The sequence below is a fragment of the Malus domestica genome, chromosome 02, assembly GCF_042453785.1.
Source record: "Malus domestica chromosome 02, GDT2T_hap1".
In the NCBI taxonomy this organism is placed as follows: domain Eukaryota; kingdom Viridiplantae; phylum Streptophyta; class Magnoliopsida; order Rosales; family Rosaceae; genus Malus; species Malus domestica.
In genome coordinates, this window is record NC_091662.1 from 20,853,795 (window position 1) to 20,925,883 (window position 72,089).

Consider the following 72,089-nt stretch of genomic DNA (forward strand, 5'->3'; position numbering starts at 1 on the left):
GAGGAGTAGGAGAGACAAATTAAAGGCTGTGAATTGATCACAACCTCTCTCTCTTAAATATTTAAGTGTGAAAACAACAGATGAATGAGCCAAAGCTAATCACTCCCATGCACACGTCCCTTTCTCTCTTCCTCTCCCCCACCTCTGCCGCTTCTGCACCGTCTCTTTCTCTATCACACACACATCCTTTGGGAATGATAACCAAACAATTTTCTCATCTTTTATTTATTTATCTTTATAAATATGATCATGAAAAAAGAAAAACAACTTGGTACAGCGGCCTACTTGCTTATGATATATCAACAACTTGTACGAACCCAAAAACATGTACATGATCAGCTATAGCTGATATATATATCCACATAGCAAATAATAACATGAGTAATAACTCTAACAACAATATATGAGTAATGCTAAGTAGATCATTTTAGACTACATTTGCAAACCATTTGATGTGTCACCAATAAAAAATAAGCACGTTAATCAATAGTTAAGTAATAATCCAACCCTATCAAAATATCTCATGCAAATTACAAAATGAAAAGTTTATACAAACTTGTCATACTCGAATTGATCTACAGACATTTTACATACAAAAAAAACTAAGTGATGAATGACTTCTTAAATAAAACGACACTCTCTAAGTCTGTAGATGTTCCATATACCTGGTCCCCAACCCAACTATATAATTAGTGCCATCTCTCTCTCTCTTTCTTTTCTCTTTCTTCTCGTTCCTTAATAGTAACTCATCATCAACAATTCTCAAGCAGTGAGATCAGACCCAAAATCTGTCTACTACACATCATCAAAATCCCACTGATAGATCGATCAGTCAAAATCCCATCAATCAAATCACAAAATCACTATCATCACCATCATCAGATCATCATTATCATTAGAAATTAGAAAGAAAGAATGTCTTCAGCTGCAACCTCATCCACTGTCTTTAATTCACCGGACCAACAACAACACCTCCTCTCTCCCACCGATCAGCTCTGTTATGTCCATTGCAACTTCTGTGACACCGTCCTTGCTGTACGTGCTCATCTTACTCTTACCTTACTTTAACAATCAATTTCCTGGGTTTTAATTGTATTAAAAAGTGTATTTATTTGTTTATGTATGTAGGTGAGCGTTCCTTGCAGCAGTTTGTTTAAGACTGTGACTGTTCGATGTGGCCACTGCAGCAACCTTCTTTCCGTCAACATGCGTGCCCTTCTTCTTCCGCCTCCTAATAATAATAACCAACTTCACCTTCCACATCATTTCTTCTCCACTCCTCACAATCTCCTTGTAGGTTTTCTTTTTTGGCTCATTACATGTATATAAATATGATTCGTTCTAATTGTACATTTGCATACTAGTATAATTCATGCTCATATTTTGTAAGAATTTGTTAGGCAGCTGCTATTCAATTAAACTCTCAAATATTTTCATTTTTCTCACAGAAAAAGTATTATAAATATTGATGTTCTAATGGGATCATGTATAAAATATATATATATATGTGTGTGTGTGTGTGTGTGTGTGTATATATATATATAAAACAGGAGGAGATCCGGAACACCCCATCAAACACAATCACAAATCACCAGCCTAATTATACAAATGAATCAGCCATGCCGATCCGGGGAGGAGGCTTTGACCATCACCAGGAGATACCTAAGCCTCCTGCAGTTGTCAACAGACGTGAGTGATATTTTTCTTCTTTTTGTACTATAAGCACACCACTACCTTTTCATGTTTTAGTTTAAGTCTCTTTTAGCGTAGTAGAACATTTTTTTTCTTTTCTTTCTGAATCCCTATCACTTTGATTAAGGACTTTTTCGTAAACAGCAGACTCTTTGCCAATCAAGAAAAAAGTTCCAAAAGAAAAGCCAAGCTAACTTTTGAATGTTTGGGCTTACTCTTTAACAGTTCCCAATGTCTCTACCAATTAGTTTTGTGTGTATGAGACCGTGAGAGGCAAGAATCTTTAGCACACATTTATTTCATGTGCATTTCTTCTTTCATGTTGTTCCAGATTTAGTTCTGAGTGTAGTGGCCGCTACTAATGCTCACTTCAGATCCACAAATATACGTACATTTCTTCTTTTCTAGCATTCTTCAAACAGTTTTGAGTATTTCAAATCTGATCAGGGTCCATGTAGAGAACCTTAGATGAACACTATATATATATATTTCTTCGATCATCTTGCTTTTAGCTTGTTCTTAATTCTAATGTACAGAATTAATAGAAGTGGTGATATGAGAGGATCAAAATTTTAAAACGTAGTATCACATAATTATCTATTAAAGGAAACACAAAGAAAAAAAAGGCCAGCGAAGTGATTATAATGTACATCTGTCTGCTTTTGTCTCTCTGCGAAATGTCTACATTGGATGTCCAGCTCCGGAGAAGAGACAGAGAGTGCCATCTGCCTACAACCGCTTTATCAAGTGAGTAATAACATAAACTAATACACAGTTACACTTAATTGCTTTCTATATATATAAATGTCTATGCTGTAATTACTTAACTCTCTCTCTCTCTCTCTCTCTCTCTCTCTATATATATATATATATATACACATACTTTCTTTCGAAGCATAACTATGAAATTGTTTATATTTTGCAGGGAGGAGATACAACGTATTAAAGCTGGAAATCCTGATATAAGCCACAGAGAGGCCTTTAGTGCTGCTGCAAAGAATGTAAGCTTTTATAATAAGCTTCGGTTTCAACTTTAACCAGCTAGGGTTTCACTTTTCATAGCTACCATATATATGCAGATAACTAGCCTGCTATGCCTAATGAGAGTGGTTGTGTTGTTCTTTTGACTTTTAGAGGTTTTGAATGTTTTTGTTACTTGTTAATTTTGTGGGTATATTTGTTTTGTTTTCTCTCAGTGGGCCCACTTCCCTCACATCCACTTCGGACTTCTGCCTGATCAACCCGTGAAGAAAACTAACATCCGCCAGCAGGTATACCTCAACCCTAATCGCTCTGAGTTTCTTAGATGGAAACCCTAGTGACTGAACTAGTGCTATTACGCCTCTTTCATTCACTTGCAACGAAAATTAATGCACATGAAAAAAACAAGTTTCGAAGGGTATTTCAATTGGAAATTTATGAATTTGTATAATGGGTTTTTGCAGGAAGGAGATGACGTCCTCATGAAAGATGGATTTTTCAGTACTCCTGCCAATGTGGGTGTCTCCCCCTACTAAAAGGATTAGGGTTTATCTTATTTCGTGCCTCTCAACTTTATATAGTACTAGGGAATCTTATTCATATCCTAAGCTTTCTTATTATTAATCTCTAAAAACTTGGGTTGGATGCATGGTTATATTACTAGCTAGTCGTCGATTGAAGAATTTGATGAAGATATATATCTCAAGAATCAATTCCGTTCAAAGACCCATGTTGACATGTTAATGAGTGAAGAAAACTTTAGGAACACTGTAAAACCAACTGAAAATAGGTGGACTGATCTAGTTCTTTATAAGTGCTTGCAAGGTTCGATCTTTAGTTTTTAATGAGAAATTTATACTTTCAACACGTCTCCTTACTTGAGAAATGGACATATATTGGATGATATGGGAGCCCCGTGATCTTTTAGGCTCTACACATAAATAACTACGTGCTTTGAGTGCATGAAGAATGTGAACATCCATCCTATACCAATTGGCAATAGAAATAGCTAGGTTCTTTTACAAACTCCTGCTCCAATGACACTTTTGGTTATATACATGAAATGTTTAGCTTTTCTGACCTCCTTGTAACAAAAGAAAAAGTATATATCTATACCCATTTTTATAATTACTGTTTATAAGCATTTTCAAGTCCACTATAAAACAGACAAAATTTGGATTTCAATTACAGACATATACTTCATCAAGTTGGATACCCAGTATTTCCGAATTTCTTTCCAATATTGTTCTCTCTTTTGTTTCATTTGAAGCCTAAATGCTATGAGGCTTCAAATTAAAAATGAAAAAGAAAGATGGTGCTATGAGGCTTTGGCACTATACATATTGTTGTACCTTCTAATTACTATAGGCTTACTCTGCTTAGAATCTTCAAAAATAATGAGATGTGTGTCTTTATTATCTTAGAAGGAATATATAGAGTGTTATCAACACACCCAGTTTTACATCTCACACACATTTTTCAATTTTCGGCCGTTAAATTGAATGAATTGAAGAAAATTAATAAACAAAAATTAACAAAAATGTGTGAGAGGTAAAAATGTGCGTGTGGATTTCACTACCCATCTTATATTGCTTCCATCCCAAGGGCACAGGGCAGCTGAACACGGATAGTTAGTACGCGAACTCATAGCGATTAGTCAATTAGCTTACCCTTGATATGAGCATGCTATGCATATAGGCTCCACCAACTACGTATGCAACTACTGATAAAAAAATGGGCCAAGCCTCAAACATCTTAGAAATTTTTTAGCTATTTATATATTTATCTCAAAAAAAAAAAAAAAAAAAAACCAATATTAGCTCTTCAAAGTAAGATGATGTATAACTGTTGTCCCTAAAATGTACAAAGCTTATGTGGCACGCATGCCGAGTAACTATTGAGGTCTTTCTTGTGAATGCGGTAAGTAGAGTAGATGTGTTGGTGGTGTCTAACCCACTGCTAACTTCTTAACTTAGCGACTACGATCGAGAAAGGAACACTCTTACCTTAGGGTTCTAGAACCTGAAGACAAGGTTACTTAATTCATTGGGAAGTTCAGGATCTTCTACACCAGGTTTGGCAGCTTTAACTATTTTTCTTGGAGTATCAGTTTGTGCAGCCAAATGAAATTTATTGATTCTAGACGAGACAATAATATGAACTTTTTCAGCCGAAGTAACTAACTAGTCCACATAACGGCCTACCAACTAAAATGGGTGACCATTAAAATTGCACCCCCTGATTTTCTTATGCATCGGCATGAACAACCGAATTGTTAAGAAAATAAAAGTTATTATTTTCCTAGCAAACGAAAACAAAAATGGCCAAACCATAATGAAGAGGAGGCCAACGATGCTTTATTCCGAGCCAACATCGTTTGATGTCAAGATCTTTTGATACCAACGTTTTCAACTTTTTTTATTTTGCTATAGGTAGAGTAAAGTATCATCTCCAAATATTTTTGACTAGGCCAAATATTTTCGATTCTCCACTGCCAAATGCATTGAACTAGTATGCCCCCTCCCTCGAGCATAATTACTTGACAAATCAAGGCTTTTAATTTGAACAACTCATCCGAACAGGATCGCTCCATATCAGCTTTATCTCCAATAACCATATCAATTGACACGGTTTTTGTGTCTGAGGCCATGTTTGAAAAATCAGCTTTTGAGCCAAATTCTTAATTCGTTTAAGAAAATTTTTCTTCTAAACCAACCAAATTTTTACTTTCGAACGAAAGAAAAGGAGGCCTAACTTTTTCTTCTAAGCCGACCAACTGTTCTGCCTCAGCCGAGCGAATAGACAGCCTAACTTCTTTGGTCAAATTGACAATCTTCTTGAACCGAAGCTTGATTGGGGCAAAGCAGAAAATTGTCCCCCATCCTTTTGAACTAACTATACTCCAAACGGAATTGATCTATACCCAAGAACAAAAGGAAAGTGCTCATCATCTAACCATGATTAAAATGGGTTCTATCTTTTTTTATCCATTGTTCTTGTGAGGTAATGTGAGCATTCATTCTAACATCTCAGAGAAGGATTTCCTCATCTCTTCATTTCCATAAAAAATCTTCTCTCTTTTCAATGTGTCTTTCTAGTTGAACTCTTTCTAGTTGAACTTTAATCTTGTCCAGTTGGCTCAATTGAGCCAAATTGGAACATTGAAACATCATTTGAACTTCACAATTTTTAGCAATGTGGTCAAACTAGGTGTGCCAAAATGTTGACCCAAAAAAAATACAAAGCTTACGTGGCGTGTAGGCCAAGCAACTATTGAGCTAACTATATCTTTTTTGTGAATGTTGGTGTGACAACTCACGACCGAGGTTGGTCGGGCAAGTAAAGTAGATGTGGTGGTGTAGTCAAATGGGCTACGAGCTAACTTCTTTATTTATCGATTACAGCCGAGGAAGGAACACTCTCAGCCTAGGGTTTTAGAACCCGAAGACAAGGTTACTTAGTTCATTGCGAAGTTCAGGATCTTCTGCATCAGGTTCTATAGCTTCAACTATATTAGTGAGAATATAATTGGGCCGAATAGTATTAGGCTGTAAGCGCAAAAATACCCAAAGGAGATGAGTGTCTTTATAGTGAATCTAGTTCGACCGTCAGAATGCCAAACTCTGTAATGTAATTGTGAGTAACCCCTTATAGAACACCTTATTTTACAGAGGAAGCTAATGAAGTGACCTCTTTTGATGAAAGAATAAAAAATTCTTCATTGGTTGAGACTTAGATTAGTTCTACAGCCGATTAGTTTTGTTTAACCAAATTGAAAGTACTCCTAAGCCGATTAGCTCTACGGCTCCAGCGATGCTCCACCGGATTGAATATGTTGCCGGTTTGTCAACCCAGTGACATTCAACCAAACTGAATATGTGCGGACGGAGGTGTTAGGATAAGTTTCTCAAGGTTATGGAAGATTTCGCGTAGAGCATTTGTGTTTGTGTTTTGAGTTGAAAGGGCTTTCTACATTGCAAATCCTCATGTACTTAGAGGAAAAAAAAATCGTAATGGCCTTGTGTGCCGAGTTGTAAAATTTTAATAATATTCCAATTCCTTGTAACTTCTCTAAATTTGCTCAGAATTATTCTCGGTCTAAACTCTTTCGTTGCCAAGTCTCACCTTCTTCGACTAGAACTCTGAATATAGACTTATTATGTGACTGATTCATTCTTTGTCCAGTCAGCCACAAGTTTTGATCCTTAGAATAATTCTATTCGAATGTTATCAAAACCCATCCTGACTCTCCAATAATCCTACCCATCTGGAACTTGACCAAGCCATCAACATCTTGCTACTAGATTGAATAACTCTTTATTGGGCCTAGGTTTGCAGCCACCTTTCTGGGCTGACTTCAAATTGGCCGAAAATGTGAATTTGAGGCTCAAACAATAACTCAAATGCCAAGTATCATATTACTTTAGTCTAAAGTAGGAGGGGAAATCGCACTATTTATATGAACAGTGTTTTATAAGACATTTCAGTTTATTTACAAGACTGCCACTCGGATACTTTTAACCACCTTTCTCTTTATTAACAAAAAAGCCACTCAGCCTTAAGACCCGATTTTCACCCGTGCTTCAGCCAAAACAAGTGCTCTCTCCAATTTTCATCTCTTCCATACTCAAACCCTAGCCGCTCCACCTACAACTCAAAACCTCGACAAAACACAATTCCCCTTCTGCAAAAGCTCGAGAGTTTTCTCTCTCTGAGAATTAAAAAGTGTTAGAAACAGGTGATTTTCTGACTTTGGTCTCCCCTTTTCTCTTTCATTCTTGGGCACAAACTAAGCGTTTATGCTAATAGTACTTATGGTTCCCTAAATTGCAAGTGCTTCCATTGGAATCGACTCACCCAGAGCCCTTCTCACTGCCTGATCCCATTCCTCAATGGCGTGTAGGTATGAAAAATACTACTGCAAAAGCTTTCACTTTTTTTGGATTTTCTTTTCCTTTTTGAAAATTATGGTCTGGGTTTTTATTTATTTTTTAGCTGATTTGATTAGTGTTTGTACCATACTTGACCAATCCCGAAACTACCGAGCACCGGCCAACGCTATACTGTCAAGGACCCAGAAGAGTTCCCCTCCGACCAGGAGGCCAATCACTACTCGACACGTGTCAAGATTAGAAGCCAATCAGAGCGCAGCACGTGTCGACATCAAGAACCAATCATAACATGACACATGTCAATGTGACAAAGCTACAAGTTTTTCTATAAATAGGGGTCATTCCCCCACAATATTGCCTAATGCCATTTGTGTTAAATCATTCACAAGAACTCACTAAATTGAGAGCTTGATCCTTTGTACTTGTGTAAGCCCTTCACTACTAATAAGAACTCCTCTACTCCGTGGACGTAGCCAATCTGGGTGAACCACGTACATCCTGTGTTTGCTTCTCTGTCTCTATTCATTTACGTACTTATCCTCACTAGTGACCGAAGCAACCAAGCGAAGGTCACAAAACCTGACACTTTCTGTTGTACCAAAGTCTTCGCTGATTTTGTGCATCAACATTTGGCGCCGTCTGTGGGAAACGACACTTATTCCTACTCTCTTCAGCTGTGTCAAGTTGGTTTCTATCATTCGTACACTTTCTTTTGACCAGGCATCCCTCTCCAACATGGGAAGTGAAGGAAGCCACAGCACACAGAATGACACCCCCCTTGCACATAGTGCGAAACAACGAAAGAAGGAAGGAAAACGAGTTCTTCTTCAAGCTAAAGTCGATGAGTTGGAAGCTCAGAACAACAAGATAGCAATGAGGAATGAGGTCCTCCAGGAGCAATATGAGAAGCTCTTCGAGACACTCCATGAAGCTAGGCAAGCTCAGACACGCGAGCTTGTTGCCCCCGTGGAAGTCAACCATCAACTGGGTGCCCTCCAACATGGAGGGTCACATGCATTCGACATAGATATCCCTGATAGGGAACAGATTACCCCTCGACTTGATAATCAACATGAGGCTTCTCTTAACCCAGTTGCTTCGACCCGAACCATGAGAAGTGGAGGGAGACACCTCTTTGCTGAAGGGGCAGAAGGATCGAAAGCCGTCTTTCGCGATTGTCGGGATTTCCTGAAGCAACGTCGAGAGAATTCCATCCATATAAGCTCAAAGATTAATGACCCAAGGATTTCTGAGAGACTCGGTCCCCTGCCACGGCCCAAGCCGGCCACCAATTTGGGGAATGGGCAACAAGTCCTAGAGAGACATGAGGGTACAGGGGACTCAGAGGTGTTCCGACAGACATACCCTGGAAGCCAGTACAGCGAGTCCAGGGAAAAATCACATGCCCTTGATCAAACCTTCCTAATTCCAAGAGGAGATGGAGATTTACGAAAGAAAGCTCCAGTGACACATAACTCCACTCAGGACCCCCTTGTCCTACAACTTCTTGAGGAAGTAAACAAGTTGAAGGCTGAACGTCAGGCTGAAATACCTGACTGGAACCAACCCAGGCCTGGCCCTCTTACAAGGAGGATCCTCAACACCCCCCTTCAAGCAAAGACAAAGCAGAAGCTTGGCTTGCAACTTTATACTGGAAAAGAGGACCCGATTGAGCACCTTAACCTCTTTGAGTCCACCATGGCATACCGGATGCACACCGACGAAGAGCGATGTCTTCTCTTCCCCTCCACCCTCTCTGGCGGAGCTCTAAATTGGTATTGTCGTCTTACACTTGAGACGGTAAACTCATTTGAGGAATTGAGGAAACTATTTGTTTCCCAACACATTTTCCAAACCGATCGCTTGCACTCTGCAGATGACCTGTACACTATCCGCCAGAAGCCAGACGAGTCATTACGTATGTATGCTGGCCGCTTCAGCCATGAATACTCCCGGTGTGCCGAGGCAGACGACAAGACTGCCCTCAAAGCCTTCACGGCAGGCCTACGTGATTGTTTCTTTAAATACATGATCAATGCCAATACTTGGAAGACTTACTCTGAGGTGATGGCGCAGGCTTATAACCATGCCTCCGCCGAGGCAAAGACATATCAGGAGAAACCCCCTACAACCATCCTTTATCAACAAGTGGGAGGTGGAAGCCAAACTCACCTAAATGAGAAGACCTCGACTTTCCAAACAGCAGTGGCACCTCCCCATGCCTTGCATAATGCTTCACCGAATCAACAGACATATCAATTTCAAGGCAAGAGGAAGGATTTCCATCCTCACCACTCTCCTTTCAGTAAAAAGAGTAAGGGACACTATCCCGATAACCAAGGGTATCGCCACAATAACGCTCGCCCCCAGGCAGTCAATGCAGTGGGTCAAACCCGCGTCAAGATACCCCCTACCCCAAGGTATGAGACATACACGCCCTTGAATGCCACATGCGCGGCCATTTACCCCAGCATAGCTCACCTGATACCAAAGCCAAAGCCGAGGCACCCAGATTACACGCCCCCGAATAACGCGGGCATGTTTTGTTGCTACCATGAGCATAACGGCCATGATAGCGAGAAATGTATCATCCTCCGTGATCGTATTGAAGCTTTGGCACGAGAAGGAAAAATTGATCAATTCCTTCTTCACCCTCAAAGGGATAACCGTAACCAACGCCAGGTGAATGTCATATATTCCATAAGCGGCGGCACACCCATATCTGAATCTTCCAATAGGGCCATGAAAAACAGTGAACGAATTCTGAGGCCTGGTCACCAAGTGTTTCACGTGGAAGACATCAGGGGAGGGAAGTATCAAAAGCCTAACTGGGATCCGATATGTTTCTACCCTGAGGAAGAAAGAGGCATCATCTACCCTCATAACGACCCATTGATCGTGGAGGCTCACATAGCCAACTTTGATGTTCGACGAATCCTCGTAGACACAGGGGCTTCGGTCAATATCATGTTTGCCGAAGCTTTCAGGGCACTCAGTGTAGCTGAACACTTGCTCGATCGCTCGATTTCTCCTCTGATAAGCTTCTCCGGTGATATCGTGCAACCCTTAGGGAGCATACATTTACCCTTTACTATTGGTACAGGCCCTTACACGGCTACCATTACCACTAACTTCCTAGTGGTTGACTGCCCAACGACATACAATGTCATCTTTGGGCGCACAGGCATCAATGATCTCAAGGCTATGGTATCCACGCATATGCTGTTGATGAAATTTCCAACCCCCCATGGCAACGGCTACATCAGAGGAGATCAGCTTACTGCACGATCATGTTACAACACTTCAGTTAAGCAACAACACTTGCCCGGACCCAAGGAAACCCTGTCTGTACATGACCAAGTCACAAAGACCAGCCTAGATGAAGCGAACTTGGATCTTCCTGATAGCAACAATCAACCCGATGATCCTCGAGATGACTCTTTCACCCAGCAAGCCCAACCTGCTGAAGAGTTGGAGAAGGTACCTATCTCAAGAGATTATCCAGATCGCATGGTGAAGATTGGCACCACATTGTCACCACCCCTTCGGTTAGCATTGATATCTTTTTTGAAAGAGAACACTGAAGTCTTCGCCTGGTCATACGAGGACATGCCAGGCATCTCTCCCGATGTCATCTGTCATCGTTTGAGTATTGACCCCAAGATCAAGCCGGTGAGACAGAAGCGAAGATCTTATGACGCTGAACGATACGAGGCAATGAAAGCAGAAGTTGAAAAACTCAAAGGCATAGGCTTTGTCCGCGAAGTCAATTACCCGACATGGGTAGCAAATGTGGTCCTTGTTAGGAAAAATCCGACCAAAGAAAGTCTTTCGCTTCAAAAGGTCTTGTGGAGGATGTGTGTTGACTACACCGACCTAAACAAAGGGTGTCCGAAAGATAGTTTCCCTCTTCCTCTTATTGACAGGCTTATAGACTCTACGGCAGGGTGTGAGCTCTTGAGCTTTATGGACGCTTATTCAGGATACAACCAAATCCTCATGAACCCCTCAGACCAAGAACACACGGCCTTCACTACTGACAGGGGACTATATTGCTATAAAGTCATGCCTTTCGGCCTAAAGAATGCAGGAGCAACTTATCAGAGACTGGTCAATTCAATGTTCGCCGAACAAATTGGGAAGAACATGGAAGTTTACGTTGATGATATGCTAGTCAAAAGCAAACATGCTGACCAACACATCACCGACCTATCTGAAACTTTCACCATTCTAAAGAGGTATCGAATGAGGTTGAACCCCAACAAATGTGCCTTCGGCGTGGGCTCTGGCAAATTCTTAGGCTTCATGATTAGCCAACGAGGCATTGAAGCTAACCCTAAAAAGATCAAAGCAATCCTCGACATGAAAGAGCCAATAACTTCAAAAGACATCCAAAGCCTTACTGGCAAGGTGGCAGCCTTAACCAGATTCATCTCTAAGGCCACAGATAGATGTGCTCCTTTCTTCAAAGCACTCAAGGGAAATAAGAAGTACATTACATGGACGGAGGAATGTGCCAAGGCATTCAGGAACCTCAAAGAGTACATGAGTAAAGCCCCTCTGCTCTCCAAACCAGAAGTTGGTGACACTCTCATCATCTATCTATCGGTTTCGGCTTCAGCAGTCAGTTCTGTTCTTATTCGAATGGACAGTGGTGTCGAACGGCCCGTCTACTACGCTAGCAAGGCCCTACAAGATGCGGAGACACGATACTCCAACATTGAGAAATTAGCTCTAGCATTGGTCATGTCTGCTCGGAAACTTCGCCCTTATTTCCAAGCACACGCCATCATCGTGCTTACCAATCACCCTCTTCGACAGATACTCCAGAGTCCTGACACGTCTGGGCGAATGATCAAATGGGCGATAGCATTGGGTGAGTTTGACATCTCCTACCAACCAAAGCCAGCTGAGAAGGGCCAAGCAGTGGCAGACTTCATTGCCGACTTCACATATCCGGTTGACATTGCTTCTACACCTGAAGCAGTGGCTTCATTACCCCCGGAAGCTCAGAAGGTAGAATCAACGACCTCAGCATGGAGTCTGTATGTTGATGGCTCATCCAACCAACAGGGCTGTGGAGCGGGACTAGTCTTGACTACGCCCGACAAAGTAGCAATGGAGTATGCTCTTCGTTTCAAATTCAAGGCATCAAACAATGAGGCCGAGTATGAGGCCCTTCTAGCAGGATTACGTTTGGCCAAACACCTCGGGGTTAAACAAATTGATATTTTCAGTGACTCCCAATTAGTGGTCAACCAGGTTACCAACAACTTTGATGCTAAGGACAGCTCCATGGCAGCATATCTTGCGCAAACACAACTTTTGCTCAAGCACTTCCACTACCAGATCACCCAAGTTCCTCGAGCGGCAAACAGTCATGCAGACGCCCTGGCTCGCCTCGCCTCAGCTGTGGAAGACAAGATTGGAAGAAAAATTCATGTCGAACTGTTGGCAACACCAAGCACCATGGCCGCAGAAGTATGCAACTTACAACAGGGGGATAGTTGGATCACCCCGATCTATAATTTCCTTGCTCATGGCACCCTCCCAAATGATAAAGTCCAGGCTAAGCAAATTCGATACAAGTCTACCCGCTACCTGATCATCAATGATCAACTCTATAAGCGAGGTTTTAGCCTGCCATACTTAAGGTGTCTTACGCCTGCCGAGGCGGAAATCGTCCTTCGGGAAATACATGAGGGAGTCTGTGGAGATCATGCTGGATCTCGGTCCCTAGCACACAAGACTTTTCGCCAAGGATATTACTGGCCAACACTCCACCAGGATGCCATCAAAGTATCCCGCTCATGTGACAAATGTCAACGATATGCAACTATTCCTCATTCCCCTCCAGAGCCTCTTACTCCTATGATCAGCCCTTGGCCCTTGGCCCAGTGGGGACTTGATTTGATCGGCCCAATGCCGGCAGGGAAGGGCAAAGTCTGTTACGCAGTCGTTGCAGTGGACTACTTCACAAAGTGGGCCGAAGTAGAACCCTTGGCAACCATTACTGAGGCAAAGATAGAAGACTTCGTGTGGAAGAACATCCTTTGTAGATTCGGCATTCCCAATGCGATAGTCACTGACAATGGGCGACAGTTTGACAACAAGAAGTTCAGGTTGTTCTGCTCTAAGTTCAACATCAACTTATGCTTTGCCTCTCCAGCTCATCCCCAGTCTAATGGACAAGTTGAGGCCATCAACAAAATAATCAAGCGCACTTTGAAAACCAGCTTGGACAAAGCTAAAGGCTGTTGGCCAGAATTTGTACCCCAAGTTCTTTGGTCATATCGCACTTCATATCGGACTTCAACAGGAGAAACTCCATTCTCACTTGCCTTTGGCACAGAGGCGGTTGTCCCTGTTGAGCTCGAGCAAGCAACATTCCGAGTCCATAACTACATTCAAAGTGAAAATGACAAACAACTCACCCTCAACTTGGATTTAGTCGAGGAACACAGAAACCAAGCTCACTTGAGGAATGTCGCCTACAAGCAGCGCATCTCCAACTATTATGACTCTAGGGTCAAGCCTCGTTCTTTCAAAATAGGAGACTGGGTCTTAAAGAAAAGATTACTCTGCGACAGAGTCCCGAGTGAAGGCACACTTAGTCCAAACTGGGATGGACCGTATGAAGTCATTGGCATCAGTCGCCCTGGCTCTTACACACTTAGAAGCTCCGATGGCAAGACCCTTGGCCATCCATGGAACGCTGATCACTTGAAGTACTACTACAAATAGACTCACGATGTACAAGTGTTGAGCTATAGCCGTTCGGCATCCTATGTAATGAAGGCCATTTGGCAATGAATTCAATAAAGAGGTAATTTAGCCAACTCAGCCCTCACTCTTTTACAGCAAGGGAACACTCAAGTGTTGAAACCTCAAAGCAGATATATCCAACACAAAACAAAATCTAAGTATGTGTCGACAAGACTATACAAAGAAAGGAACAACCAAACAATGGCTTATATCCAAACAATAGATCTATTCATACATAGCCAAACATGCATTAATAATAGTGCAAACACTCATAACACCTAAAATCCAAAACTCTCAAGCTTATAACATGGGCACATGTTATACACACATCAGACTACTACATCCAGAATACATGCAGATAGTAAAGACACTGCTATTCATTCTCATCTGAAGCCGAACCCCTGGCAGTATCACTCCGCGTCCTACCATCATCCTCTGCATCCCCAAGATCCTCTTCACCATGCTGAGTCTGTGCATCAGCACTACCTTCATTATCAGACTCATCTTCGCTGCTAGGATCAACAGCAAGGACAAATGTCTCGCCCTTTCGATGATGCTCATCTATATCTTCGTGGTATTTTCGAAGAATGCTCCCATCATCATAACGATCAAGGACGGCCATCCATTTCCTTTTTTCAAAGCGAGCTTCTTGAGCACAGTGGGGTTTAATAGCAAGATGAAAGGTCGAAGAACTTAAGTATTCTTGCACAGCAGCCTCCCTTTCAGTTGGAATGCTCTTCTCCAGTTCAGAAATCTCAACTAAGGCACCATCCAATTCTCCCCTAACCTTGGATACCTCCAAGGTAGCCACCTCCAACTGTTTTTTAGTTGCCTCAAACAATTTCTTAAGCCTTAGGTTCTCACCATTTCGCCTTTTCAAGCTCTCCATGGTTTCGTCCTTCAGTTGGAGAGCCTGAGTCAAAAGTCCCTTATTCCTTCGGGCCTCGTCCACAAGCTGCTTATTCTCCTTCAGTTTTGCCTTGTACCGCTCAACCTCTTGCAGTCTGTCGTGATACTCGGCCATGACCTGCATGGCAAGACGATCATCACTACCTAAATAATGACAATAAAGAGGAAAAAGTAAGGAAATGACAAAGTAACACTCACATATGAAGACAGCTTCAACATCCGGTCGCAATCCGATTCATCCTTAGCTAAGGGCTCTCCGAGCTCATCGAAGGCGAAGCGACGCCCTGCCAAGCAATTGTTAATATCCCCAAAATCCTTTGGCCGCGTGGCAACCCTCAAGTCCTTCCACGGGACACTGCCAGCTCTTTCCTTGCCTTTCCCCTCATGGCGGGAACCAGGATCACTTTCCTGGACAGTGTGCTCCATAGTAAGAGGAGGAGGCAACAGTCGGCTCCCTTCTCCTGCAACTACGGCAGCAGCATTTTCAACGGCCTCGACTCCAGTCTTCCTAAAGGCAGGCCCCTTAAGGACCCCATCTTGGGACTTAGGTCTAACGGATGGTTCCCCTCGGAACTTATGAATTTTCTTATGCGGTAGGATGTCTTCCGAAGGAACTAACACTGGTGCTTTCCTTTTATGGGTGCTAGTCCCTGTTTTCTTGCTTACCTTCTCCACTGCATAAGGAAAATCAAAATAAGAAATACAACTTTCCAAATAAAGTAAGGAAAAGAGCAAAGTTTACATGAAGGATACAACTTACTCGATCGTCCCTGGCTCTCGGAAACTAAGGGTTGGAAACCGTACCGACGAAATAAGGGTCGTAGCTTGCTTAAGTGTCTATCCTCTTTGGGCACCCTCAACACCTTCTCTATGTCAGATAGCTCCTGCCCAAACAGTTTGATGGTGCCCCGCGTCACTACATGAAGCAAAGTGTTAGAAGCAAGAAAAGACCACAACAAATAGCAAATAGTACGAACGGTTGATACGTTACAACCTACAGTCTGGAAGTGAGTAAGCACACGTTGCTCAGGCGTGACACCCTTATCATACTCCCAATCATTATACAGAAAGCACCAACGGTTTTTCCATGTGTAGTATGCCTTTTTCTTACCATACACAATACGCTCTCTCTCACTCCGACATGCACACTCGGCATAGCCAGTGCATAATTTTGCTGGGCGCATCTTGTAACAGTAACGCCACTGATGGAAGGAAGGCTCACACAACCCACACTCCATCCAAATGATATAAAATCCAATCAAAGTATCCCAGAAACCAGGATTGAGTTGCCCAGGTGCATATCCGATCAAAGATAACATCTTTTGCAACCACGGATGTAAAGGTAGTCTCACCCCTAAAGTCAGTAATATCTGGGTGTAGAACATAACATGACCCTGGGGAGGCTCAGAAGGCCATTCTTCATCATGTACCAAACGTATCCCTACACTACGAGGGATATTACATGACTGCCTTAGCGCCTCAACCTGCTTCTCATTATCTAACAAGTTATTCTTTAGATGGTCTGCTGTGAACTCAGAGCGAACTATGGGTATGGCATCAAAAACAACCCCCTCACCCAACGCCATGGAGGAAGAACTAGCAATAGCTAAAGTTTGACGGTTGGGAAGATCATCCAATGTTTCTCTAGTACCGGACTCTAACAAAGACCCTGAAGACTCCGACATTGCAGACTCAGACTTAGAGCTAAAGCTAGAAGAGCCCTCATCACTAGAACTTCCAGGCTCTGACATCTACAATAAGAAGAAACAAATTCTATCACTACATGCATGATCAAAACATAAGGAAGTTCCTATATTACCCACATGAAGATGGTGCAAAGCGATGCCGGAACCCTTCTCAATCAGAAAGCAATCCGTCTTCCACAGTCACTACAAAACAAGCAAATGAAGACCGTGTCAAGCGCCAAAAAAAAAAAAAAAAAAAAAAAAAAAACAGCTTCATCCAAAAAGCTTCACCCGAAAAGCTTCACCTCCAAAGCTTCACCCACAAAGCTTCACCTAAAAAGCTTCACCCAAAAAGCTTCACCCGAAAAGCTTCACCTCCAACGCTTCACCCACAAAGCTTCACCTAAAAAGCTTCACCCACAAAGCTTCACCCAAAAAAAAAACTTCACCCGAAAAGCTTCACTTAAAAAAAGCTTCACCTACAAAGCTTCACCTAAAAAAGCTTCACCTAGAAAGCTCCCTCTACATACTTTCACCATCAAAGCTTCACCATCAAAGCTTCACCTAGAAAGCTTCATCTACAAAGCTTCATCTACAAAGCTTCACCATCAAAGCTTCACCTAGAAAGCTTCAACACCAAAGCTTCACCTACAAAGCTTCAACACAAAACCTTGCTCCAAATAAACAAATTTTGTTCACAAAACCCAAGATGCCCTTGAACTTGTACAAAAACACTTGGGTAAACATAAACATTTTTTGTTTTACACCCACAAGGGCCCAAAATCTTCCCTCTTATTTATTCACTTATATATGTTCCCAAACATATTATAATAGATCAAATAATAATTCAAAGTCCAAAATTTAGTTATGGACAAAAATACAAGCAATTCACCAGTACTGAAGTTGCTACAAAAACTGGAATCTTCCCCAGCCTAGAAATCCAACAAAGCTTCGCCTCCTTTCCTCTATCAAATTTTTGCAGCTGCTGCTTTTCTCCAATGGAGCTGAATTTTGGACACCCTCTAGTTCTTGAGCAGATGAACAACTTTCAAGAAGGAATCGTTTCTGTTTGAGCGACGGAAATTAACGTGTTGAAGCTCCAAACATGATAGTCGGCTTCTTGCAGATTTCGAAGCTGTTGTGATGTTTCGAAGATCTGGAAATATTTAACCGTTAGTTCATCCTGAATTTTTGATATGTTATGAAAGAGTTGATGAGGAACAACTTCAATGAAGAAAGCATGCCGATCTGAACAATAGAAAATGGAGTGTCGAAGCTCACAACAAATCTGACGGGTTGACAGAAAAATAATAACCAGTCATTCATCATACCTGGATTTCTGGAGTTATACTGCTCCGAGGGATCTCAAATTTGGATATGTTGTAGTTCACAAGCTGAGGAACAACTTCAATGAAGAAAGTATGTTGATCTGAACAAGAGAAAATGGAGTTTCGAAGCTCACAACAAGTCTGACGGATTAACAGAATATTGATGAACAGTTACTCATCATACTTGAATTTCTGAAGTTGTACTACTCCGATGGATCTCAAATTTGGATATGTTGTAGTTAACAAGATAAGGAAAAACTTTCATGAAGACGACTTTGCAATCTGAGCTATAGAGAAAGGTGTTATCTTGCATCCACTCAGGCTGATTAGTGGAAACGAAAAGCAATTCCACCAAAGAAAAGATGAAAAAGAGAGAAAAGCTACTAATTGCACTTGATCTTGTCTAGTCAATAGCATGCAGCATCAAACACACAAAAGTTGGAAATATTTTTAGATAAAGCATATACGAATGTGTGACATCGAAACAAGGATTCGTTACTTTGACAAATTAGTAACACGCGAGACACCTCATTCGGCAACTCTCTTCGCCTGAAGACTTGGGGGACTCCCACCATATGCTACTGCACCTTGATACTCGGCAGTCTCACAACCACTCAGTGACTTGGATTTTTCAAGTCTCCAACCGAGAAGTTTTCCTCACTCGGGAAATTAAGGGAACACTACCTCAAACTACATGCTTCACTCACAAAGCTTCAACAATACAGGTTTCAACAAAAGCAAAAATTCAAAGAACTTTATGAAGAAGGCTTTGGTGTATTTAACACAATATGTTGAAATGAAGCAAAGCTTATTTATTAATATTTTCGATAAGCCACAAATATGTACATATACATGAGTCAAAATAAACAAACAAAAGGGAGCCTTCACAAAGGTTGCTTAGGGGAAGTCTCAGCAGTCGGTAGAGCCCCAGAAAGAGAAAGCACCGGAGGGTGGTTATCCGGAGCCTCAGTACTTGACAAAACCCCAGAAGGAGGAGGCATTGGAGGTTCATCATTTGAAGCTTCATTACCAGGTACAGCCCCAGAGGACGAAGGCAATAAATGCCTTTGGAACAAACCCACAAACCGCTGATGATCAAGTAAAACCTTACCATGAGATTCCTTCATCTGGTCAAGCTTCCTCTTCATGTTTGTAGCATAGTCATGGGCGAGCCGGTGCAACTGCTTATTCTCATGCTTGAGCCCTCTAATCTCCTGTTTGAGACTCATCACTTCAGCAGCCAATGATTCAACTTGGCGGGTTCTAGCAAATAGGCGTTGAGCCATATTAGACACAGAACCTGCACACTGAACACTAAGAGCCAGAGAGTCCTTAACAGCCAACTCATCAGACCGTTTGGAAAGTAGTCTGTTATCTTTGGGAGTGAGAAGGTTCCTGGCCACCACTGCAGCGGTCATATCATTCTTCATCACAGAATCCCCAACGGTAAGGGGACCAGTAGGGGATATGAAGGATGGGCGCCATATGTTGTCTGGAGAAGGCGTGGCTGTCTCTTCTCCAAGGTTCAAGTCAAAACGACGGTCGGATGGTCCAGACATTTTCAAATGTGTTGAAGAAGGAAGAGGTCAGACAAATCAAGATCTTAGAAGTGCAAGAAATGAACTTCTACTGGTAGAGATTCAAGTGTGCTGTGGAACTTAATGTCAGCCTCTATAAAAATCTGCACTCGACGGAGCTTCAGAAATCGAAGAGGCGTTTGCTTTCTCAAAAGCTGGGCTGCTCAGAGACCACGAGGACCGATCTCAGAAATCGAAGAGGCGTTTGCTTTCTCAAAAGCTGGGCTGCTCAGAGACCACGATGGCCGATCTCAGAAATCGAAGAAGCACCTGCTTTTTCAGCCTCGTCAGCACCTGTCACATGCACAATCAGCTTTGCGGAAATTACGGGCACTCTGTCGAAGATTTCTGGTGAAGTAGAAAGCACGTGAATCTTACTGTTCAATCACCGCTCTCCATATGCACCATCAACTCCTCGGGTACCACATATAACTTTGTCAAAGATCTCTGACAAAGTTTAGGCACGAGAATTTCGAAGTTCCAGCTACCCTACTATTACCCATAAGGGTAAAGGAACAGCACCACTGCTTGACAACTGGAAAGTCCCTATGTGTGTCGACCTCCGTGTTTTGCGGCAAGACAGGTTGGCAAGAACGTCCAACCTTTACTCACATTCGAGAAAAGACTCCCAACATAATTACTTTCTCAAAAACCGGAGTAGCACCGCTTTCCGAATCTCGAGAGTCAGATCCTCGACGGGATTGCTTGTTCGAAAACCGAAGAGGCACAACTCTCAGAACTTCGAGAGCCAGATTTCCTTAGATAAAGCTTGTCTGTAATCTTCACACGTAATATCAGCTTTCCAGATACCACATACCACTTTTTCAAAGTACTCTGACAAAATTAAAACACGTGAAGCTGGCAGCTCCCACTACATTGATGTGACCAAGAAGGGTAAAGGAATAGCATTACTACTTGTTATTGGGAAATCCCTATATACATTGACCTCCCTCCTCAACGGACAGGCAAACCTGCAAAAATGCTCAACCCTTTCTCGCATTCGAAAAGGCACCCTCAACATAACCTCTCGAAATACTCAGCTTTATTTCCCCCCGATAATACCTCAGCAAATAAGCCACACCAAGAACAAGAGTATCTCATATCATCAGGGTCGAAAGCAAGAGTATCCCATATCATGCTTTCTCCCTGTCTTTGTCTTTGTCCTTGTCCACACCTGCAGGACAAGGAGAAAGAGAGCAGTCAGTCGGAACCTGAAATCAAACCTCCAATTTGGAACTGACTGCCTGGAGCCTTTGCCTGGTTGCTTACTTAGCATTGCTCTCGAGTACTCATCCTCAACTGCTGTCAAGGTCACGAATTCCACCGGCAAATACCTCATGACAGTTGATCAGATATTGGCTCTTTACACTGAAGCTGCCAAGCGTGGATGAGTCACTATGAAGGAATGTTCTGAAGGACCATTTAAATGCAAAGGTTGCACACCACTTCTGCCATGCAAAAGATTGAAGCAGAAGGTTCAACGGTGAGCTGAAACAGATCACTACAGCACGACACCTTTCCATACCACATTCATTATTCCGTCAACAGCAAAAGTATCCCATATCATCAAGGTCGAACGTACTCTAGATTTGATGGACTTGTTTTGACCCTCAAATTTTTGAGTCGGCCTTATACTCTGAAGGGCACCAGAAAACCCTCCAGCACAGTTCAAGAATAAGCCTGTGGAAAGTTACTTCTTCAAAAGCAAAAGTATCTCATATCATCTCTTATCCATTTGCTTCTCCTTATCCTGGCAGTTGAATGAGAGACAAGGAGAAGGAGAACAATCAACCGGAAGCCGAAGTCAAACCTCTGATCCTGGGTTGCTTACTTGGAAGTTTGACTGCTTACCTTGTCTGTCACCTCTTTCGGCAGATCTCCTAGCTCGGCGACTTGGGGGACTCCTACTATAGGGTTTGTATCACACTTGACTAAGCCCGAAACTACAACTAAGCTTCAAGTGAAATTGATACATTACCTTGTGCGTCAACATCAGCTAAATACACCATTCCCGGATGGAGGAAAGGTACTTCCAGAGAAGGGCAGATGAAGATCAGACCACACTTCGGTACTTAGAAGTTTCGTGATTACTTAAGGGATTGGATCTTGCAAGTCCCCAACCGAGGAGTTTCCCTCACTCGGGAACTTAGGGGAGCACTGTTTGTACCATACTTGACCAATCCCGAAACTACCGAGCACCGGCCAACGCTATACTGTCAAGGACCCAGAAGAGTTCCCCTCCGACCAGGAGGCCAATCACTACTCGACACGTGTCAAGATTAGAAGCCAATCAGAGCGCAGCACGTGTCGACATCAAGAACCAATCATAACATGACACATGTCAATGTGACAAAGCTACAAGTTTTTCTATAAATAGGGGTCATTCCCCCACAATATTGCCTAATGCCATTTGTGTTAAATCATTCACAAGAACTCACTAAATTGAGAGCTTGATCCTTTGTACTTGTGTAAGCCCTTCACTACTAATAAGAACTCCTCTACTCCGTGGATGTAGCCAATCTGGGTGAACCACGTACATCCTGTGTTTGCTTCTCTGTCTCTATTCATTTACGTACTTATCCTCACTAGTGACCGAAGCAACCAAGCGAAGGTCACAAAACCTGACACTTTCTGTTGTACCAAAGTCTTCGCTGATTTTGTGCATCAACAATTAGTATTTAGATTATTTATGGATTTTGGATTAATGGGTTTGCCGATTGTGCTGAATGCAAGCAGTTGTGGCTATGAAAGTTTGCTTTTTTTGGTTATAGCATATATATTCCAAAAATAATTTGATTCCTAATTCTTTATGATTCAGAACTATGTTGATGTTAATGATGAATTTTGGTTTGCAGATGACCCTGAAGTACCTAATGTCCGACACCATGTAACTTTTTGAAAGAACATGTTTTTAAGGAGGTAATAATTTTTTGTGCTATCGGGATTTTGGGCTATTGGGTTTGGGGCTAAGGACTAGGGACGTTGGATAGCATCTTAATTTATATGGGATTTGGTTTTATCTTCCTTCTGTGTTGCTCTTTCAGTTTTACAGCGAGAGAAAGAAAGTATGATAATGAGAGTATACTATACCCTTTACAAATATTAGTTTCGGTTCTCATGTCCAAGTTTTTCTTTCTACTTTCAATTAAGTTTTGTTTGTATGTTATGTTTTCAAGGAATCTCTTGCACATATTTCAATTATGTTATACTTGAATGTCCTGAACTCAAGTCAATCAGGATTTTTTTTTTTTTGGTTGAAACGATTGAATTTCATTGTACTTGAATGATATGGATGTGGGGAATACATTTACATAAGGATTAATTTTAACCATTGAATTTTATTTCATTTTTCCTTGGAGCAGTAACTAGATCATCAAATTCTTATATTCGTTATCTATGAGTAAATCCAGATGCATAACAATATTGTTACACTTCTACCTTTATTGGGTTTTTATACAGTTTGTGTGTTTGCTTAGTCTTGCCTTGGAGTTGGATGCACTTTGTGTGATGGATTGTGATTTGTTTGAAAATATCTTTAGTGTGATGATTTTGAGTATAATGTGTTTTCCTAATACTGGTTTTTTCCCTCTTTGTAGTCCAGTTGTGCAGAAGACATCTCCATTAACCGGTAATAGATGAAATCGTTTGCTATCAAGGTTTCCGTGCAGAAGAGCGAAAATGCTGCAAGTGGAGGATAGATAACAGCTCAAGACACATGGTATGAGGGTGCAGGTAAACTGTACATACATATGCATCTGGAAAAAGTAAAAAGTAAAGGAGGGTGGCTGTAGCTTCTCCTTCTCGCCACAATAGAAAATACTTTTGAACTGCATTAAGCTGTTAATAAATTAAGCTTAAGCTATATTTTATTTATCAAGAATGGGTAAACTGTTTTAAATAGAAAAATTAAGTGCTTATATTAGGTACACTGTCAATTTTACAAAGTTTTCTGGTAAATTAGATATATAGTTTAATTCGCAGAGTTGTGTTGACCTTTACTTTTGGTGCGTCCCCTTTTTCCAATCCCTATATATCTGCTCAACTCTTGGGTCAATTATTTGCCAGTAGGAATGTTTAATTGCTTGATCAATGATGTTGATTCAATTTGAAGAAGAAATAGGACTTTTGTTCAATAGGGATTCAGACTCACACACACACACACACGGCGCAACACACACTCACACACGAGCACCACACCCACTCACACACGCTTACACACACACACACACACACACACACACACGGTGCACCACATACACTCACACACATGCACCACACAAAATTGTTCAATAGGTAACCTGTTTATATTGTAGTTAAATTATATGCTGAAAAAAAAAAAGAGATCTTATACTCCACTGAAAAGAACTGTAGAAAAGGGACCATATTGAACCCCTTCAAACTGAAGATTTCTTAGTGGATTTTAGCAATTGAATATTATCGTTAAAGAACATGTGACATAACCAATCAAAGCCAGAGAGGAAGAAGAGACTACACCACAAGCCACCAATCAAAGCCAGAGAGGAAGAGACTACACCACAAGCCACGTTCCTCTTTTAGGCTTGCAACAAGAACTACAAGCTAATAGAGACGCGCCTCCTTTTAAAAGGATAGCCAGACAAAAAGAAATTTCTAATGCAACCTTGAACCACATGAAATAAATTGGGAGGCGAAGCATAAATTTCAATGCAAAAAACCAAGAGCCTCTGGATCACGGAATTAATGTTGGAGCCTCCCTGATTGCGAAAGCATTGAAACCTTTCTAAGTTGACAACTTGCAACAAACCTTATCTGCAATAGCTTGGATGTGGATCCCGAAATCTGCAATATCTTGGAAGTGGAACCTTTTCGGGTGACCTTAAAAAATAGGAAACCTAGATATACTCGGCCAACACAAAGAATCCTTGAACAATAGCTCTTCGGTTGGCCTCATATCTGCCGATGAAAACGAAAGATTTCAATTTACTTATGCGGTGTCTAGAATTGAAGCAGTATTCGTCAACAAAATTCACCATGTTACACAAAGAGCTCTTAGTTCCACGCATGAAAACCATGATATCCTTTGCAAAAATAACATAGAATGGAGGATTAATACCACGGAAGCTGGTGAAAATAAGCACCAATTGTACTTACTAGGTCCAATTTGTAAGAGATGGGCGGATAACGAGGCCCAAAAATCCCAAATTTAAGGTCCATTTTGAAGTTAAAATATTAGTTAAATTACATATTAACAGAAATCGCATTGTCAATCAAAACTCTGTAAAAAAATGGACAATTTAGTAATTACATGCAACATAAAATTTTTTTGCGCCAACCTCAGTCATGTAAACATAACACAACCTATTTAAAATTAAAAATTAAATAAAAAAGGTGAGAAGGTTTTTTTTTTTTACTTTTTGTTGTTTGGCATAATTGCCGACATGGCGAGCCCTATTGAAGAAGGCTTCCACGAAGGGTTTTCAATGCAGAAGACAATAATACAGTTTGCTATGAAAAAGGTGACTTAACATTAGCTTCATTGCCGGTATCACTTCGATCCATCCAGATTATCAGTTGCAAGAGATTTAATAGAGATAGGAGCGCGGTGTGGGGGTGGGGAGAGGAACACAGTAAAAATCCTAAGCATATAATTTAACTACAATATAAACAGGTTAATGGGCGTGTATACAAAATAAATAATATAAGAGAGTCTGTATAGCATGCATGCCTATACATATAAAGAGCTGAAATTCAAAGTCTTCTCCACTGGAAAATCATGCTCTCCTCCGAGACTCCTACAAGAGTAAAAACCCTAGAAAAACCCTACTCTTCTGTTGAAATAAAAATCCTACACTGAATTTCTACTTGTAATTATGTTATTGGAGAGTTCATTAGTGTGGCTTATGGGCCTTATAATGTTATCATTAGCTCATAGGCTAAGTAGAATAAAGGGCTGAGATTGAATCAAAATTGTAAGCCTCTCTCTCTTCTCTAACTGTCATCTTGTCTTGTACTGTGAGCTCATATGCTCAGTATGAATGTAATGGAAATCTAGCAGAGTCATATTCTCTGCATGTTCTTTCTCATGCTTCCATCTCACTCTTTTGCTCATATACAATCCAAAACCATTGCTGGTAATTTGTAATCTTGTTTTGGTGTATGAGAAGTTGAATTCTAGTATGGCCGAGCCGGTTTCGATTTGAAATCCGGGCATCAAGCTGAATGTGAAATTGTGAGCTGATTTTGAAGCAATTGTTTGTTGCTTCGAGCTTTGATTCGACGAGATTCAAATCTAGCATGGCTGGATCTGGAGGGAGTGAGCTACGAGCTACCAATTTTTAATGGAGATAACTTTGATTTCTGTAAGATCAAGATGAAAACTGTTATACCCACCCCCACATTTTTATTTATATTTCTATATTCCTCCCTGAAACATATCTAAGTCTATCAATTTAGTCCCTTATCTCATTTAATCCTAATTGTCGATCTAGATACCTTATTCCTCCTAAACTGCCAAGTGGCAGCTTCCTAGCTTTCTTCTCTTCAGGAGCTCTGCCTCTCCATTTTCTGAAATATCTCTCTCTCACAAGAACTCTCATCTCTCCCTTTCTCTCTCTGCACCGTGACCAACCAAACAAACCTGCATGTGGCTCCTGTTGTAGACCATCATCGTCATCATCTCTCTCTCTCTCTCTCTCTCTCTCTCTCTCTCTTCGTCGCAGCGAGATCGGGAAATCCAGAGAAAAGACCTTCGACGGTTTTCTCCATTTATTTTTCCGGCTAGGTAAGTTTAAATTCCTTTTGAAATCGCCATTGATGTTGTTGGGCGTTGTGTGTTGAAATCTACATTGTTCTTCCAAGGTTTTGAGGATGGGAACGGCGCGGGGGAGGCTCACCCACACTTTTCGGCGAACCCGTGACCTTCAAGGGTTCTTCCGAACACTCACGGCCGTTCACGGTGAAGCAAGGGTATGAAAATACTCCACTCTCTTCCCTCTTCATTTTGGTACATGGTTTGGATGTTGGTTTACTTGTTCGCCGTCGGCCGAAGCTGTAGTAGCTCCAGTGTTCTTCCCCGAGCACTATGCAGGCCATCCAGGCCATTTCAAAACACCCACGGGCCTTTGCCCGTATTTGGACCAGCCTAGCTTTCTTTTTTGGTTATTTGGCCTACGGGCCGTGCCTTGCATAGGCTGAGTGTTGTGTGGTGTGTGTGTGTGGGTGTGTGCGTGTACTGTATGTGTATGGTGTGTGTGTGTGTGTCCGTGTGAGTGTGTATGTGTGTGTGTGTGTGTAAGCGTGTGTGAGTGTGTGTGGTGCATGTGTGTGAGTGTGTGTGTGTGTGTGTGTGTAAGCGTGTGTGAGTGGGTGTGGTGCTCGTGTGTGAGTGTGTGTGGTGCACGTGGGTGTGTGTGTGTGTGTGTGTTGCGCCGTGTGTGTGTGTGTGTGTGTGTGTTGTGCATGCATGTGTGTGTGCTGGCATGTGTGTATGTGTGTATGTGTGTTGTGTGGGTTTGGGCTCAAGCCCAAACCACCCATTTGTTCCTAAACTACCCAAACCCAAAAACCAATAGGTCCTAATCCTATTTAACCTAAACCTAAACCCTAATCCGGATCCAAACCCAAGACCCATTTCCATTTCCTGGAATTCTATAGTTGGGTAGTTTGATAAATTGTACATTTTTGTGCTTAGGTGAAGTTGCTAGTGGGGATTTCCTTAATCCTTTTCCGCACAACTCTGCTGCTACGGAGTATCTGTGAGTGGACCCCTTCTAAAATTTGCATAATTTTATAGTTTATTTGCATAAATGAAATGCATGCCTTACGAGTTTATGAACTGATTTTATGTTAAGCATGTTTATTGAAATGTTGATTATCGTCTCGTTATTTTGTAAGGAATTAATTGATGGCCTATATTGAGCTATATTTTAATATATCGTATTTTCTATAAAAACCATGAACTGGTAGACTATTTGATGGATGACGATAGGATGCTAGAACATATTTTCAAAACCCCTCTTTATAGTATACACGATGAATGACTTTATACTATGAAGTGGTTATATTTGAGAGGCATAATTATTTGTGTGTACCTAGTGGACACTATGCCGCCTGGGGTGAGGATCTGGTGTTGGTAGTTAGGCCGGGAGAAATAATCCCTAGCTATGGGTTGAGGGACACGGAGCAGGCATTGGGCTGGGAGTTTGTACTCTCTGGCTACGGGCGCAGAGACCACGGTGCTGGCATAGGGTCGGAAGTTATATTTATTTAGTGATCTTACTGGAAACACACCGCTTACGAGGCAATCTGTGAGACGATTGATATTTTGATTTCCGCAATATGTCTTTTGAGATGTTTTCGGCATGCTAGGATTTTCAGTAAACCTATCACTTATTATGCTAGTAGTTTTCTTTATATAAACTGTGGGGGTTAGTATCTTGATAACTGTTTTATTATTATTATATATATGAACTTGGTCCACTCACCTTTGTTTTGCACCCCATTCAGGTCTTAGAAATGAGGACTACGACACAACGTACGAGGCATTCGCCTACCAGTAGCAGTCTATCACTCATTTGGGTGATATCTTGTAATGATCTTTCCTTTTGTGATCTTGAATTAGAATGTATTCTGTGCACTCTAGACAATTCCTTAAACTTTGTTTATTACCTTTAGATTCTAATGATTATTCATGTTCATTTTCTCCTAATCATTACTCTTGTATTCAATAAATGGTTTTCGTCACCTTCAGGTATCGACTAGCACGTGCCTATCCGGGTATTCAGAGAATATGGGGGTCGGGACGTGTAAAAAACCATCTTCAAGTCTCATGAATTCTAGAATTTGGTTGAAAAGGGTTTTGAAATTGAAGGAAGGAAATCTCTCGGCTGAGGAGAAGAAGCTGATGCGAGAGAATACTATCAAAGATGCAAGAGCAGTTGGTATCATTCAAGGAGCCGTTTCAGATAAAGTTTTCCAGAATTGCCAATCAGAAAACTACCAAGTCAGTCAAGGACATCTTGAAGCAAGAATTCATTGGAGACGTGAATTTGAATACACACGTACGGGTAAGAATGAATCTCTTTATGTGTACTTTGTTAAACTGTTTGATTTGATTGACCAAATGAAGGGTAATGGTGAAGAAATAAGTCATCAATGAGTTGTGCAATAATTGTTGATAAATTTGCCTATGTCTTATGATAGCATAACTTATGTGATTGAAAACACCAAAGATTTGGAGACCAATGACGCACGGGATGTTGTGGCTATACTAAAAGGATATGAACAAGGGTTAGTAGGCATAGTGAGAATAACACAAAAAAGGCATTTTCTATCATGGACATCACATGTAAGCAAACTGGCAGGTTTAGTGGTCAAGCTAGTAATGCAAAGTTTCTGAAGAATTCTAAAACCAAGGGGACGCAATGGCCTAACAAGACCAATGCTCCTGTGAAGCAATGGCAAGGTAACAATGTTGCTAAGATGCCTTGTAAAAGTTGTGATAAGCTATACTATGGAAAGTGCTGGAACAAGGGAAAAGCCCAAATGTCACAAGTGCAGTAAATTTGGCCATATTGCTAAGACTGCAATCTCAACAAGTCTGTGCAACAAGTGAATTTTTCTAATCAGGCAGAAGAGATAGGAAACCTGTTTTATGCAAGTCATGCTACTGTTGCAAAGAATAAGAGTGATGTATGGTACATATATTGTGGGTGCAACAATTGTTTGACCTCTAAAGAGGATTTGCTAGTGGATATAAACAGAAATATTAAAGCTAAAGTGCAAGTAGGCACTGGAGTACTTGTAGAGGTCATTAGAAAAGGCTCACTGGTAATTGAAACAATGAAAGGAAAAAGGTACATAAGGGAAGTTATGTTAGTTCATGGAATTGTTGAAAATTTGCTAAGTGTTGGCAGATGACTGAGCATGGTTATTTGCTACTATTTAGAGATTACAAGGTGGACGTTGTTGGAAAAATTAGGGTCTAATTGCTATATTAAATCACATAGAAAATCAAGAAATAATTCATACAATTATATATCAAAGTAATGCATGCACATGGGTTACCAACTTGAAATGAACTTTACATAATGGATTAGAAAAACCTAAATATTTGGTCAAGGCAAATGTTGAACACTTAGTCCTTAAGACAAGTTTACACCCCACTACGGTGCTCAAGGTTGATCGGCACTTGTCTCCCAAGATACAACGACCCCATCCTTGTAATAGTAGCACTCCAAATCACAAGGCTCCATGAACCACGATTGTGTTGAAAACTCTCTCATATGGACACAATGAGACTCTCCAATATTTAGTGCACTCTATGTATGATTATGTAAAACAATGAAAAATTATCTAATGTTTATAGGGGGTTATAGAAGGGTTTTTATCTCAAATAGTCCCTGAAATTAACCTAGTTCATCAAGATAGTCCTTGAATTTGAAAATCAATCTTTGTGGTCCCTGAAAATGAATGATGTTCATCCGTTTAAATTCCCTGAAAATGAAGTAAAAAACACATTCTACTTGGACCACTTTGGAAAGAAATGGTTCATGCTGGAGTTTATGAGGATGATCTCTCGTATGTGCTGCAAAATAGGCCATGGTACGTTCGTGGGAAAATCTTTCATCTGGAAAGGTGGAAGTTGGAACCAAATTCACACACTGCCTTGAGTGTAAAGGCACAAATCCGAGTAACCTTTAAAATAGTAAACAACCGTGAGCAAACCTAACACTAGGGGTGTGCCAGCCAAAGGCTCTCCGACAATCAAGTTAATAAGCAAATATAAGACTCAAGCAATGGGCAAGAGAATTAGAGTGCAGAGATTGCGTTACTAGAGATGGAATATAGACAGGTGTATTTATACCAGTTGGGAGAGAGACTTTTTTAGGATAGAATCCTTTTTTAATCTGGGAGAATCCTAAAGAATATCTAGAAATAGATATTGCACCCTTTTAGAAGTTGTGATAAGTTGTAGCGCACGATAATTCTTAGATTGTAGGAACTCTAAGACATATCAAGATCTGGCTTATTTCATACCAAATTAGACCATGTGTGGTGCAAAACAAGCATGGTCATCCTCACGAAGTCACCCGAACTTCGCCCATTGCCCTAGAATAGAGTGATGGTGGCACCGTTGCTCCGTTTGATCTAGCCCACTCGGAACTATTGAGTCTATGACATGACTTCTGAGATAATTGTATTCCGATTAGCCTTACTACGGCCCTAAAAAATTATGGTCTCACAATGGACTACAAATTTCAAGGATACTGACGTTATCACCAAGCTGGTTATATGGGCTAGACGGCCAATGGTGCTAGTTCAATTAAAGGAGAAGAATATCATAAAAGATATCACGCAACCAATTGGTCGTGTGCTCAGGGTGGATGAAGTTACCCTTCGTTTGAATGGATTGTTTGTGAATGTACTGCTTAAGGTGGATCTTAGATCCTGTTGAAGAGGGTTCTGACAGTGAACCATGAAGAAGACAACCATATCCTAGTCAATTATGAAAAGTTGTTCAAAATGTGTTTTCACTGTGGTAGGAGGAGGCTGGAGGGGCATGTTTGTCTTGAGGTGGATGCAGATGATGGTTGCATCATGATCGATAGAGTTTTTGAGGATGAGCCTATTGTCTTTCCTGAAGACTGATGCGTAAAATAACTAAACACACAAATTAAACCCTCTTTTTATCAATTGTAGTAAAGTATGTAAGTAGGGATCGTTCTAGGCCGGGGATTAGGAGGGATTGCTAAATCACTTAGAAACTGACTTGAAAACGTAAAAACAAAGTTTAAAACACTAACTAGACTCAAAGAATGCAAAACTATACTTTAAAACACTAAAACAAACCAAAAGACTCAAAACAGCCCCTAAACACTCAAAACTACCTTAAAAACACAATCTGGGCAATTTTGGGACTCTCACACAAACTTGGACAAATTTTGGTTTTCTAATGAACTAAAACACTTAAAAACATAATCTAAGACAAGTTCTAATTAATATGACTCAAAGAAATAAGATGGGGTTGATTTTCGACGAAAATAATTAAATTAAGACAAGAACAAAGTAAACAAATTCTTAGACAAATTTGGGTGAATCAAAACACTCTAACACACAACCAAAACAGAAATTAAACACTTTGAAACAATAAAGTAAAAGGGGGATTTTGGTTTTAATGAATTTGAAAACAAAACAACTTTGTAAAACAAAACAGATTGTAAGTGAATTTGAATGAAACTTATGGATGGAAGATTAGCTAGGAGGTTCTTCTCCACATATGTCACACTTGCATACAAAACGATTTCCAGTTGCTTTTCGATAAACTATGAATACTCAACGCCCCAAATTAACCGTGAATTGCACTAATTAACCCTCAGTTTTTTCCACAAGTTATTAGGTTGGATGATTGCATACGACAACCCAAAACATTCCCTACAAGTTCCCTACATGAATTGCATAATAGAGATACAAGCAAGAATCATTAAGTTCTATGAAAAACATAAGCATTGACGAGGCACTCGTTACTATGATTTGCATGAAACTTATGCCAAGAGTTTACTTAACGTGATTGTGACTAGCAACCTTCACTACTTGTGAATATAAGTTTATAACGATTAGGTGAAACTCCCTTATATTCTAGCGTCAAATTCATGCATGAAAATTAAGCGTGCACTCTTAACCAACATACACAAATTAGTTTTTATATGAACGGATAAGTAAATTGAATTCACAACTTATGAATCACAACTGAATGTAATCAAATCATATTGCAAGTATGAACATAGTTTCGAATCACCCCCTAACTAAGAGGGGTTTAGTTCCTCATACTCACAAAGCAAAGATACATAAAATTAGACATTAAAATCAAAGGAAAGAAAACACCTAAAATGCTCCAACTTGGTAGCAAGTGCATCCAAGATTCCTCCTTTCCCTATGCTTGCGGCAGATTGGGTTATGGACAGATTTTGGGTAGTTTTATGATGTAGAATGGATGGGGAATTGTATGGAAGGGTTTAGGGTGAGTGTGGAGGAGTGTTTGATGGTTGGAGGGTGGTGGAGAACTAGGCAAAGAGGGTGGAAGAAGGTGGAGTGGTTGTTATGTTTTCTAGGCACTAGAATGGTGTTTTTGGGGTGTTTTGCTTCCTAGGGTGTGTATGGACGAATTTTTGTGATAAAATGATGAATATGGGGGATTGTCCTTTGGCCAAGGGGTGTAAACATGTACTTATAGGCCCCAAAAACCTTAGAAAATCAGGTTAGGTTAAGGATGAAATGCATGGCAATTTGTGTGTGTGGTGTGCAATGGTCCAAGGGTGAAAATGAAGTAATGATGCAAAGTGTGAAGGGTAAAATGGAGTGGTGTTGTAGCTAGGGAGCATGAATGATTGTGTACATTGCATAGAGATGGAAAGGGAGGTGAAATGTGTCAACAAATGGGTCAAAGGTGCAACAACATGTGTTGCACATGGCATTGGATTCCAAATGTGAATGATGGAGCATCAATTGGTGCATGTAATGGATGTAAATGTTGTCTAAAATCTAATGAGTGAAGAGAACAAGAGGTATCAAGCAATTGAGTGTAATAATTAAATGAATTGAAGCATGAAATCAGAAATTATGTAGGGGACAAGAGTGATCAAGCATGGCATGGGAATCCAAAGGGAATTCTATGTGGTTTGCATGCCAAGGAATGCAAGTTGGGGTGACAGATTTTTGGGCTGTTTTCTTCATCTTTTGGACCATAATTCTTCATATGCTTGGCCTCTTTAGTTCTCAAATTCGTCCATCCACTTTGGCCCATGCATTTGCTATCCATTCCAAGCCCCATTTTGCTCCAAAATGCATCTTCTTGCCTACTTTGTCCATAAAATCTGAAAACACACGAAAATGACTTTAAACATTAAAATAACTAAGGAAACACAACATAAATGCACAAGAACAAGCCAACTAAGTTGTATAAATATGCTCCTATCAAAGACATAATGGTGGATGAGGATATTAAGGCTAATCTTCATAAGGATGTGATTCTATGCTTCCCAAGTGCTGAAAATGTGGAGGATGAGTTTAATGAAAGTGAGGAACCAGGTCAAAGAATGGAGGAGGAAAGCTCTAACGAGGAGGGCTAGACCATGGTGGTCCCCAAGTGGAAGAGAAAAGCTGAAAAGCGCCAGTGTGTGGGGAGAAGCTGAGGGACGGAATGCTTTACAAGGAGGTGGTGGGGTGTCCTAAGCACAAAGGGGCGGCTAGGGCTGATCTTGTCCAATACTGGGGAAGGCCTGGGAAGACGGCCGCAGGATCAAGAGGTAAGTATTGCTAGTGACAACTTAACCGGAGTAAGTACTCTAGTGTCAATGCTGTTCATTTTAAAGAACAATAATGGTAGATGGAAAAACCCCAGTGGTAGTGTGTCTGATGCCTTAACTACTCTAGTGTTTGAGATACTAAACAAGTTAGGGGTTTTGATTTGGATATAATGTGTTGTGTGAATGACTGTTTCACCAGGATGTTGTCATGGAGGGTGTGAGAAGAGATGACATGAAGGCTAGGGGAAAGTCTGGTAATGTGGTTGATGCTTTGCTGGCTGCAGAAGCGGTTTTGCGAGCGCAAGGCCAAAAGTAGGAACTATGAGTCCAAGGAAGAGGGTCCGTGAGGAGGATGCTGCAAAGAGGCTGGTCCTAGTACCTGGAAGAACTAGATTAATGAAGTGTATTGTGTGGAATTGTAAGAGGACTGTTAGGTCATATTTTAGGAGTAATTTTAATTATCCATGTAGCTTCGGAAAATTGGACCTTTTTTTTTTTTTTTGTTTAGTGCAAACTGAGGTTGCTTTGGATAAGGTCCCAGGAAAGCTTTGTGAAAAATATTTTTGAACAATGTTTTAGCTGTTACCCTGATGGAAGGGCAATGGTTTATGTATATGCTGCAAATCATTTGTTAATTTCTAGAATAGGGAGAGTATTGTTTCCTTAAATGCTTCTGGAGTACCCTTTACTTGGAGCAATAAAAATACTGATAATTCCCTCATGTTTGAAAGACTATATAGATGATAGTGACTCCTTACTAACGATTGACTTGAAAAGATACCGTGTCGTGGGCACTAGGGAATTTGCATTTGATTTCAAAATCTATAGAAATACATAATTTTGGAGCTTTCTGATCCAAAGAATCCTTATCCAATAGTCCAGTGGACATTGTGTGTCTAGGTAACAACTTTCTAAGCCATGACTAAGAGTTCATAAGCAATCAAAAGACTTGCATGTCACGGTTTCATTGCCCCTTGCTCTTTGTCCTACCACGCTTGCATGAGGTAGGCAGAGAGAAAAGTGCAAAGAAACCAAGTAACACATGATGAGATAGGCAGAGAGAAAGGGGGTAATGAAACCGCGTCAGGTGAGTTTCTCTCCTACGGCTTAGGGTGGATACACAACATTCATTAGACAATGCACAAGAAAAACATAAGCACAATTATCCTTACATTTACATTGCAAAAGTATACCTAAATGACATTACTCTCAGTCTCAGGGAACAAGTTAATGTATTTGTGAGATAACATTGTACTTGAATTGTCCGGAATTTTTTTTTATTTTTTTATTTTTTCCAATAATAACAGAACTAATTAGGAATTTGGATTCACAACTTGCCAGTGTATTTGTGTCGGAATTAACGAAAAAAGAGAGATAAAGGTTCTATACAGTCGATTCTACGTCGAAAACCATATACAAAGAAAAATCAAAGTCACAAACCAGGTAACATGTATCTGTGGAAAGAGGTTCAGTATCATGTAAGGCAACAGCATCTTCATCGTATGCATATTACCGGGTTTCCGTCTTGACCATAGTAACCGATACATCCTTCAATTTACCTCCAACATACATATTTCGAATTCCATCCGACAATCCAAGCACGTAAGATCAACACACTAATCCTGGTCACCTCCTGTCTTGCCTATATCATTATCATAAACAGCAGAGCTTGACTTGCGACTACTCTGTACATTTTAACCCAGTTAAATATACCTGGGATTGAATTACTGTCCTCCCAATCTTAAAACCCGGAACCACTGTAAACCCAACTTTCGTCCTGGCTTTACCTGGTAACAACAATCTCCTAGTGACATCTTCCATATAAACCATCGAAAAATCTACACCTCTTTCCACTTGGAATATCTCAACTGCCGGATCAAAAGAATATGCCAACTTTTGGAGCATCCATATGGAACTCGCCATGCTAATGAATGATTCATAGAATACACTCAGAGACCTCCATGAACTCAACACAACTTGGTTTTGATCCAGATTACTAAAGATTGAAGATTCCATAGTGGGGTGGATGATCTCTTGATACTTGCTCTCACAAAATCTGGAAAACTCACAATTTTGATTCCTACTTAACAACTCCATTGGATTGCTCGACGCATGCTCAAGCAACTGCTTGAGAGAAGCATTTTTCTTATCCACATCCGGACCGTGCCCATTACACGAAACTTCTTCCTCATCCAAACCAAAGCCTTTCGAATCGAAACCTTTGAACATTCCCAAATAAACATATGACAAGAAAGTGTACCGATTATGCGCTCTTTTAACATAATCAACATCCGGATGAACCAAATTAGCAGCCAAATCTAAATCCCACTCAGCTTTCTCCATCAAAGTTATCAAAATCTTAGTCAATCTGCGTGTTAATCTACAAGCATCATGCAAAAATGAATCGAAAACTCTAACTGACAACAAAACTTCACAAGACGAATTCAAAGTAGCGGATAACCTCTTAGACAAATTCACATTAGACTTTTGAATCTCACCCAATTTTTTCCGCAGGCCCGTAACTTCATTGTCCCTTTGATCTATCTCTGTCTGCAAGCTGTTCGACATTGTTCCCAAAGTCCTGAGCTTGCTCTGATTCTCCTGCACCTGAGCTTCCAAGCAGGACCCGATTGGCAAATTAGAACTCGAATCCCAACTCGTACAAAAATCTCTGTAAAACTGCTTGAATTCCGAGAGCCTCTGGAGGTGAGAGACGAGAGCTCGATCAGCCGCGGTCACATTTTCTTCCACAAAGGGCACATGGGCAGTCTGCAATTGCAGGTAAGAAGCTTCAAACGACGAAACAGTGGCAAAAATGGACGAAATCAGAGTTTGGGTCATCTGGGTATTCATGGGTCGTATCCGGGTCCGGCTCAAAGGCTTCGAAACCGCCAAAACCTCCGATTTTTTCAGCTGGGTCTCGCTCGAAATCTGCTTTTCCGGCGTCACCTCTATCTCCGGAGCGTTGCAGTTCGCCGCCGCCGTGTCCGGTTTAATAACGACGACCTTCTGGTCCGTGATGACCTCTTCGGCAGAGTCGAGCAGCGCGAAGCTGTCGGCGTCGTCGGCTTCCTCCTCGGCGAAGAACTCGAACGTCTTGGTCTTGAAAGCCAGAGCGAATTTCTGAAACATTTCGGAGATTTGTGGAGGCTTCGACGTGCCGTCGTCCATTTCAGACATTTTTTCTCTTCTCTCTGTTTGTTGGTTGCTTGATTTCAGATAAAATTGAATCGAAAGTTTCAATATTCTGGAAGCAAATAATTCAGAGAGAGTGAGAGCGTGCTGTGGCGTGGAAGTGCTTTGAATGTCTTGGAAGAAAGGTATGTGCGGGCGTGCTGTGGTTTGGTGCTCGACTCCTTTTTTATTATTTATTATCATTCCATATTTTGTTAATTTTTCTGTTTAATTTCAATGTCGATCAATTTTCAAATGAAACTGTAGAAATAGTTCATCAACTTCAATTAAAACAATAATTCTTAACTAAAAATTTATGATCACTGATATCTTAACTTATTAAAGCGTGTAGCTATGGTCATTTTCGTTAATTCTATTAAAACTTCTATCAAAATGAGTTACGTGTCACTTATGTGATGCTGAATCAAGGGGCAAATATAAAAAACCAAATGAAAAAATTATAGCAATAATCCATCAACTTTAACCCAATTAGAGAAATGTTCTCTCAATTTTAATGCAATTGGAACAATGATCCCTCAACTTTAATTCAATTGTAGCAATTGTCATTCCAATATGAGTCATTTTGACAGAATTCTAATAGAGTTAACGAAAATGATTATTGCTACAGTTTTCTGGGTTTTATTTTGTTATAATAAAATGTTTATTTTTCATGCTCCTTCCTAGATCTCCTAGTTATGCTGACTTTTCAGAGTAACAAACGGGACAGTGAATAGCATAACTTGGCGGGTTGTTTGGTCAACGACGGACCAATCGTGGTGTTTGGACTTTGGATCAGGTGGAGAAGTTGGAGAGTTGACTCTTTGGTTGCATCCATTATTTTCTTCATTTTTTGTCACTATAAAACAAAAAGATTTCACTAAATCATGTAGATTCAATGTTATTGACTGTCAATTACATTTGTGTTTGGTTTCTCTCTTAAAAAAAATCATTTATCGCATAACAGTTACGTGGCAAAATTTCAGTCGAATCTTTATTATCTAATGCTTGATGTGTGTTTTCAATTCAAATCCAAAATGTATTATATGATTACTGTCACAGCTCGTCTCGAATGTATAAATTAGTTTGTCCTCGATAGTGTGAAAAGGACAATTTTACCCTTGAGCGTTGAGTTGTGTGTGTGTAAATGGGCTATGGAATTGGACCAATCATTTTAAGTCCTAATCATTTGGATTTAATTAGGACTTAGATTTTCCTTGTTTTTGGTTGGTGACCCAAGTTGGACCCCACACACACACCCACACTAACCCGTTAACCCTCTCTGTTTCTCTCCCTCTCGGATTTTTTCCCATTTTCCGTACAAGTGTACGGTCAACCTCTCAACGAGCTTCACCAGTCATGGATTGAGGCTATGAAGGTGACTTTCGTACTCCTTGCGAGCTCAAAAACTCATCCATACCCTTAGTTGGTCGTGAGAACTTGTAGAATGTGAGTTACCCGAACTCCGGTGAGGGGTGATTTTTCCTCTGATGTGATCACAAAGGTTTTAAGTGGTTTTGAGACTTAAGAAGGTAATATTTTTACTTTACTAGCACATTGAATCGATTTTGGAGTGGTTTTAATGTTAGAACACTTGGGTTTATCGAGTTGCAGGTTTGGCCGATTTTCATGAGATTTTGCCGGCAAGTTTTTGTTGATTTTAGGACATTTGAAAGGTACAATCATGTTCTACTTGTTGAGGGCTTCATTTTGGTATAAAATTTGTGAAATTTGGTGTAGAAATGAAAAAGATATTGAAGTTTAAAGTTTTTCCAGAATCAGGCAATAACAGCGGTGGCAGGTGCCGGACTCCGGCAAACCAAGGAAGAAGGAGGGGATATTCCGTCAAAGTTGACAGAATATTCTAACGGCATCAGGTATCTTTAATGGTATATTCTAATATTTAACGGAATATTCCCTAACGACGTTAGGGAATTCGTCAATGTGCCAGGCACATGCCTGCGCCTCGGCGGCTCATCTGGCCGTGCCTTGGCAGGCACGTGAGGGTTCGTGGGACATTGAATTTTTTTTCTAAAAATATAGGGATGTTTGTGGGGTTGAGTAGGTCACGGTGATATATTCAAATACCCCATTTGGGCAATGTATGAGAAGTTATTACCTCGTTTTGTTTATGTGCTTAAAAAATAACATTTAAATAGTTGTTTCGCATATACAAGCCCAGTCAAGCAAGGCTCGGGGGTTACGACCCTTCCACATATCAGTGAGTGGGCTTTTGGTTTTTAGTATATATATATACTTGGTATTTTTCCCAAAAAACTTAATTAAATGGTTTGATATTTTGAAATGCCATGTCAAATACTCCTTATGTTTAATTGTGCATTATTATGGTTACATACATATTGTTGCTCGACACTGTAGACGTTTAGATAAGCTTCAGGTGAGTATATTGATGGTAGTGATGGTAGTGAGTACATTAGTTCTGAGGTATATTTCGAGCTTATTATCCTGCACCCCGGTGTTAGTGCTCCGCCCAAGGATAGGGCCTAGCCTTCACGTGATCATTCACCACCCGCACCACACGCTCACCTTGGATCCAAGGCAAGTGCCTGCCTGTCGTACAGACCACTTTAGGTGGTTCCGACTCGTAGGTGACTTGCGATACTTTGCACAACCTTCATGTGACTGTAGCATTTGAGTGTATTTATTTACACCTAACCTGTCATACAGACCACTTTAGGTGGTTCCAACTTGTGTGTAGAGAACTAGTTGATGAGTTATATATCCAGCCGTACAGGTCACGTTATGTGACTCCGGCTTGCATACTATTTCATATTGATTGATTTCACCTGGCTTGCTTATTTCTTTCTGAGATTTGACATGGTATATTTGGTGGATTTGCTATTTTGAATATGATTTTTGTATATAATCGTATATGCTATTTTCTGGGAATTATACAGGTTTTACGGCGATGGGTTACTAGTTATGATAAATGAAATGGTTTTGAAAAGCTTTGTTTTTGCCCACTCACACTTTCTGTTTTGTACCCCTCCAGGTTTTAGGTAGAAGTGCTTGTTGGTGGCTCACGAGGAATTGACGGTGGTTCTGACAGATAATGACAAATGTAGGACCATCTTTGGTATTGTACAATTAGTATTCGTCCTGCCAGATTGCACTTTGGCTACCTACGCTCTGAATAAGTGTAGTCACACTTATTCTCGTCTTGCACCTTATCTTATCTAGTGCTCTAGTTGTTTTGGTTTTTGTTTATTCGCATTCATGTATTAATATTGCTTCCGCACTGTGCATATGGCTACGTCACCCTCATGTGACGGCCAACATGCCTCGATCTAGGTCACGGTGTGTCAATTGATGCATCTCGTAACTAGCAAGTAAATCGAGTAAGTTACGAGTCGAACTTCTTCCTTTTTATACGATTGTGCTATGTAAATTGATGGCATTAATATTCGCATTGTGGTTAATTGTGCACAATTTGGGAAGAGGCTACGGAGACTTGGTAAATCTAAGCAAAATCATAGAAGGGAGTGTTTGTTGGGATTTGTAGATCATATATGATTTGAAATGAGGATGGTGAACCCCAAGTATTAATTAAGCACATAGCTTCTACGTTGTTCAATTGATACAAATATGGTCCATCATGTGATTCACCCTAGGGATTCAGGAATGTGATCCATTTGTTGCCTTCATTGGGAGATTTTTTTAGTGTATTCGAAACACAAAGTGGTACATTACATGTTATAATACAAATAGAAAGACAATGAAAATATATCTTCTTTCTACTTATATAATGACACGTAACTTACCAGCTTATGTTTTGTGGACATAAAACTCTCATCCTATATACGCCTAAAGAAAATCATAACAAGTTAATTAATTAAGATATCAAGTTTAAAGGAGTAAACAAATATGTGTGAATAAAAAAAATGTAAATTTACTGATATTCTTCTCACTAACATTGCTAGTAGTATGTTTTTGCATTTAGGAAAATGATTATCATGCATTTTTTTCCCTAAATTTTTATACAATGGGTGTGCTATCCGCATACTCATTTTTACTTCTCACACACCTTTTGTTAATTTCTATATCTTCTTTAATTTAGTCAATTCAACTATCACAAATTCAAAGAGTATGTATGAAGTGAAAAATTGTGTGTGAGTAGTACACCTATTATACAATACCAATTTATTTTCTACTAGAAATCTGCATAAATTATTTTCTGAAATGAACTGCTTCCATGGCTCGAGAAACCAATGCTTTACCAACTTTTCAACAAAGTGTGTGGTTAAATATGAATTCAAGATGACCCCCATCATCGATAAAGATTAGGCAGCATAAATTCTGGGTTCTATGTTTTAAGTCTTTCACTTTACGTTGTTAAAGTCATCTCCAATGAAGATGAATAAAAGTTCAAAAACTAATAAATCTAAATTATAAATTTAAAACTAATAAATTCTTAAGTGGGTAATGTTTAGTTCTTTCAATTGAAGATAATATATGAGTATGATCTGCAGATGTTCATTAAAAACATTTTTTTTCAAGATTATAATTCTGAACAAAATTATATTTAATTTTATCTGTTGGAGATCACCTAAACTAATGCAACATGATATTGATAGTAGGTAAATGGCTTTACATGAAAAAGAAAAAAGAGAAAAAGAAGAAAAGGTTGGCATTGTTGTCATTGCGATGGTATCTTGTACAATGTAGAGGATCAAACTTTCACTGCTGTAATGATGAACAGACACTATTTAGTGACATTGCATGTCTTGCAAGTTTCCTATTCTCTACTCTCTCGTCTCTCTTTAGGAAGGCAATCATTATAGCTTTATGTACCTTTGTGTGCTTGCTGTGCTTTTGGCAGACACTATTTAGTGGGTTCCCATTCACTATTTCGGTTACAAATGGAAACGGAATATTTTTTTTCTTACCGACCTCACTTAATGACGTTACTCGCTATACTATTTATTTATTATTGTTGTATAATTTTAAATTTTAAAATTTGTGTAATTAATGAATAGAAATTATAATAATAAATAAAGTTGTGAACAATACTACCACTTAAATGTAATGAGCAAAAATGCACTCAAATCAAGAGTATAGATATGATCTTCAATATATATATATATTTGTCTCCTTAAAAAGGAATTTCAGCCTTTTTCTGGTCATCATCATTCGATTTATCAGTATAAGAAATTGAACTCAGAACTTGCATGTGGAATACGGGTCTGAAATTCGTCCCCAACCACTAAGTCATTCTGTAGCGGTTGGTCTTGAATATATTATTGGCAACATGTTAAAATGAAGCCTAAGTGACGTATAAATATATTAGAGGAGCTCAATTTAAATGCAATAGATAAGGTGGGGTAGTAAAGTAAATAGATATTAGATGATACATAATTGCACAAAAAAAATGGATTTGGTCTTAAGCTGAGTCAAGAGATCAAAGTTGTAGAAGAATCATAAACTTATTAGAGTTTGAAGGCTTTACCTTAGTCAAGTACGTCATTAACATTGCAGTTTAGTAATTTTACTTATATGGAACAGGTAAAAATTTGACTCTCATACCCTTAATTCATATTCTTTTACATCCCACTAGTATGCTAGTGAAAGAATCTAAGAAATTAATTCAAACATTTTCCAAATATTTCATCTATATGTAAACTTATGTCCGATACGAACACAATTTAACAGTTGTGATTGTTTTAGCACAACTTGTAGTGATTTCTAGAATGACCAAAGTAACATGTAAAACAATGAAGAAACCATCAAAGAGTTGAGGTGCCAACGGTGTGATGTCGATCAATGAACATTTAAGTGTATACTCAGAGCATCCATTTAGTACTACAGTCTGTTGGTATTCCTCTTTACTTGTAAATGAGAGGTCTAAGTTCGATTCTCGCTAATTGCGAATTTGAACCATATCATTGTTGCTAACTCATTGTAAGACTTCACTCATTCTCTCACCCCTTAGTATAGATAAATATTGTTTGTTAAAAAAATAATGATCCCACGTTATGAAACTATAACCTAAAAGAACAAAGATGAACCACGAACCCAAACACGAACACAATGGTGATATTTGATGGGAATTCAGATTGTAGGAAGAAACTCCCATGCAAATCATCCAAGAAAACCTTTTTCTCTTGGGTAGGTTATATATCCAAGAGAACCCTTCAGTAGTAGGTTAGAAAGCCTTGACTTAGAGAGAAGCATGTAAAGGGGACAATATATTGGTGGGTGAAGATATGGGCAATATATGGTAGGGTACGTAATGGGTTGTTACAGTTGGTCAAGGTGAGACCTAATAAGTGGAGATTACACACCTCGGCAATAGCAAAGCACTAAAGACTTACTTTTCCACTATAAATGATTAGCATCCTAATCCTTGACCTTGTTCTGTCGATCTTTGCTTTTAAGCATATCCCACATCCTCCACTAAACTATGGCATTACATAAAATGATAAACATCGAAACACTAAGGGCTAGGGGCTATGTTTAGCTTCCATTTAGATTATACTCTGCAAGAAAATATTTTTTAAGGAATGAGCTATGTTTAGGACCATATTTATATACTATTTCTAACTGAAATGAGCTATTTTTTAGCTCCCTCAATAATTTATTATTTTAAGTTTGGTCATTAATTTTAAGGGTATACTATCCACACATCTCTTTTTACTTCTCACATATCCCTTGTGACAACCTGTCCCGAAAAATAATCTATTTTGTCTTTGATTGCGTGGAATGACGACTTTGCCCTTGAGTGTTTGGTGGTGGTGTGTGTAAATGGGTTAATGATTTGGACCAATTTATTTTCTTCTTAAGTAATTGGATCCAATTAGAACTTAGGTTTTCCTTGTTTTTGGTTAGCTGCCCAAATCTGGACCACACACACACACACTCATCCTTTGACTCCCTCTCTCTCTCCTTCCCTCTCGGATTTTCTTTCCTTTTCTGTAAAATTGTACGGTTTATCTCTCAACGAGCTTCACTAGTCGCAGATTGAGGTTGTGGTTGGTGTTCTTGGACTCCTTGCAAGCTCAGGAGTCAATCTATACCTTTGGTTGGTCGTGAGAACCTCGGAAACTTGAGATATCAAGGTGCTCCAACAAGGTGCACTATTCATCCGTCGTGATCGTGGTGGTTTCATCAAGTTTTAGGACCCTAGGAAGTCTTAAAAATTCTTCACGAAGCTTTGGATGCGAAATGAAGAAAATATTGAAGTTCTAAGTTTTTCCAGAAACTGGTGATCGCAGCAGCACCGGCACCGCACTCCGGCGAACCAAGGAAGAAGGAGGCGAATATTCCGTCAAAGTTGACGGAATATTCTTACGGCGTCAAGTATCTTTAATGGCATATGCTTTTATTTAATGGAATATCCCCTAACGACATTATCGAATCCGTCAAAGTGCCAGGCACGTGCCTGCGTGTGGGCGGCGCGTCTGGCCGTGCCTTGGCCGGCGAGTGACGACGCTTGAGTGATCGGAAAATTTTCCAAAAAATTTGGGGATGTTCGTGGGTTTGAGTAGATCACGTTGGTATATTCAAGCACCCTAATTGAGCAATGTATGAGAAGTTATTAGCTAGTTTTCTTTATGTGCTTAAAAATAACGTTTAAATAGTTGTTTTGCATATAGGTGAGACCTATCCTAAGGACGAGCGCAGTCAAGTAAGGCTCGGGGGTTACGACCCTTCCATATATCAGTGAATGGGTTTTTGGTTTTCAGTATATATATACACACTTGGTATTTTTCTCAGAAAATTTAATTAAATGGTATGAAATGCCATGTTAAATGCTTTTTATGTTTAATTGTGCATTATTATGGTTACATACATATTGTCACTCGACGATGTGGGCGCTCAGGTAAGCTTCAGGAGAGTATATTGATGGTAGTGAGTACATTAGTGCTGAGATATATTTCGAGATTATTGTCCTGCGCCTCGGTGTTAGTGCTCCGCTCGAGGACAAGGCATAGCCTTCACGCGATCGTTCACCTCTCGCACCACACACTCACCTTGGATACAAGGCAGGTGTTAGCCTGTTGTACAAACCACTTTAGGTGGTTCTGACTCGTAGGTGACTTGAGATACTTCGCACAACTTTCACGTGACCGTAGCACTTGAGCATATTTATTTACACTCAGCCTGTCGTACAGCCCACTTCAGGTGGTTCCGACTTGTGTGCAGAGAACTAGTTGATGAGTTATAAATCCAACCATACAAATCACGTTGGTGATTCCGGCTGGCATACCATTTCATATCGGTTTATTTCACCTGACTTACTTATTTCTTGCTGAGATTTGACATGGTATATTTGTGGAATTGCTATTTTGAATATGATTTTGAGATATAAACATGTATGCTATTTTCTGGAAATTTTATAGGTATTACGGCGAGGAGTTACTACTTTTGATAAATGAAATAGTTTTGAAAAGCTTTGTTTTTGCCCACTCACACTTTCTGTTTTGTGCCCCTCCAGGTTTTAGGTAGGAGTGCTTGTTGGTGGCTTACGAGGAATCGTCGGCGGTTCTGACAGATTATCACCAATGTAGTATCATCTTTGGTATTGTATAATTAATATTTGTTCTGCTAGACTGCACTTAGGATACCTACGCTCTGGTTATGTGTAGTCACACTTATTCTCGTCTTTCACCTTATCTTATCTAGTACTCTAGTTGGTTTGGTTTTTATTTATTCGTATTTCTTTATATCATTATTCTTCCCCACTACGCACATGGCTACGTCACCCTCACGTGACGGCCAGCATGCCTCGATTTAGGTCGGGGTGTGTTATCCCTTGTTAATTTATGTCCTTTGATTTTCTTTAATTCAGTCGATTCGATGGCTGCAAATTAAGAAGGTGTGTAGGAAATAAAAAAGGGTGTGTAGATAGCACACCCCTAATATTATTGGTTAATTGAATTAAACTATCATATTAAATAAGATTTCCGGACATATTATGAGTGTTACTTGTCGTTAAATGAATAAGCATCTGAACATATTTTAAGTGCCACTTGAAGATGTGGCCATTTGAAAATTATTAAAAAAATTAAAGAAAAGATTATTGGAAGAGGTAAGAGAGGGGTGTGAGGCCTGACAATTCCTGACACGACCCGATAACCCGACACAACATGACACAAAATTAACAGGTGTTCGGGTCGACACGATAACTAATCGGGTTGTTATCGTGTAACCTGATAAGCACTTGTTAAGATAACGGGTTGGTTTGGGTATACACGTGGGTAACATGATACACGATAAGCAAAATATTAATTTTATAATCTTATAACCCTAAAAAAATACTATAATAATTATATATATTAATTTAATAATTTTATACCCCTAAAAACTATAATAATTATATATATATATGTCACAGCCCGTTCCAAAATATTACATTTGTGGCTGTGAATGGACGAAATTGCCCTTAAGAAATACTAAGTATGTGAAGCTCAAGTTGATAATTATCTAGGTTCCTAAGTTTTGAAAATAAAATGGAATTTAATAAGGATGGAACTTAGATTTTTAAGTTAAAATTTTGTGGTTTGGAGTTGGGGATTGGAAAAGGACCACGTGGGATCCCCATTCCTTATTTCCCTCCCTAAAACCCGTAACTCCTTCTCTCTCTTTTTCTTCTTTCATCTCAGAAAACTCTCTCACTCTCTCTCTTACTCTCGAACATACGGACTCACACACAACCTCAATCAAACCTCCACGAACGTCCAATTTAAGACTACCATCGTGATTCTGAGGACTTCACGAACACGGGGATACCAAATTCAGGTGAGTTTCATTTCGAAAAACCCTAGTTTTTAAAGCCCCGTGAAATGGCACTGTTCATGATCTTCTAAATGACTACGTTTTAGGCTAAAAAAAGCTCACAGTGAGCTTAAGGAGGTCACGAGGAGGCTCGGAGTGCCTCGTTTGAACAAAATGGACGTCGGGATCACGTGGTTCATCTTTGGCCGGTTTTCTTGGAATTTTTCCGGTGAGATTTCCTGGTTTTTAGAGATTTAAAGTAGTATATTGTGATTCTACATGTTTGGGGCTTCAATTTGATATATTATACGAAGAAAATGGTTGAGAAACGAAGGAGAACAAGGCATTTGAAAAATGCCCAGTTTTCCGGCCACCGGAAAAACCAGTCCGGCGAACCCGCGAGGAAGAAGGTGCGCGTGGGCGCGCGTGGACCCGTGCCTTCCTTGGCGCGTGGGGGCGCGTGCTAGAGTAAAATTTTATTTTAAAAATATGTCGACGTCCGTGACGTCGAGTAGATCACCGTGGTATATTCATATACCCAATTTGAGCACCGTATGAGAAAGTTATTAAGGATTGTTGGTTAGGTGTTCAAATAACGTTTTATAGTTTTTGCATTTAGGTGAAAAAAATGAATTGACGATCCGACCGTTGGATCGTTACCAAACTTTAATACGTTGCAATACGTAATGTTTGAGGATTATTGGAACTTACGGATTGGGAATCCGAGTTACGGATCTTCCGGAATTGGAGTTGTAAGTTCATAAAATAAAATGTTAACCGTCGCTTAGTTTTGGAAATTGACGGAGATCCGACCGTTGGATGGTAATGAAATTTTAGGATGTTATCCTAGAGATATATTGTGGACCTCTGGAAGTTATGGATTTAAAATCTGAGTGGTGGATCTTCCGGATTGAACTACGTAGTGACGTATTTTATATAAGTTATATATTCTATCGATATGAATTCTGAGGTTGGAATTGATTATTGTTTTAGGCGCCGATCGTCATGACGCCTTGGCGTATTGTGCTAGGGAGTTGTAGGGCGAACTCCAGGTGAGTGGGCAGTTTTGTTTTCCGTATATATATATACTTGACGTTTTCCCAGAAATTGAAATTGAATGAAAGTATGCTTTAAATGCAATGTATAAAATTATATGAAAAGTATATTGAAATGTGAATTGAGATGCCATGCATAAAAGTATATGAAAAATATATAGAAATGTGAATCGAATTGCCATGCATGAAATGATATGAAAAGTATGAAATTGAGATATGATGCATATGACTGAATGGTGCGGCGGACGCACAGGTGAGTATTTAAATACTGATATGATGATGTTAATGTATATTGAGCTCAAATCCTGCACCATGGTTTAGTGCTTATAGTATTCACCGCATCGCACGCTCATCTTGGATCCAAGTAGATGCTGGTCGCACAGTCCACGCGGAGTGGGTGCGACGGGCCAGTCGAAGAGTGTTAGTGAGATTTCGACTGGTGGGTGACCTTAGATTATGTGCACAGATGATTGATGAGAAAGCACTAGAGCGTAACTTGTGTGCAGAAGGCCGGACAGGTCACAGAGGTGACTCCGGCAGAGTGAGAGTGATAGATTTTGAGCTCTAGGTTCAACCGTACATGGCTATTAGAGGGCCTCCGGTTGATTACTTTCTTGCACCTTATATGATTATTGTTGATGCATCCATACTTAACTGTTGAATTAGACATGGCATGGCATGATTGATAAAGAAAAATGTTGAGATAGTAAAAATGAAGTTTGAGAATATATATGTATATTTATATTTTACATTTCTGGGAAAGTATACAGGTTTTACGGAGAGGGGTTACAACGTTTTGAGAAATGTTTGGATTTGGAAAAGAATTGTTTTACTGACCCACTCAATTTTGGTTTTGCGCCCCTCCAGGTTCAGGAATCACAAAGGTGTGGTGACTACGAGGAATTCGACGGTGTTCTGACATATTGGACAAAATTAGGACTCACCTTCGGGTGTATCAACTTATAAATTGTATCTTAAAGCTTCCGTACTGTGCAAATGGTTACGTCACTCTCACGTGACGGCCAACATGCCCTCCTTCGGGACGGGGTGTGTCAATATATATATTAAATTAAATATTAAAAATTGGTGAAAATTGGATCGGCCTAAATATACATACCATTCAATTTCTTAAGTGTTATATGTACAAAATAAATAAATTTAAATTTACTTAACAAAAAAAAAATATATATATATATATATACACGCCATTGAACTTGATGGGATACGAATTCTACGAAACTAATTTCAACGATCCAACCGTCAAACTTGTTTGTATATGCTTCGAGATCGCATCAACAAAAAATCGCAAAAAAAAAAAACATTCAGAGATCAAGTAAAGGGACAAAACTTTTCGACGGTTATCAACAAAAAATCACGATTTAACGGTTATTTTAACTCCGATTTTGATGCTTTTTTACAGTTACACTTCTTGACCCTATATGAATACAATGAATGAACTCGATCTTCAATTTAAAATATTTACACTAGTGGATACCACAAAATCTTATGTTATATTTAATGAAAGTAAGAATAAACTCTTAACTGTTAGTGAATCTATTGTTTTGATGGGATACACATTCTACGAAACTAGTTTCAACGATCCATCCATGTTTGTATATACTTCGAGATCGCATACACCAAAAATTGCAAAAAACAAACATTCAGAGATCAAGTAATGAGACAAAACTTTTCGACAGTTATAAACGAAAAATCATGATTTAGCAGTTATTTTAACTCTAATTTTGATGATTTTTTACAACTACACTCCTTGACCCTATATGAATACAATGAATGAATTCGATCTTCAATTTACAATATTTACACTACTGGATACCACAAAATCTTTCGTTATACTTAATGAAAGTATGAATAAACTCTTAAATGTAGTGAATCTATCGTTTTGATGGGATACGCATTCTACGAAACTAATTTCAACGATCCAACTGTCAAACTTGTTTGTATATGCTTCAAGATCGTATTCGCCAAAAATTGCAAAAAACAAGCATTTAGAGATCAAGTAACGAGACAAAACTTTTTGACGGTTATCAACGAAAAATCATGATTGAACGGTTATTTTAACTCCGATTTGATGATTTTTTACAGCTACAGTCCTTGATCCTATATGAATACAATGAATGAATTTGATCTTCAATTTAAAATATTTACACTAGTGGATACCACAAAATCTTATGTTATACTTAATGAAAGTATGAATAAACTCTTTAGTGTTAGTGAATCTATAGTTTTGATAGGATACACATTCTACAAAACTAGTTTCAACGATCCAATCGTCAAACATGTTTGTATATACTTCGAGATCGCATATGCCAAAATTTGCAAAAAACAAACATTCAGAGATCAAGTAACAGGATAAAACTTTTCGACGTCTATCAACGAAAAATCACGATTTAACGGTTATTTTAACTCTGATTGCTATGATTTTTTACTACTACACTCTTTAAACCTATATGAATACAATGAATGAACTTGATCTATAATTTAAAATATTTACACTAGTAGATACCACAAAATCTTATATTATACTTAACGAAAGTATGAATAAACTTTTAAGTGTTAGTGAATCTATCGTTTTGATGGGATACGCATTCTACGAAACTAATTTCAATGATCCAACCTTCAAACTTGTTTGTATATGCTTCGAAATCGTATAGGCTAAAAATCGAAAAAAATAAACATTTAGAGATCAAGCAATGGGACAAAACTTGTCGACGACTATAACTGAAAAATCACTATTGAACGGTTATTTTAACTCCGATTTTGATAATTTTTTACAGCTACACTCCTTGACCCTATATGAATATAATGAATGAACTCGATCTTCAATTTAAAATATTTACACTAGTGGATATCACAAAATCTTATGTTATACTTAATGAAAGTATGAATAAACTTTTAAGTGTTAGTGAATCTATTGTTTTGATGGGATACGCATTCTACGAAACTAGTTTCAACGATCCAACCGTCAAACATGTTTGTATATACTTCGAGATCGCATACGCCAAAAATTACAAAAATCAAACATTCAGAGATCAAGTAACGAGACAAAACTTTTCGACGGTTATCAACGAAAAATCATGATTAAATGATTATTTTAACTTTGATTTTGATGATTTTTTACAGCTACACTCCTTGACTCTATATGAATACAATGAATGAATTCGATATTCAATTTAAAATATTTACACTAGTGGATACCACAAAATCTTATGTCATGATGATTGATGAAAATTGAGGATTTTGTAAAGGAATAACATGCAAGTTTTGAGTTCCATTGGCAAGGTTTAAACTTTTGAGAAAGACTTCACAACCTTGAAAATAAAAACTCTTTCATTTTGCGTATCCTGGCACATTTAATATTTTGTAATAGACTAGTAGTGTATGGATGTTTGTTTATTAGGCTCTTATTTTCGAGTGTAGATGTAGTACTTAAACGACAAATGTGTTTTAATGTTTTTAAGTAATATTTATGTGGCAATGTGTGGTATGTGCAAATTTAAGAAAAAAAATATATTTTTCTTAACGGGTCATAACGAGTCGGGTCAAAGTGACCCAACCTATTAAGGACCTGTTAAGATAACGGGTGTCACATGACACGACCCGTTAAGATAACAGGTGTTACACAAAAACGATATGAACACGAAAGATACAACTCGTTTACCAGGTGTGTATAAAAAGAGTGTTTGTGGTGAACAGAATGTGAAAAATTGACATAAAATGAGGTAATATAGTATGGAAGAGTGAAAAGGATGTGAGAAATGGTGTACAAATGTCTTAGGTATTTATAGGAAAAAAATAGAATTATTTTTTTTGTTTATTTCGTCTTAAAAAAAATTCAACTGGACCAACTAAACGGGTTGGTTGGCTAAAGATGGCCAGCCCGCTAGCCGTATAGCTGGATTTTGGCCTTGTGAGTCTTAAGGTTTTTTGGCCTAGACCTCCGTTGAAGATGAGTTTTGTGTCAAAAGGGCTATCCTTTGGCCTATGGCCTTATTGTCCGTGAAGGGGCTATGTTTAGACCCCGGGCAAATTATAGGCCTACAACAAATTAGTTTTTAATGAATAGTTCCATGCTAGATCTATATACAATCTCCAAGGAATGGGGATAATTTTTAGCCCCATAATTAATTTATTATTCTAAGTTTGTTCTTTAATTTTATTGGTTAATTGAATTAAACTACCATATTAAAATAAGGTTTCCAGACATAGTTTGAGGGTCACTTGTCGCTAATGTTGTTTTAAATTTCATGTTATTAAATATTTTAATTTTACTTGCGCTTAGGTATTCATAGGAGAAAAAAAAAAAAATTAGAATTCTAATTTTTTTTAAATTTAGTCTTTAAAAAAAAAGCTACATGACATCAGTTAGCAGCACAGCTGGGCGCAACTTTCAGGGCTGGCTGGCTATGTTTGCCCAATCATCTGGCCATTTGGCTATATTTTGGCTTGGTGGGTCCCAAATTTTTTTAGCCCAACCCTTCGTTGGAGATAGGTTTTGTGTCAAAACGGGCTACGTTTTGCCCTATAGCCCTTTGGCCAACTCGGTTGAAAATGGCCTAAGGTCCTGCTTTCCTTTCTCTCTGCTTGAGAGCCTTTCTCACTGTCTTGTGTGAGTAGTTGCAATTTGGTCAATTTTCGTTGTCAACGTTTCTAGCTTCGGCTGGGGTCGATGGCAGTTTCTTCTCTTTTTGTTTTGCTTTTTCCTTTGTATTTTTCTGTTGTGTTTTCCCCTTCCTATCAATCCTTTTCTAGTCTGCTTCCTACAAGCTTTTGACATCCCTTTTTCTGGGTCATTTCCAATTCGATCTAAGCCACTTTTCATAGCAATTCGTCGCAATTTATTGAGTTAGTGTATCAAATTCGAGTGTTCTCACCGATTCGGGTGTTATACACACCACCACCTTATCTTTCTACCTTTGGTAGCATGTGGATCTCCACAAGCTTCATGGCTGGTTTTTGCTAGCTTGTGGTTGCAATTGAAGAGCCGTTCTCAGTTGATGGAGGCGATCATAGTAGGGATGCATCATCGGAAGTGTGGAATTAGGCTAGACAAGATTTTCTGGTGTGGAAACGGTTGCAGCAAAGTTCTAGGTTGTTCTCGATTTTTTCTAGTTTGGGCTCAACCTTTGGTTAGGGTTTTTTTGTTTTTTTAGGCTTGTCATTTTTGGTGGGATGAGGGACTTTGTATGGCATACAAAGTAAGTGTTGATAATTAATCCAATATTGATGGGAGGAGGGACTTTGTATGGCATACAAAGAAACTTGGGCTACTCCTCATATTGTCAATTGGTTTTCTGGTGGAGTGTCAACTTTCTTCATGATATTGAAGCAGATTGTCCCATGTGTGAAGCCCAATGGCCAAATGTGCTCCATAACACTTGATTTGTGTTGTTCACATATTGGGCTTGAATGTATGTCATACGTAAGTGGGGCGTGTCGAGAATGAATCTCACATTAATTGGAGGATGGACCTTGTTTTGGCTTATAAGTAAGTTGGGCTACACCCCATATTGCCAATTGGTTTTATAATAGAACCTCAACTTTCTTCAACTTTCTCTCATTCCTCTTGCTCTTCTCTCCTAATACTCATTTGGATACATAGTAGTGACCAGGGACGACTTTGATGATTCTGGCAATGGCCGACCTCGAGGTTAGTCTGATACGACTCCACTTCACCTCATTTTCCTTCTACACCTATTACATATGAAGATCTGCTTCAAATTTGTGATTTTCAGTTCGAACTCTAACTTCTCTTTTTTTTCAGCGAATTTATAGAGAACCGGCGAGCTCAATTCTGGACATATTCTATTAATATAATTGGTAATTGCCACCGTTATTTCTTTTAAAATTCACTATAAATTTAGAAGACCTATTTCGTAAAGTGCTACAAACTCGTAATCACTTGAACTCTCATCTTGTACTATAAACATAATTAAAATAAAAAACTCAAATTATCAATACAAGTATTGTTGTTATGTGTAAATAGACATTTATTGATACATAATAAACTTACTTAAATCCGCCTGGGCATGGGTGTATAAGCGCTAAGCCTCAGCTAGCCGCCCAATATTTAGATTAGAACCACCCGATATAAGAATCCTGGATCCGCCACTGACTAAGCAGAGAGAAGGGCAAAGGTAGTGTAATCTCTCTCTCTTTCCCTCTCTAGAATCAATTTCAATGCTGTAAACATGTCTTTTTTATTTTAATTTTCTGTTCAATTTTACTGTTTTGTAATTTTGGAACTTCATGTGGATTGTTTTACTGTTTTGCAACTTGCGATTTTTGTGTGTATTGTAAAGTTTTTTTTTTTTTTTGGAATTAAATTGTTTTGATGTGGGTAAATTATATAACCTAACAGAATTCTTCTTATTGTCACACATTGTTAGAGAGAGAGAGGAGACGTTAGCGAGATTAGTTGATGGAGGTGAAGGAGATGAAGAATGATGAAACCTTCAGTAAATCTTATGGTGGCCTTTCGCGCATGGTCTGCTTGACTGTACTCTGCAATACCTCATCTTTAAACGTCGTCGCTAACCTTCCAAACGATCCTCAATTCGATTGGATTACAAAAAATATCAAGATTCAAACTTCCTAACTAAATGATTTCTAATATAAGTCACTTATATTTATAATAACTTTTTAAATATACAGAAATTAGTATTTATATTATCATTGCAATCCATCTTTCTTGTTACTAAATTGGTTCTTGTTAGCATCTTCATAGCTTTCTTTTTGGTTGGTTGTTTTTGAAAGCAGTGAAATTTTCAATTTTAGTGTGGAGATGGCAAGTGCCTTCGCCCATGAGCGGTAGGTCTTGGGTTCGAGACTTGGGAGCAGCCTCTCCATAAATGGGGGTAAGGCTAGCCGACATTCACCTCTCCCAGACCCTGCGTAAAGTGGGAGCCTTGTGCACTGGGTACGACCTTTAGTGTGGAGGTTTTGAGTGGTGGAGGAGACCCTTTTGAGATTAGGATGTTGTTTCATTAGAATTCGTTCTAATTTGTTATGTTTTGGGAAAGACAATGATTTGTCAAGCATTACTTATTGGTTTTGAATTTGGGCTTTCGAAAGCCTTAGTAATTTGTTTTAGTTTGTTTAGCTTTTTTCTTAGGTATTATTATAAGTATGGATACAAATTTAGACTGTTTGGGATGTTCTGCTGATGCGATATTGTGAAATTGTTTCTGGGGTTCTCTTAAATCTTTGGTAATTTCTGAATTTTCATGTTTTAGGTAGTTTGCGTTCTTTTGTAATGTCCCTAAGTTTGTGTCCTCGAAATATAGTTACTTTGGATGTGCACTAGCACTACGTCATCTACGAAGTTAAACATGCTTAATATAAAAACAAAATAAAATGGCACCTTCAACTTATCTTACACCAATTCCCATGGCAGGTGGAATTCCAAGGAGTTCTACAAGGGAGAGATTGTCAAGAAAGTTTGTTGAAAATAAGTGAAAAGATAGACAGATAGACAGGCTTACGGAACTTTACATGGGGTGGGTTTTGCTTCTTCGTTTCTTTATTACTTTGGAAACATATGAAACGGAAAGGATGAAATAAGTTTTTCATCTTATTGGGGGATTTTTAGCTCCAATTAGACTTAGGCTTTGACGTCTTCTTGTCTTCCTCGGTTTGGTTTCGTACCAAGTTCCGGAATATCTTGAAAGAATTAGCATGTCTTAGGAAATATCCCGTTTGGATCAATGACTTGAAGATTGAAGGAAATTTGTACCTAAGTTCATTAAGCAATATAATACATGTATTTAATGATTAAGTGGTGGAAGCATGTTTCTATGCACTTTAAAACAGAACTTAAACCATGAAATTCAAAGCCTAGAAGTTGTGGTGAACCAAGACCCAACTCAAATCTTAAAGAAAGGAGTTGAGAAACTTTTAGGGGTGTGATATCCACACACCCCTTTTTACTTCTCCCACACCTTTTTGGTTTTCGGCCGTCGGATTGGATGAATTGAAGAAGATCAGCGGACAGAAATTAACAAGGGTGTGTGAGAAGTAAAAAAGGGTGTGTGGATAGCACACCCCAACTTTTATACCTTTGAAGAACCTCTTTGCTTAGCAAATTTGCTTAGCAAAGGATGTTCACTCATGTGAGGGCCTTCTTTCATTTGTCTTCTTGCTCATTGGCTCCATGGATGTGGATGGAGGAACTTTGCTTCTTGGCTTCATGACTTATTGTATATGGATGGAGGAATGGGTTCTCCAAAAGTCCCCAAAGTTGGAGACCTCTAAGTTCTGACACCAAAGATGGGTGAGGAAGAAGGTGAGTGACTATGGAAGAACAAAATGCTAGCAATGTTCTCCCATGGTGGCCGGCTGCTCTAGAGAGAAAAGAGAGAGATATTTATTCTTTCTTTTCTACCTTACAATGCACTAATGAGGATGAAGCAAAAATACCTCTTCTATGCTTTCAACTTTTGTGTGCATATTGGACCAAAATGGCCTTCCTCTCTCTATGGCTAGTTTTTCCAAAGCCTTAAGGCTGTTTTGGGCTTCTTGAATTTTAGTTGTTAACTTAAGTTAATAGGCTTGACGATTCGAAGCCCATTGGGCTTTAATGCCTAACACTAACTCAAGGTTTAAAAAAAACTTATTTGTTTGATTAATTAACATATTAATTAATCATTGTCATAAACATTCAAACTATTTAATTGTCCTTACTCATCTCCTTTTAGATCCTTTAAACATTACCTTACACGGTGTGCAATCCATTAGGTTCCTTTTAGTGAGGCAGTGGGCGATTAGAACTCTTCAAATCGATTATGAATTGAAACTTACTTTCAATTCTCCTTTTAGTGATTATACATCTTCAGGGCTTCCACAAGCCATGAGTGACAACTAGCAGTATGTCATGGCTACCTAAGCTAATCAGAAGAGGTTGGAGAACCTATTTAGTTTGGGATTACAAATGCAATATGGTCTTTCTATAATACAATACTCTTGATCACATTGTTTGGTTTGATAGTTGATTCATGTCTACCATCCAATGTAATTATCTTACTTATATGATTATCTTGAATGCGATTTGGACTGACTTCCTAAATCTCATTCATACTCTGGCCAAAGACTCTTAATCATATCATAGAGTATTCTCCCTCAATGGTTTAAAGGTTAGAGATTCTTAGTTGTGCATTCACCTACCTCTATAGCTAAGTGGCTTAATCCTAACTATGTCATGGACACCCTTTAATGAAGTGCCTTTGACACTGTCAAAGATCAAAGACGTAACCACGAGACAACTATGATGCCTCAAGTCAAAGGACTACTTTGCATTATCCCAACCTTAAGTTCTCATGTGACATGAGTATGAGAACTCCTTGTTGATCGCATTCAGTGGACTCATTCTCTATTGAGAGCCTACATGCTTGTCTTGGTGCCAGTCACACCAATGACTCGAGACCAGTCACTCTCTTTGAAAAAGACATAGCACATACTGATCTTAACTGATTGTCAATGTCCAATTGGCAATCCTATGATCAGGAACGTTTAAGATATGTGTATGAAAGAGAATAGTCTCGTGAATCTAACTTCTTTAGACCACATTCTCTCAATTACTTATTATTTGGAATTATTGTTCAAGCATATAACGTTTATATGAGATTGCTTTAAACAATAATCTTTACCCTTATATTTAACTAGATTAGTGTAACATGTGAAATGTCCATAAAGTATCATCATATGATTGGTTTTAGGACACATTTCTAGAAGTTCATCATATAGCATGTTGCTCAAGTAAGGCATGGTTGCATGGTGTTTTCTAGTGGATAATATGGGTTTCCTAGGGTGGCAACAAGGCTTACGATAGCTAGAATACTCAGAGGGAGGTTATGGAGAATGCTAAGGTTGCAGAGTGATGTTTCTGGGTTTCTTGGGTTCTCTGTGGGAAGCTGGAGGATTAGGCCTCCCTCTCTAAGGGTTTTGGCCTATATTTGTAGTTGAATGGTTCCTTCCCAAGGAATCTCTAGTTAGGGCTTGTTTCTCCCTCCCCTTTCTTCCTAGTTTTCTAGCTACCCCTGTTTTGGTGTAAGGAGGCTAGACTGTAGAACTTACATTGTGTCTTCTTCCTAAGGCGCGGGTTTCTCGGGTCAGCTTTTCGCATGCGTTACTTTTGGTAGCACGCCTCATGGCTTTCATGCGTTGGACTTCTGCATGAGCTAGGAAGGGAAAATATGCTTGTTTCTTCATTAAATGCATGTATGGCTTGGCTTTCACGTGACTCTAAGGGTTAGGGCTTGGTTTCTTCCTAACTAAGTTGGTTAACTTGCTAGGGAAAGAAGGAAACTAGGCTGGTTCTCTCTCAAACTTACACATGTGGAATACAAAGGTTATGGGCTTGGACTTTTGGGCTCCCAAACAACTCAAAGTCTTCCACAATCTTGACTCTACGTAGGCCCAATGAATTTCTATAACCATCAACACCACAAATCACTTGACAAGCCCCGAGCATGTACTTGGGCTTATCTTAGCATGAATAGTGATTAGCGTGATGAATATGCATGAGTTCTCACGAGCATGGCGTGATTTGGACAAATGTGTGGCTTGATTAACGTAGCATGGCATGATTACGAACATACCTCCTTCTAGATTCTGCACCTTTTTCATGTATTTGGGCTTGACTTGAGGCTTGTATAACAATTGGGCTTCGAGACTTGATTGGGCTTAACACATCTCAAGGAATGATAGGGTTTTGATATTTGTGCTAAGTTATACTTCAAATATTTGGATAAAGTTAAGCCGGTCCATCTGTTCAGTTTATTTTTTTTTAATTTTATTATTATTATTTTTTATTTAGATGTTACTGTGTTACGGTAAAAATTTAATTCTTAGTTCTCCGCAGATCATTGAAATTACATTAGTTTTAACGAGATTTTACTTTTTGCAGATGGATGAAGAGGAAAAACATAACCACAGTTGTATAGCATAAGGAAGTGATGCAAATCCAGTAAAGGTGTAAATGAGAACTGTCAGTGAAAAAAATAATAATTCAACAACAGGTCACGAATAAGATTACAAAAACGATTTGAATCATTCAATTGTCTTCAAAATTTCATTTCTATTAGAGCTGAAAAACTGAAGTCTATCATGTTACGGATTTCATCTAGAGTAAATTTCTTAAAGCTGCAATATATGTATTGTTTCAAAGCACAGTGGCTATGAATTATGTTTTGTATTTATATTTTTTGGTAACACTGTCAAATTAAAATGCACAACACCAGTCACATACATAATAAACTTAGTTAATTTAGATTTCCACATGTATATAAATAATATTACATTATATATATATATGTATATATATATATATATGTATATATATATATATATATATTGGATGAGATCAAAGAACAAGGATTTTGACAAACATTTTGACACCCCTTTATAGCCTTTAGATCTTGTAACATTCAACGGTCCTGATTAAGAGTTATGTAGAGGATTTCAAAAATTAAATGAAGTATAAAGTTATAATTAAGAAATAAATAAAAATTAAAAATTAGCATCCGGTCCCTAGTTACTAATGTTTATTGATTGAAACCTTATTAGTTTTCAAATTTAGATCCAAGTCTCAAGCATTAATGTAATAATGAATTTACATGTTAGTCATTGTTGTAGGCCTTTTTGATTAAACGATCTAGGGTTTAGAGAGAGAGAGGGGGCCGGCTACACTTAGAGACAAGAGAGATTGATTTAATTGTGAGGTGTGTTTGATTCACCCCATTATGCCTTTATTTATAGTAGTAGGAGAGGTAAAAACCTTAGGATTACAACATTTAATAGGTAATCTACTCCTAATAGGAATATAAGATACATTCCCAGATTCCCTAGGATTTACACAATCACATTCCTATTCTAAATATGACTGCAACACTCCCCCTTGAGTGTGTAAATACTCAATATACCATCACATCAAATATTCCGCAGATAAGGTAGAATAGTTGATGAAGTCATCATCACAACGGGTGATCGTGAGTCTCAAATTTAAGTGAAGTATGCATTTGTAGTAAAACTCATAAAAACTTCACTATGGTAAAACCCAAGGCATGGGAAAAACCCATAAACTAAGGAGAAAAATGAGAAGTATCATAATGTCTAAAACAAACGTCAAACAGGATGAAAGTAAAGAACTCAACAGAGTATAATCATCCTAGGATGGGTGCCTTATTAAAGCCTCATTAGGTATCAAAAACCTAGTGGGAAAAATGCTCCTAATCATAGGAAAAAGCGTACATTAAGATCATGTGAGTATGCTTCTAGATACTCCCCCTGAGTTAGACATAATCTCTAAATAGGAAAACTACAAGCGATTCAACTCAAATAATTTACGCATACCGATTCCTTGGACGAGCTTCTGAAATGTAGACTTGGGCAATGACTTGGTGAAGAGATTGGCCAGGTTGTCCTGGGAATGGATTTGCTTGACTTCAATGTTCTGATGCTGCTACTGCTGGTGTGAGTAAAAGAACTTCAGCGCTGTGTGTTTGGTGTTGTCTCCCTTGATGTATCCCTTTTTCAACTAATCGATACATACTACATTGTCTTCAAAGATCATAGTAGGAAGGTCAACGACTGATGTAAGACCACTAGTGCTTCGAATATGTCCTATAACTTTTCTCAACCAGAAGCATTCACATGATGCTTCACGCAGGGCGAGAATCTCAGCTTGGTTAGATGAAGTCGCAACTAGCTTTTTCTTGGTAGACTTCCAAGATATAGCGGTGTCTCCAACTGTAAAGACATAACCCATTTGAGAATGTGCTCTATATGGGTCAGACAGATATCCAGCATCTGCGTAACCAACAAGGCGAGAATCAATCTGAGGACCATAGGGGGCGGCAACACTTGGACATTCGCGGGTATATAACAAGCCCAAATCCATTGTACCTTTGAGGTAATGAAAAATGTCTTTAACACCATTCCAGTGCCTGCGTGTGGGCGCATTGTTGTATCTTACCAAAAGATTCACAGTGAAGGAGATGTCAGGTCTAGTACACTGAGCCAAGTACAATAAAGTCCCAATTGCACTTAGGTAAGGAACTTCGGGTTCTAAAATCTCTTCCTCATCCTTATTTGAATGGAAGGGATCTCGTTTAGCATCTAGAGTTCGAATGACCATGGGTGTACTCGAAGGTTTCACTTTAGCCTCATTAAAACGATGCAACACCTTTTGGGTGTAGTTCGATTGATGTACTGGGATTTCATCAGAACAATGCTCAATCTCCAGGCTGAGACAATATTGAGTTTTCCCAAGATCCTTTATATCAAATTCCGATTTCAAGTGTGTAGCAATTTCTTCAAGCTCTGTAGAAGTACCAATGAGGTTCATGTCATTGACATAAATTGCAACGATTGTAAATCCAGAACGTGACTTCTTTATGAACACGCATAGGCATAATTCGTTGTTCACATAACCCTGACTTGTCAAATATTCACTCAGACGATTATACCACATCTGCCTGGATTGTTTTAATCAGTAGAGTGACCTCCTCAACCTAATTGAGAGAGTGTTCCGTGGTCTAGAACTATTTGAATCAGTCAATGGAAGTCCTTCTGGAACTTTCATGTAAATTTCTGTATCTAGATCCCCATAGAGATGCGCGGTTACCACGTCCATAAGCTGCATATTCAGTTTTTCAGAAACTACCAAACTGATTAGGTAGTGGAACGTTATAACGTCCATTACGGGGGAATACGTCTCCTCGTAATCAATCCCAGGGTGCTGAGAGAAGCCTTGCGCTATGAGGCGTGCTTTGTATCGCACTATTTCATTCTTCTCATTACGCTTCCTCACGAAAACCCACATGTAGTCAACGGGCTTCACGCGTGGTGGTGTAGGAACGATAGGTCTAGGGATGGAAATTCTAACCGTTAAACCCGATAACCATGGATAACTGCCCGAATGGATTGGATTTGGATATGAAAATTCGGGTATGGAATAGATATGGGGAAAAACCGTGAACTTTATTTGGTTATGGTTTTGGATATGGTTATAGGGGTCCCTAATCCATATCAATCCCCGAATCCGACCCGAATATATTGTGTGTGTATATATATATATATTTGATATATAATATAATTTTATTCAATTTATCAAACCCTCCCTATACTAATTCATTATGCATGCATCAAACCCTATACTATCTTTATTATGCACCAAACATCATGCATGGGGCATACCAACAACCTCATCAATTCAATACTCTTATTGTTATACCCAACCAAATTAATTCATTGAATCATTTTATATATCAATTATCAAATGTTCCAAGTTTATCAGATTCATCTCTCTTTAAGAGTCTCACTGTCAAGAAATTAATTTAGTGAATCAATTTGTTTTGTCTTCATTTCGTATTTGCTTTTGTCCTCTTTTTTTTTTATTCAACCAATTTATCATATTGGCTTATCATAAACAGCTTCAATTATATTGTTATGTTTTTTGTAATTGAATGTTGCTATTTAATGATGGAATTAGTATCTACTAAAATTTATAGTGCATCAATTGGATGAATATAATTTTTTATTTATTTTTAACGAAGATGGATATAACCAATAACCGATTGAAAATCCGTTAACCGGCGGATATGGTTATGGATAATCCCCGATGGTTAATTTGCGGTTATGGATATGGTTAATTTTCGTGGTTATGGGAAGGGATATAGCATTTCCGTCTCCAAACCGAACCGTTGCCATCCCTAGATAGGTCAAAACACTTTACGTTTCGTGAGCGAATCGAATTCGTCCTAGAGACCAATCGGTTCTACGTCGACATTCATTGACGGAACGTGATTCAATGTCATTGCTAAGCATGATGTCAGTAGCTACTGAGTACGCAAATGTATCATCGACGATCATCTCATTCCTATTCGAAACCTCATCCAATACTGCATAGTGGACCAAAATCTCGTGATTCTCAGAAGGTCGGCATGTTTTTTATGAAGCATCACTGTAATCTAGAATAACCTCATGCGTGATAGGAGCATATGTATGCGACTTAGTTAGCTTGTTCTTGTTCATTTATGTTGTTATTTCTTAGTCAATTTTATATTTTAAGCTATTTTCGTGTGTTTGTAGGTCTTAATAACAAAGTTGGCAAGAAAGTGCATTTTGGAGCAATTTTGGGCTGAAATGGATTGCATGCATATGGAGCAAGTTGGATGGACGTTTTTGGTGTTTTAAAAAGGGTTTCAACATATGCAAAAATCTGAATAATGAAGTTGAAGTGTGGAAGTGTGCAGATACATACACTTAAGGAACAATTTGAAAGGAAAAGAAGTGAAATATGCCATTTGTTGGATTGCTTTACAAGTTGTATTCACATTTCTAGCAACTACAAACATAATTGCAAGCTGAAATGATACATAGCATGTGTGTGAAAGTATCTAGTAGTAGGTGCATGTGTGAAGAGGTGTAGTGGCCAAAAGTTGGTGTTTGCAAGATGAAATGATGCAAAACATGTGTGTGAAAGTTGTCTAATAGCTAGGACATGTGGAGGTGAGCTGGAACACAAGGCAAAGAGTGCAGAAATGCACCCATGCCGTGCACATTCATTGTCCCCACCATCATTTCAGATTTCATGCACCATTTCATCATTTTAACCTCCACTCCATGCACTCATTGCTGCACCATTCATTGTCCCCTCCATCATTTCAGATTTCATGCACCATTTCATCACTTTAATCTCCACTCCATGCACTCATTGCTGCACCATTCCATGTCCCCTTCAATGAATCATTTCAGCACCACTCCATTGAATCATTGTTGCACACACCACTCCATTTACCCACCCATGCCGTGCATCATTACTTCACTTTCACTTTTGAATCATTTCAGCACCACTTCATTGAATCATTGCTGCACACACCACTCCATTTTCTCCTACAAATGCCATGCACTTCCTCTATAAAAGGAGGGGTGTGTAACAGCCATAGGGTAAATTTTGTTAGAGCATTCACCACCATTTCAACACAACCTTCATCCAAACACATCCATTAATCTTCACATCCATTCCTCCATACAAACAAACCTTCAAACACTCACCAACACCTTGTGCCGTAGCAAAGGAAGGGAAGGAAAGTGCTTGGACGTGCTTGCTGTTCACTTGGATCGTTGGAGCGTTTAGGTGTTTTCTTTCTTTTGTTTCCAACCTTTAAATTCATTTTCTTTCGTTTTGTTGTGAACATGAGTGGCTAAACCTCTCTTGGCTAGGGGTGATTTCAAAGCCATGATTATGTGTGCAATATGATTTGATAAATTCCAGTTTTGAATTCTTGAATCGTGAATGCAATTGGCTTAACTATTTGATTGATAACTTATTTGTATTTGTTAATTAAGGGTCGACACTTAATTGGCATGCATAAATCCGTTGCTAGAATATAAGGAAGTTTCACATAATCGTTACAAACTTATATTCACATGTAGTGAAGTTCACTTATAAACGATCGCGTTAGGTTTAATTCCTAGCATGAGTGACATGATGTCATAGTTGCAAGTGCTTTGTCAATGCTTATGATTTTCATTAAACATAATGATCTTTGATTGTATCTCTATTATGATGTCATGTAGGGAACTTTTGAAGAATGTTTTGGGTTGTCGAATGATGTCATCCAATCCAATAAAACAAGGAAAATCTGAGAGTTAACTAGTGATGTCATGGTTAATTTGGAGCATTTTCATTCATAATTCAATGAAGTAGTAACTGGAAATCAAGTTGTTTGCATACATGTCATGTGTGGAGAAAAAGCCTCTAGCTATCCCATCATCCATCTAATTTCCTAAATTTGTTTTCAAACCTATTTTTAAGTTACAATTTGTTTTGTTATTCTTAGTTCGTCCAAAACACAACCCCCCTTTACTTTCTTGTTTCAAATTGTTTTAAACTTGTTTTGTTTGTGTTCTAAGTGTTTTGAGTCATGCCCAAACCTTATTTTCGTCCAAAATTGTGTTTAGTGTCAGAAACTGCCTAGTTGGTGTTTTTAGGCAGTTTTGAGTATTTTTATCTTATTTTGAGTCTTGTGAACTAGTTTTGAGTCTTTTGAATCTATCCTATTGTTTTTAAGTTTGTTTTTGTGTCTTTAAGTCAGTTTAGAATCAATTAGCAATCCCTCCTAATCCCCGGCCTAGAACGATCCCTACTTATACTTATACTACAATTGTCAAAAGAGGGTTTAATTTATGTGTTAAGATAATTTTCGCATCAAGTTTTTGGCGCCGTTGCCAGGGATTAGCAATTTTGTTGATCCCCTGTTATTTCTTTTTGTTTATTTTCATGTGTTTTTGTTCCTAGTTGCTGACTTTACTTGTTTTCTTGTTTTAGGTGGTTTATGACTCGAAGTTCTTAACCTGTTCATAAGCATATCCTTGACTTTGACGACGATTTTGAACAAACTTTGAGACGAGCAAGGAATCAACAAGAACCCTAACCACCTCAACCTGCACCAGATCTTGAAGAAGATAAAGTAGAAGAGTAAGAGAAGGCCACGACAAGGACTCTTGAAGAAGTCCAAGATATGGCAGTAGACAATTGAACAATCAATGAGCTTTCTGCTTTAGGATTGGACAATGGTATGCCCTTATGCATTCAATATCCAAGGGCGGCCCAAAACAAGATCGACAAGTTCGAATTAAAGTTCAGTTTATTGCACCATATTCCTAAGTTCCATGGGTTGTCAATGGAAGATCCTAATAAACATTTGAAGGAGTTCGAGGTTGTTTGTTCGAGCATGACCCCGGTGAATGTTGATGGGAGCATTATGAAAATGAAGGCTTTTCCCTTTTCTCTCTTGGAAAAGGCTAAAGATTGGTTGTATGAACTAGCCCCCGAAACTGTCACATCATGGGAGAGTATGAAACGGGCATTTTTGGAGAAGTTTTTTCCAACTTCTCGAGTCATTCTACTACACAAAAGGATTAGTGGCATTCAGCAAAACCAAGGTGAATCATTTCCAACTTATTATGAACGTTTTAAAATTCTTGTTGCTTCATGTCCACAACACCAAATGAAGGAGGAGCTTCTTCTTCAATATTTCTACGAAGAGCTTCTACCAATTGAACGCCAAATGTTAGACGCCTTAGCGGGAGGAGATTTGGTGGACAAAACACCCATGGTTGCCAAGACCTTAATTGCTAACCGAGCATTGAATGCTCAACAATATGAAGGTGTTGGTCAAAGAGACAACCTACGGCAGCAACAAGTTAACGAGGTAAGTGCTTGTTTGTACCATACTTGACCAATCCCGAAACTACTGAGCACCGGTCAACGTTATACCGTCAAGGACCCAGAAGAGTTTCCCTCAAACCAGGAGGCCAATTCCTAGGCCCTCTCACCCCCTCTCAAAGCTCTCACTCTCAGAGCTCTCTCTCCCTTAAATAAATACATAATCAGTGTGGACGTAGCCCAAACCTTGGGGGTGAACCACGATACATCTTGTGTTATTTACATTTCTTGCAGATTCACGGTCAGATTTACGTTGTTCCAAGACTTCCGATTTTGTGCATCAACATTTGGCACCGTCTGTGGGAAACAACACTTATTCCCACTCTCTTCACCTTTACCAAGCTGGTTTCCACCATTCGTACACTCTCTTTTGACCAGGCATCCCTCTCCAACATGGGGAGCGAAAGAAGCCACATCACACAGAATGACACCCCTCTTGCACCTAGTGCGAAGCAACGAAAGAAGGAAAGAAAGAGGGTTGCTCTTCAAGCTAAAGTCGATAAGCTAGAAGCACAGAACAACAAGATAGCAATGAAGAATGAGGTCCTCCAGGAGCAGTATCAGAAGCTCTTTAAGACTCTCCACGAAACTAGGCGTACTCAAACACACGAGCTCGTTGCCCCTGTAGACATCAACCATCATCTGGGTGCCCCCCAACATGGAGGGTCACCTCCCTTCGACATGGGTATCCCTGATGAGGAGTGAGCTAATCATCAAAACATTGATCAAAATGAGACTTCTTTCAACCCAGATACTTCGACTCGAAGCAGGAGAAGTGGAGGAAGACACATTCTTGCATAAGGGTTGGAATGATCGAAAGCCGTTTATCGTGACTGTCGAGGCTTCCTAAATTAACGTCGAGAGAATCCCCTCCACATATGCTCGAAGATCAATGACCCAAGGGTTTCTGAAAGACTCAGTCCCATCCCATGACCGAGGCCAGCTGCTAATCTAGGGAAGGAACGACAAGTCCCAAAGGAACATGAAGGTATAGGGGATTCTGAGGTATTCCGACAGACTCGCCCTAGAAGTTAGTATGGTGAGTCCAAGGAAAAACCACGCGCCGTTGCTCAAACTTTCCTACTTCCAAGAGGCGATGAAGACTTACGAAAAAAAATTCCAGTGGTACATGACTCCACTCAGAACCCCCTTGTCCTACATCTCCTTGATGAAGTAAACAAGTTGAAGGCCGAACGTCAGGCCGAGATACCTGACTGGAACCAACCCAGTCTTGGCCCTCCCATAAGGAGGATCCTTGACACCCCCTTCAAGCGAAGACAAAACAAAAGCTTGGTTTACAACTCTATATTGGAAGGGGGGACCCAATTGAACACCTTAACCTCTTTGAGTCCACCATGGCATATCGGATGCACACCGACGAAGAGCGATGTCTTCTCTTCCTCTCCACCCTCTCTGGCAGAGCTCTAAACTGGTATTGTCGTCTTCCACCTGAGACAGTAGACTCATTTGAGGAACTAAGAAAACTGTTTGTCTCTCAACACATCTTTTAGACCGATCGCTTGCATTCTGCAGATGACTTGTACACTATTCGCCAGAAGCCGGACGAGTCACTACGAGAGTATGTCGGTCGCTTCAGCCATGAGTATTCTCGCTGCGCTGAGGCAGATGACAAGACCACCCTCAAAGCCTTCACGACAGGCCTACGTGATTATTTTTTCAAGTACATGATCAATGCCAACACTTGGAAGACTTACTCTGAGGTGATGGCATATGCTTACAACCACGGCTCCGCCGAAGCAAGGACATACCAAGGGAACCCCATATGGTTAACCCTTATCAACAAGTGGGAAGTGGAAGTCAAGTTCTACCAAGTGAGGAGATCTTAGCCATTCAGACACCCATTACATCATCTCCAGCCTCATTTAGCTACTCGCTAAGTCACCAAACGTATCTGTCTCTTGGTAAGAGGAAAGATTTTTACTCTTAGCAAGTCCATTACAACAAGAGGGATAAAAGTTCGTATCAAGACAACCAGGGGTGAACGTACCATCGACTATTATGACTATGGGGCCAAGCCTCACTCTTTCAAAGTGGAGGACTTGGTACTGAAGGAAATGCTATTATAAGAAGGCATACATATTACAAATGTTTTGACTCTCAATCGCTTGAGATTTTTTGTCACACAAGCCATTCGACAAATATTTAAAGAAAAGGGAATTCAAACAACTTCTTCTGAGTCCTTTGCGTTCCTAGCACTGGAACACTTGGTCTACGCTGACCTACCCTTATACTCCAACTCAAAGCTTCAACATACGTACTTTGACACAAAGTATGTGATACTAAGTGTTACAACCAACATGGTTCACATATCAAAAGCATGGATCCCTTCATGCATAGCAAAACATTCATAAGCATCACTCATATCAATCAACATAAATATCATACATTCCAACATATTCATACATAAACATCATACATTCTAAACACATTCATACATAAACATCATACATTCTAACACATCCATATATAAGCCAAATGTGCTTCGAAATGGTTCAACATACTTTGTGTCATTCGACACTTACTACAATATGTCTCAACAGCTTGCCCTTATTCTCACCAACCAGGTGATGAAATGTGAAGAAGGAACTCATCTTCATGCCACCAACCAGGTGATGAAATGTACAACCCGTACTCTCTTTCATGCCACCAACCAGGTGATGAAATGTACAACCCGTACTCTAATATCATTTGGCAATTGCCATTCATGCCACCAACCAGGTGATGAAATGTGATGAAAGGTGATGAACGAACTCACATTCGTACTACCAACCAAGTGATGAAAGCAACTCACCATTCATTCCACCTACCAGAAAACGAGTGGTACAACTTGTACATGTGAACTCCTAGCATTCACAAATAATCAAAAACCCTCAAGCTTGACAACTCAACTAGGGGAGCACTTATGCCCAACAAGAGTTAGAGTCACTAACAAAGTCTTATTGCAAGCCAACAACAACTTCAGTGCATGGCATACGAAAATCAAACTATTCAGCCCTCTTGCATCTGCTTCAGACATTTCCCCTCTGTAACAATGCAAACACTACAACTCGTAGAAAGCTTCACACTCTTGATCAAGACAGTGTGAAGCAAAACCAATTTATGATGCCAACAAGAGCCTTATCAAAGGAGTTCAACCACAATTCTCTAAGCTTCACACACTCTTGATCAAGACAGTGTGAAGCAAAACCAATTTATAGTGCCAACAAGAGCTTCATCAATGGAAGTGATAAGCTCATATTTATATATATTTTACATCAAATTCACTTGTCTTTTCTTAGTTAGTTCCTTATATTTTTAAGCTATTTACTTTGTTTTTGTGTTTTGTGTGATTTGTCAAGCAAAGAAAAGAAACGTAGCACAAGTGGGATATTAAGTAATAAATTCGTCAAAACTGCCTGTGCAGATTAGCTGACTTTGGCATGTTGCGAACAACTCAGAATGAATGAGAGAATGAGCCTTATATGCTTGGAAAGCTACGAATGTTTATTTTCTGGAGCAATTCACGGATTATTAATATCATTTTTCTAGAAGAAGTTATGGGCATTGTAATACTGAAAGGTTCAGAAAAGGGCTAAGCAGATTTGGCTTATAAAATGAGAAAGGCACATGTTTTGTGTTTTGCTTTGTCATCAACACTCAGTAGCAAATGGGGTTATGATTGCACTCATTTGCCTTTGGAGCAAGTGAAAATTCACAGCTAGAAAATAGGATTAAGTGGAAATAGTTGGCAGCCAACGATGCAACAGAAAACAAAGGAAAAAGTGAAACTTTTCCTTTGTCGGCAAATTCCAACAGCAATCATGAACACAAGTGGGTGGAGAATATGGAATTAGCTGGTCTTCCACTTGGTTTTTGTGGCTTTGGCAAAGAAAAATAATCAAATAAAACAGCAACATAAAACATACGGCAGAGGGAGGAGAGAAGAAAAAACACACATCAAAAGAAAGTAAAAAACATACAGAAGAGAGCAAGAGGCATGACAGAGAGCAAGGAAGGAAAGAAGAAGAGGCTTCACTCGATTTATCTTGGTTTTATCTTCTCAAAACCCATGTTTTACTTTTGGTTTAATTTGAGAATTATGTGTAACTAAATTTTTAGTAGTTAGGGGATGTTTTGAAGCCCCGAATATGATTGCAAGTTTGTTATGACATTTCGTTGAATTGCTTTTATGAATGGATGAAAATTGGTTTACTACTTATGTCAGTGATGAATTCTTTATATGTTTTCTATGGATGCATACTTAGTAAGCATATCTAGGATTCAAATGCTATGAATATATGTATGCCTGCCCTTGTTGAATGAGGACCTACATATGTTTTAGAGTAGTACTTGTTAATTGCAATTAACATGTGAACCAATTTCTAGGATAAGTAAGACAACGCCATTACTTACCATGCCTTGTGATGACTCAAACTCTTTTCATTCTTAATGATTTTACTTGTTAAATCTATGAACACGCCATTCTAGATTGCATGCTAGGGACTACGTTAAGTTGAAAACGCCATTCTCTTAACATACTACGTAAGAAAGAGTAATAGGTTGTGTTCTAACATTGAGCCAACTTGAGCATCTTCATCCGGAAATAAAAGGAATTTGAATGAAACATAACATGTTTGCATGATTATTTGGTGGTGGATAACAATTCCCCTAACTCGTTTTTCTTAAACTTGTGATCTACTCAAAATTTGTTTCTGTACTGTTTTTGTACGATTTAATTTAAATAGCAAATCAACTCCAAAAATCCCAAAAATTTGTGAGAGTGTCGTGCTGTGTGTCTAGTGTTTGCATATAAAATTTCATAGACTTTAGATAGTGTAAGTCCGTCTAATAATTATTTTTTGGTGGCTGATCAGTAGGGACAACAACTAGTTTTTGTGACATTTTAAGTAGTTAGATAAAACAATCTTCTGCGGGAAAGACCTTTATTTTCATATGCTACAATTGAAAAATCTTAGTGTTAATAAGGAAAATTAATAGGATATTTGCGTGCTACTTTGTGGTGTGCTTTTATGCCTACCAAATTTTTGCTCACCATTCATTCCACCTACCAGAAAACGAGTGGTACAACTTGTACATATGAACTCCTAGCATTCACAAATAATAAAAAACCCTCAAGCTTGACAACTCAACTAGGGGAGCACTTATGCCCAACAAGAGTTATAGTCACCAACAAAGTCTTATTGCAAGCCACCAACAACTTCAGTGCATGGCATACGAAAATCAAACTATTCAGCCCTCTTGCATCTGCTTCAGACATTTCCCCTCTGTAACAATGCAAACACTATAACTTGTAGAAAGCTTCACACTCTTGATCAAGACAGTGTGAAGCAAAACAATTTATGGTGCCAACAAGAGCTTTATCAAAGGAGTTCAACCACAATTCTCAAAAGCTTCACACACTTTTGATCAAGACAGTGTGAAGCAAAACCAACTTATAGTGCCAACAAGAGCTTCATCAATGGAGGGCAACCACAATTCTAAAAAGCTTCACACACTCTTGATCAAGACAGTGTAAGCAAAACCAATTTATGGTGCCAACAAGAGCTTCATCAATGGAGGGCAACCACAATTCTCAAAAGCTTCACACACCCTTGATCAAGACATTGTGAAGCAAAACCAATTTATGGTGCCAACAAGAGCTTCATCAAAGGAGTTCAACCACAAATTCTCAAAAGTTTAACACTATCTTGATTAAGATAGTGTGAAGCAAAATCAATTCGTGGTACCCAACAAAGCTTCACTACAAAAG

At 39.1% G+C, this 72,089-nt stretch overlaps 3 protein-coding genes and 4 long non-coding RNA genes across 7 annotated transcripts; 4 read left to right on the plus strand and 3 right to left on the minus strand.

The window, feature by feature from the left end:
* Positions 1–558: 558 nt before the first annotated feature.
* Positions 559–3,397, plus strand: LOC139193606 (axial regulator YABBY 1-like). Its single transcript, XM_070816986.1, has 7 exons — positions 559–1,035; positions 1,129–1,293; positions 1,551–1,689; positions 2,391–2,439; positions 2,618–2,693; positions 2,889–2,963; positions 3,138–3,397. The coding sequence occupies exons 1-7, from the start codon at positions 916–918 to the stop codon at positions 3,207–3,209; spliced, it is 696 nt and encodes a 231-aa protein (XP_070673087.1). The 5' UTR covers positions 559–915; the 3' UTR covers positions 3,210–3,397.
* Positions 3,398–7,229: 3,832 nt separating this feature from the next.
* LOC103426865 (uncharacterized) lies at positions 7,230–23,809 on the plus strand. Its single transcript, XR_011577936.1, has 4 exons — positions 7,230–7,411; positions 7,508–7,576; positions 22,685–22,748; positions 23,426–23,809. It is a non-coding gene; the product is annotated as an uncharacterized lncRNA (long non-coding RNA).
* On the minus strand, positions 14,609–15,508 carry LOC139190494 (uncharacterized). Its single transcript, XM_070810816.1, has 2 exons — positions 15,438–15,508; positions 14,609–15,357 (listed from the first exon to the last, which is right to left on the minus strand). Exons 1-2 carry the CDS (start codon positions 15,456–15,458, stop codon positions 14,704–14,706), a joined length of 675 nt encoding a protein of 224 aa, XP_070666917.1. The 5' UTR covers positions 15,459–15,508; the 3' UTR covers positions 14,609–14,703.
* On the minus strand, positions 15,821–18,443 carry LOC139193605 (uncharacterized). The gene is made up of 5 exons (XR_011577934.1): positions 18,256–18,443; positions 17,817–18,080; positions 17,063–17,128; positions 16,000–16,155; positions 15,821–15,913 (listed from the first exon to the last, which is right to left on the minus strand). It is a non-coding gene; the product is annotated as an uncharacterized lncRNA (long non-coding RNA).
* Positions 23,810–26,666: 2,857 nt separating the features above from the next.
* Positions 26,667–29,556, plus strand: LOC108172433 (uncharacterized). Its single transcript, XR_011577937.1, has 5 exons — positions 26,667–26,774; positions 27,499–27,562; positions 28,314–28,395; positions 28,558–28,873; positions 29,010–29,556. It is a non-coding gene; the product is annotated as an uncharacterized lncRNA (long non-coding RNA).
* A 5,875-nt stretch (positions 29,557–35,431) lies between these two features.
* Positions 35,432–37,465, minus strand: LOC103426866 (protein GRAVITROPIC IN THE LIGHT 1-like). Its single transcript, XM_008364945.4, has one exon. It carries the CDS (start codon positions 37,289–37,291, stop codon positions 35,792–35,794), a length of 1,500 nt encoding a protein of 499 aa, XP_008363167.2. The 5' UTR covers positions 37,292–37,465; the 3' UTR covers positions 35,432–35,791.
* A 9,669-nt stretch (positions 37,466–47,134) lies between these two features.
* LOC139190495 (uncharacterized) lies at positions 47,135–49,123 on the plus strand. The gene is made up of 3 exons (XR_011574738.1): positions 47,135–47,246; positions 48,011–48,069; positions 48,940–49,123. It is a non-coding gene; the product is annotated as an uncharacterized lncRNA (long non-coding RNA).
* Positions 49,124–72,089: the final 22,966 nt, after the last annotated feature.

Excerpts from the sequence above, each read along its gene's own strand:
- LOC139190494 (XM_070810816.1), bottom strand. The coding sequence starts at position 15,458 with ATGTTGAAGCTGTCTTCATAT. Across the intron at positions 15,358-15,437 it reads TGTTGAAGCTGTCTTCATAT|GTCATGGCCGAGTATCACGA; the intron begins GTGAGTGTTACT and ends CTTGCCATGCAG.
- LOC139193606 (XM_070816986.1), top strand. The coding sequence starts at position 916 with ATGTCTTCAGCTGCAACCTCATCCACTGTCTTTAATTCACCGGACCAA. Across the intron at positions 1,294-1,550 it reads CCACTCCTCACAATCTCCTT|GAGGAGATCCGGAACACCCC; the intron begins GTAGGTTTTCTT and ends TATATAAAACAG. Across the intron at positions 1,690-2,390 it reads TCCTGCAGTTGTCAACAGAC|CTCCGGAGAAGAGACAGAGA; the intron begins GTGAGTGATATT and ends TTGGATGTCCAG.
- LOC103426866 (XM_008364945.4), bottom strand. The coding sequence starts at position 37,291 with ATGTCTGAAATGGACGACGGCACGTCGAAGCCTCCACAAATCTCCGAA.